This window comes from Rutidosis leptorrhynchoides, chromosome 11, assembly GCF_046630445.1.
Source record: "Rutidosis leptorrhynchoides isolate AG116_Rl617_1_P2 chromosome 11, CSIRO_AGI_Rlap_v1, whole genome shotgun sequence".
NCBI lineage: Eukaryota > Viridiplantae > Streptophyta > Magnoliopsida > Asterales > Asteraceae > Rutidosis > Rutidosis leptorrhynchoides.
The window spans coordinates 245,511,586-245,583,674 of record NC_092343.1 but is presented as its reverse complement, the minus strand read 5'-3'; positions in this window follow the sequence as shown (position 1 = coordinate 245,583,674).

The following is a 72,089-nucleotide window of genomic DNA, read 5'->3' as shown; positions in this document are numbered from 1 at the left end:
ATATTATCATAATTAGTATGGTATTATTATTATTATTATTATTATCATTTTTACAATTATTATTATCATTAATATTATATTTATCATTATTATTAATTTTATTAATATTATTAGATATTAATAGTATTGTTATTATATATTATTATTATTAATTAAAAAAAAACAGTAGGGATCTATATTATACGCGTGACCTCTGTATCCTTTATCTCTATTATTATTATTTTTTTGTTTCTTTCCTGCTCCCAACTCGTGAACCTGTGTTGACATTTTCTCCATTTTTTATCAACCGATCTCTATTATTACAACATGATTATGTATAATTGCAAATCAAATAAAAAGGAAATCCAATGGGATTAAAGAGCACAGCGATATTTTTTTTTCTTCTTCTCTGCACGCTCCAATTTTTTTTTCTCTTAATTCAATTTCGAATAAAGTTTCAAAATCTAAAAATGCAGAAAGGTTAGAAATCTTTCTTTGAATCTATCTGCAAAATCTCAACTCTCAAATCTTTATATCGATCTTGAATTTTGAAGTCAAAGTTTAGTTTAAAAAAAGTCAACAATTGTTCTTGAGACAAATTCGCGTTCGTGTATATGTTTCTGATCAAATTGACAATTCCAGTAGTTTTTATACATGTTTAGAAAACTATTTTGTGTTATAAACATTATCTATAATGTTATCTATTACGAAATCAATTTTTTTTTGTTCCAAGAACCGACGCTGCAGTAGGCCTTTAGTTTTTTTTTTATTTTAGAACCCAAATTATTTTTTTTTCTGTAATGTTTTGAAGCTTTAAAGGGAACCCCGATTTTGTTTTTTTTTTGGTTATTGATGTTTTGTTGAATCCATGAGACTTGTGGAGAAGAAGAGGAATAGAAGAAAAACAGTTTATATATAAAATTTAAATTCGATATTAGTACAGAGAATCAGAATTGGTGGGATGGTCGAGAGTGTTTGCGTGTGAGCATGTGGTCACGAGATCGATTCCAGAGGACGGTAGTTTCTTTTTTTTTTTTTGAAACTCTTTTCATGTGAGGTAGTTTTCTTTTCTAATTTTATTATTGTTATTATATATTAATTATTATTAGTATTATTATTATTATTGTGATTGTTTTGATTGTTATTGTTATTGTTATTATTAGTATCATACTTGTTATCATATTTAAAAGTATTATAGACATTACTATTATTATTATGATAGGTATTAATAATATTATTATTAGTAATAAACTTATCATTTTAGTATTTTATCATCATTAGGATTATGATTATGATTATCATTATTATTATTATGAAGGAAATAAAAATATATTATTATCATCAATATTAGAATTTGTACCGGTTTATAAATAATAGTATCATCAGTACATTTACAATTAATAATATCATATTTATCAGTATCATCATTAATATTTACTAGTATTATTATGATTATCATTTATCATTTTATAAATATTAGAACCCTTATTATTAACATAAGTATGGTATTAGTATTAATATTATTTTAGAGTTATTATTATTAGTATCATTAACAGTTATCATTTTCATTTTTTTTTGCTATTAGTATTATCATTATTAATAAAATTATTATTATTATTAGTAAATCATTATTATCTAAATTATTATTTTAACAAATAAATATTTTGTACACTATATATATACTTATGGTATATACTAGGATTGTATTAATAATTCACATATAAAACTAATAAAATTTCATAAATACAATACTAACCACAAATATATGTATATAAATATATTAATGTCACTATTTATATAAACGTAAATCATTATAGATATATATATACATAAAATCGATATATATATAAAATATAACTTAAAATATAATATAAGTATACGTTTTAAAATAAAGGTTAGAATAAATTCTACAAAACTATAATATATAAATAATACATATTAATAAATGAAATTTTGTAACTTACATTATACGTATTAATATATACACAATTGATATAGGTTCGTAAATCCGGGGCCAACCCTGCATTGTTCAATGACGTCATATGTATTTTTACTACAAAATACAGTATCGTGAGTTTCATTTGCCTTTTTACCCTTTATATTTTTGGGCTGAGAATACATGCGCAACTTTTATAACTGTTTTACGAAATTGACACAAGTACGTGAAACTACATTCTATGGTTGGATTATCGAAGTCGAATATGCCCCTTTTTATTAAGTCTGGTAATCTAAGAATTAGGGAACAGACACCCTAATTGACGCGAATCCTAAAGATAGATCTATCGGGCCCAACAAGCCCCATCCAAAGTACCTGATGTTTTAGTACTTCGAAATTTATATCATGTCCGAAGGAGGATCCCGGAATGATGGAGATATTCTTATATATGCATATTGTTAATGTCGGTTACCAGGTGTTTAATCCATATGAATGATATTTTTGTCTCTATACATGGGACGTATGTTTATGAGAAATGGAAATCTGAAATCTTGTGGTCTATTAAAATGATGGAAACGATTGTTTAAGTTAAACTAATGAACTCACCAACCTTTTGGTTGACACTTTAAAGCATGTTTATTCTCAGGTACGAAAGAAATCTTCCGCTGTGTATTTGCTCATTTTATAGATATTACTTGGAGTCATTCATGGCATATTTCAAAAGACGTTGCATTCGAGTCGTCGAGTTCATCAAGATTATTATCAAGTCAATTATAGTTGGATATATTATGAAATGGTATGCATGCCTGTCAACTTTCGATGTAATGAAAGTTTGTCTTTTCAAAAACGAATGCAATGTTTGTGAAATGTATCATATAGAGGTCAAGTACCTCGCGATGTAATCAACTGTTGTGAATCGTTTATAATCGATATGGACTTCGTCCGGATGGATTAGGACGGGTCTTCACAGTTGGTATCAGAGCGGTGGTCTTAGCGAACCAGGTCTTGCATTAGTGAGTCTAACTGATAGTCGTTAGAATGCATTAATGAGTCTGGACTTCGACCGTGTCTGCATGTCAAAAGTTTTGCTTATCATTTAGTGTCGAAAAATTATTTGTTTATCATCCTTAAAGTCTAAGACACGTCTTACTGCATTTATTGCATAGACAGTGTATAGTTAAATTCATATCTTAGCGTATATGTTATTGTTACCTTTGCCTGACAGCTTCCGTAGATTCCTCCGTAGCTTATGGGATTTTAGTATTATATATGCATATGTAAATTATGTATTGCAGGGTACTAATCTACATCCTATAATCTATTTCTTATCGAAAATCCTTCATCTGATCGTACGAGATGAATCCCTCAACCAGTTCGAGTCCATCAGATTTCGATAGCTATTTCGATAGTTATTCCGACAGCTATTTCGATATGGATTTCCACTCGAGCTCCGAAAGCAGAGTAACCAGAATGAATCGATCAATTAGCCATCATCTATTCTGAATGAATTGGAGATGGGTTCGTAGTCGACTTAATCAATGGAAATGCGAAGAAGGCGATCATTTCCACTAACCAAATTCACCTCTTGACAATGAACCTAAAACGTTTACCGGCGAACCTGTTCGAGACACCATTTTCTCTCTCATTTCCAAAGTATCTCATCACGATCATATACTATCTCAGATTCTAAACCTCATTCATCCGCTCGTCCGAACCGACAATCATCCCGGTGTAATAGAAGAAGTCAACGAACTTCGCGCATAAGTTGTAGTCTTGGAAAATATGGTGCAAAACGTACCAGCTTCATCCAAATCACCGGCACCAACAGTACCACCAACAACCCAAATTTCAATATCACATGCTGAAATGTCCCGTTCTTATTGATTAAAAACGTTCCATATTAATTGATTTCGTTGCGAGGTTTTGACCTCTATATGAGACGTTTTTCAAAGACTGCATTCATTTTTAAACAAACCATAACCTTTATTTCATCAATAAAGGTTTAAAAAGCTTTACGTAGATTATCAAATAATGATAATCTAATATATCCTGTTTACACACGACCATTACATAATGGTTTACAATACAAATATGTTACAACAAAATAAGTTTCTTGAATGCAGTTTTTACACAATATCATACAAGCATGGACTCCAAATCTTGTCCTTATTTAAGTATGCGACAGCGGAAGCTCTTAATAATCACCTGAGAATAAACATGCTTAAAACGTCAACAAAAATGTTGGTGAGTTATAGGTTTAACCTATATATATCAAATCGTAACAATAGACCACAAGATTTCATATTTCAATACACATCCCATACATAGAGATAAAAATCATTCATATGGTGAACACCTGGTAATCGACAATAACAAGATGCATATATAAGAATATCCCCATCATTCCGGGACACCCTTCGGATATGATATAAATTTCGAAGTACTAAAGCATCCGGTACTTTGGATGGGGTTTGTTAGGCCCAGTAGATCTGTCTTTAGGATTCGCGTCAATTAGGGTGTCTGTTCCCTAATTCTTAGATTACCAGACTTAATAAAAAGGGGCATATTCGATTTCGATAATTCAACCATAGAATGTAGTTTCACGTACTTGTGTCTATTTTGTAAATCATTTATAAAACCTGCATGTATTCTCATCCCAAAAATATTAGATTTTAAAAGTGGGACTATAACTCACTTTCACAGATTTTTACTTCGTCGGGAAGTAAGACTTGGCCACTGGTTGATTCACGAACCTATAACAATATATACATATATATCAAAGTATGTTCAAAATATATTTACAACACTTTTAATATATTTTGATGTTTTAAGTTTATTAAGTCAGCTGTCCTCGTTAGTAACCTACAACTAGTTGTCCACAGTTAGATGTACAGAAATAAATCGATAAATATTATCTTGAATCAATCCACGACCCAGTGTATACGTATCTCAGTATTGATCACAACTCAAACTATATATATTTTGGAATCAACCTCAACCCTGTATAGCTAACTCCAACATTCACATATAGAGTGTCTATGGTTGTTCCGAAATATATATAGATGTGTCGACATGATAGGTCGAAACATTGTATACGTGTCTATGGTATCTCAAGATTACATAATATATAATACAAGTTGATTAAGTTATGGTTGGAATAGATTTGTTACCAATTTTCACGTAGCTAAAATGAGAAAAATTATCCAATCTTGTTTTACCCATAACTTCTTCATTTTAAATCCGTTTTGAGTGAATCAAATTGCTATGGTTTCATATTGAACTCTATTTTATGAATCTAAACAAAAAAAGTATAGGTTTCTAGTCGGAAAAATAAGTTACAAGTCGTTTTTGTAAAGGTAGTCATTTCAGTCGAAAGAACGACGTCTAGATGACCATTTTAGAAAACATACTTCCACTTTGAGTTTAACCATAATTTTTGGATATAGTTTCATGTTCATAATAAAAATCATTTTCTCAGAATAACAACTTTTAAATCAAAGTTTATCATAGTTTTTAATTAACTAACCCAAAACAGCCCGCGGTGTTACTACGACGGCGTAAATCCGGTTTTACGGTGTTTTTCGTGTTTCCAGGTTTTAAATCATTAAGTTAGCATATCATATAGATATAGAACATGTGTTTAGTTGATTTTAAAAGTCAAGTTAGAAGGATTAACTTTTGTTTGCGAACAAGTTTAGAATTAACTAAACTATGTTCTAGTGATTACAAGTTTAAACCTTCGAATAAGATAGCTTTATATGTATGAATCGAATGATGTTATGAACATCATTACTACCTTAAGTTCCTTGGATGAACCTACTGGAAAATAGAAAAATGGATCTAGCTTCAATGGATCCTTGGATGGCTCAAAGTTCTTGAAGCAAAATCATGACACGAAAACAAGTTCAAGTAAGATCATCACTTGAAATAAGATTGTTATAGTTATAGAAATTGAACCAAAGTTTGAATATGATTATTACCTTGTATTAGAATGATAACCTACTGTAAGAAACAAAGATTTCTTGAGGTTGGATGATCACCTTACAAGATTGGAAGTGAGCTAGCAAACTTGAAAGTATTCTTGATTTTATGAAACTAGAACTTTTGGAATTTATGAAGAACACTTAGAACTTGAAGATAGAACTTGAGAGAGTTCAATTAGATGAAGAAAATTGAAGAATGAAAGTGTTTGTAGGTGTTTTTGGTCGTTGGTGTATGGATTAGATATAAAGGATATGTAATTTTGTTTTCATGTAAATAAGTCATGAATGATTACTCATATTTTTTGTAATCTTATGAGATATTTCATGCTAGTTGCCAAATGATGGTTCCCACATGTGTTAGGTGACTCACATGGGCTGCTAAGAGCTGATCATTGGAGTGTATATACCAATAGTACATACATCTAAAAGCTGTGTATTGTACGAGTACGAATACGGGTGCATACGAGTAGAATTGTTGATGAAACTGAACGAGAATGTAATTGTAAGCATTTTTGTTAAGTAGAAGTATTTTGATAAGTGTATTGAAGTCTTTCAAAAGTGTATAAATACATATTAAAACACTACATGTATATACATTTTAACTGAGTCGTTAAGTCATCGTTAGTCGTTACATGTAAGTGTTGTTTTGAAACCTTTAGGTTAACGATCTTGTTAAATGTTGTTAACCCAATGTTTATAATAACAAAAGAGATTTTAAATTATTATATTATCATGATATTATGATGTACGAATATCTCTTAATATGATATATATACATTAAATGTCGTTACAACGATAAACGTTACATATATGTCTCGTTTCAAAATCATTAAGTTAGTAGTCTTGTTTTTACATATGTAGTTCATTGTTAATATAATTAATGATATGTTTACTTATCATAATATCATGTTAACTATATATATAACCATATATATGTCATCATATAGTTTTTTTTTACAAGTTTTAACGTTCGTGAATCACCGGTCAACTTGGGTGGTCAATTGTCTATATGAAACCTATTTCAATTAATCAAGTCTTAACAAGTTTGATTGCTTAACATGTTGGAAACATTTAATCATGTAAACATCAATCTCAATTAATATATATAAACATGGAAAAGTTCGGGTCACTACAGTACCTACCCGTTAAATAAATTTCGTCCCGAAATTTTAAGCTGTTGAAGGTGTTGACGAATCTTCTGGAAATAGATGCGGGTATTTCTTCTTCATCTGATCTTCACGCTCCCAGGTGAACTCGGGTCCTCTACGAGCATTCCATCGAATCTTAACAATTGGTATCTTGTTTTGCTTAAGTCTTTTAACCTCACGATCCATTATTTCGACGGGTTCTTCGATGAATTGGAGTTTTTCGTTGATTTGGATTTCATCTAACGGAATAGTGAGATCTTCTTTAGCAAAACATTTCTTCAAATTCGAGACGTGGAAAGTGTTATGTACAGCCGCGAGTTGTTGAGGTAACTCAAGTCGGTAAGCTACTGGTCCGACACGATCAATAATCTTGAATGGTCCAATATACCTTGGATTTAATTTCCCTCGTTTACCAAATCGAACAACGCCTTTCCAAGGTGAAACTTTAAGCATGACCATCTCTCCAATTTCAAATTCTATATCTTTTCTTTTAATGTCAGCGTAGCTCTTTTGTCGACTTTGGGCGGTTTTCAACCGTTGTTGAATTTGGATGATCTTCTCGGTAGTTTCTTGTATAATCTCCGGACCCGTAATCTGTCTATCCCCCACCTCACTCCAACAAATCGGAGACCTGCACTTTCTACCATAAAGTGCTTCAAACGGCGCCATCTCAATGCTTGAATGGTAGCTGTTGTTGTAGGAAAATTCTGCTAACGGTAGATGTCGATCCCAACTGTTTCCGAAATCAATAACACATGCTCGTAGCATGTCTTCAAGCGTTTGTATCGTCCTTTCGCTCTGCCCATCAGTTTGTGGATGATAGGCAGTACTCATGTCTAGACGAGTTCCTAATGCTTGCTGTAATGTCTGCCAGAATCTTGAAATAAATCTGCCATCCCTATCAGAGATAATAGAGATTGGTATTCCATGTCTGGAGACGACTTCCTTCAAATACAGTCGTGCTAACTTCTCCATCTTGTCATCTTCTCTTATTGGTAGGAAGTGTGCTGATTTGGTGAGACGATCAACTATTACCCAAATAGTATCAAAACCACTTGCAGTCCTTGGCAATTTAGTGATGAAATCCATGGTAATGTTTTCCCATTTCCATTCCGGGATTTCGGGTTGTTGAAGTAGACCTGATGGTTTCTGATGCTCAGCTTTGACCTTAGAACACGTCAAACATTCTCCTACGTATTTAGCAACATCGGCTTTCATACCCGGCCACCAAAAATGTTTCTTGAGATCCTTGTACATCTTCCCCGTTCCAGGATGTATTGAGTATCTGGTTTTATGAGCTTCTCTAAGTACCATTTCTCTCATATCTCCAAATTTTGGTACCCAAATCCTTTCAGCCCTATACCGGGTTCCGTCTTCCCGAATATTAAGATGTTTCTCCGATCCTTTGGGTATTTCATCCTTTAAATTTCCCTCTTTTAAAACTCCTTGTTGCGCCTCCTTTATTTGAGTAGTAATGTTATTATGAATCATTATATTCATAGATTTTACTCGAATGGGTTCTCTATCCTTCCTGCTCAAGGCATCGGCTACCACATTTGCCTTCCCCGGGTGGTAACGAATCTCAAAATCGTAATCATTCAATAATTCAATCCACCTACGCTGCCTCATATTCAGTTGTTTCTGATTAAATATGTGTTGAAGACTTTTGTGGTCGGTATATATAATACTTTTGACCCCATATAAGTAGTGCCTCCAAGTCTTTAATGCAAAAACAACCGCGCCTAATTCCAAATCATGCGTCGTATAATTTTGTTCGTGAATCTTCAATTGTCTAGACGCATAAGCAATCACCTTCGTTCGTTGCATTAATACACAACCGAGACCTTGCTTTGATGCGTCACAATAAATCACAAAATCATCATTCCCTTCAGGCAATGACAATATAGGTGCCGTAGTTAGCTTTTTCTTCAATAACTGAAACGCTTTCTCTTATTCATCATTCCATTCAAATTTCTTCCCTTTATGCGTTAATGCAGTCAAGGGTTTTGCTATTCTGGAAAAGTCTTGGATGAACCTTCTGTAGTAACCAGCTAGTCCTAAAAACTGGCGTATGTGTTTCGGAGTTTTCAGGGTTTCCCACTTTTCAACAGTTTCTATCTTTGCCGGATCCACCTTAATACCTTCTTTGTTCACTATGTGACCGAGGAATTGAACTTCTTCCAACCAAAATGCACACTTTGAAAACTTAGCGTACAATTCTTCCTTCCTCAATACTTCTAACACTTTTCTCAAATGTTCACCGTGTTCTTGGTCATTCTTTGAGTAAATAAGTATGTCATCAATGAAAACAATGACAAACTTGTCAAGGTATGGTCCACACACTCGGTTCATGAAATGTCCCGTTCTTATTGATTAAAAACGTTCCATATTAATTGATTTCGTTGCGAGGTTTTGACCTCTATATGAGACGTTTTTCAAAGACTGCATTCATTTTTAAACAAACCATAACCTTTATTTCATCAATAAAGGTTTAAAAAGCTTTACGTAGATTATCAAATAATGATAATCTAAAATATCCTGTTTACACACGACCATTACATAATGGTTTACAATACAAATATGTTACAACAAAATAAGTTTCTTGAATGCAGTTTTTACACAATATCATACAAGCATGGACTCCAAATCTTGTCCTTATTTAAGTATGCGACAGCGGAAGCTCTTAATAATCACCTGAGAATAAACATGCTTAAAACGTCAACAAAAATGTTGGTGAGTTATAGGTTTAACCTATATATATCAAATCGTAACAATAGACCACAAGATTTCATATTTCAATACACATCCCATACATAGAGATAAAAATCATTCATATGGTGAACACCTGGTAACCGACAATAACAAGATGCATATATAAGAATATCCCCATCATTCCGGGACACCCTTCGGATATGATATAAATTTCGAAGTACTAAAGCATCCGGTACTTTGGATGGGGTTTGTTAGGCCCAATAGATCTATCTTTAGGATTCGCGTCAATTAGGGTGTCTGTTCCCTAATTCTTAGATTACCAGACTTAATAAAAAGGGGCATATTCGATTTCGATAATTCAACCATAGAATGTAGTTTCACGTACTTGTGTCTATTTTGTAAATCATTTATAAAACCTGCATGTATTCTCATCCCGAAAATAATAGATTTTAAAAATGGGACTATAACTCACTTTCACAGATTTTTACTTCGTCGGGAAGTAAGACTTGGCCACTGGTTGATTCACGAACCTATAACAATATATACATATATATCAAAGTATGTTCAAAATATATTTACAACACTTTTAATATATTTTGATGTTTTAAGTTTATTAAGTCAGTTGTCCTCGTTAGTAACCTACAACTAGTTGTCCACAGTTAGATGTACAGAAATAAATCGATAAATATTAACTTGAATCAATCCACGACCCAGTGTATACGTATCTCAGTATTGATCACAACTCAAACTATATATATTTTGGAATCAACCTCAACCCTGTATAGCTAACTCCAACATTCACATATAGAGTGTCTATGGTTGTTCCGAAATATATATAGATGTGTCGACATGATAGGTCGAAACATTGTATACGTGTCTATGGTATCTCAAGATTACATAATATACAATACAAGTTGATTAAGTTATGGTTGGAATAGATTTGTTACCAATTTTCACGTAGCTAAAATGAGAAAAATTATCCAATCTTGTTTTACCCATAACTTCTTCATTTTAAATCCGTTTTGAGTGAATCAAATTGCTATGGTTTCATATTGAACTCTATTTTATGAATCTAAACAGAAAAAGTATAGGTTTATAGTCGGAAAAATAAGTTACAAGTCGTTTTTGTAAAGGTAGTCATTTCAGTCGAAAGAACGACGTCTAGATGACCATTTTAGAAAACATACTTCCACTTTGAGTTTAACCATAATTTTTGGATATAGTTTCATGTTCATAATAAAAATCATTTTCTCAGAATAACAACTTTTAAATCAAAGTTTATCATAGTTTTTAATTAACTAACCCAAAACAGCCCGCGGTGTTACTACGACGGCGTAAATCCGGTTTTACGGTGTTTTTCGTGTTTCCAGGTTTTAAATCATTAAGTTAGCATATCATATAGATATAGATCATGTGTTTAGTTGATTTTAAAAGTCAAGTTAGAAGGATTAACTTTTATTTGCGAACAAGTTTAGAATTAACTAAACTATGTTCTAGTGATTACAAGTTTAAACCTTCGAATAAGATAGCTTTATATGTATGAATCGAATGATGTTATGAACATCATTACTACCTTAAGTTCCTTGGATGAACCTACTGGAAAAGAGAAAAATGGATCTAGCTTCAATGGATCCTTGGATGGCTCAAAGTTCTTGAAGCAGAATCATGACACGAAAACAAGTTCAAGTAAGATCATCACTTGAAATAAGATTGTTATAGTTATAGAAATTGAACCAAAGTTTGAATATGATTATTACCTTGTATTAGAATGATAACCTACTGTAAGAAACAAAGATTTCTTGAGGTTGGATGATCACCTTACAAGATTGGAAGTGAGCTAGCAAACTTGAAAGTATTCTTGATTTTATGAAACTAGAACTTTTGGAATTTATGAAGAACACTTAGAACTTGAAGATAGAACTTGAGAGAGATCAATTAGATGAAGAAAATTGAAGAATGAAAGTGTTTTTAGGTGTTCTTGGTCGTTGGTGTATGGATTAGATATAAAGGATATGTAATTTTGTTTTCATGTAAATAAGTCATGAATGATTACTCATATTTTTGTAATTTTATGAGATATTTCATGCTAGTTGCCAAATGATGGTTCCCACATGTGTTAGGTGACTCACATGGGCTGCTAAGAGCTGATCATTGGAGTGTATATACCAATAGTACATACATCTAAAAGCTGTGTATTGTACGAGTACGAATACGGGTGCATACGAGTAGAATTGTTGATGAAACTGAACGAGGATGTAATTGTAAGCATTTTTGTTAAGTAGAAGTATTTTGATAAGTGTATTGAAGTCTTTCAAAAGTGTATAAATACATATTAAAACACTACATGTATATACATTTTAACTGAGTCGTTAAGTCATCGTTAGTCGTTACATGTAAGTGTTGTTTTGAAACCTTTAGGTTAACGATCTTGTTAAATGTTGTTAACCCAATGTTTATAATATCAAATGAGATTTTAAATTATTATATTATCATGATATTATCATGTATGAATATCTCTTAATATGATATATATACATTAAATGTCTTTACAACGATAATCGTTACATATATGTCTCGTTTAAAAATCATTAAGTTAGTAGTCTTGTTTTTACATATGTAGTTCATTGTTAATATACTTAATGATATGTTTACTTATCATAGTATCATGTTAACTATATATATATATATCCATTATATGTCATCATATAGTTTTTACAAGTTTTAACGTTCGTGAATCACCGGTCAACTTGGGTGGTCAATTGTCTATATGAAACCTATTTCAATTAATCAAGTCTTAACAAGTTTGATTGCTTAACATGTTGGAAACATTTAATCATGTAAATATCAATCTCAATTAATATATATAAACATGGAAAAGTTCGGGTCACTACAGTACCTACCCGTTAAATAAATTTCGTCCCGAAATTTTAAGCTGTTGAAGGTGTTGACGAATCTTCTGGAAATAGATGCGGGTATTTCTTCTTCATCTGATCTTCACGCTCCCAGGTGAACTCGGGTCCTCTACGAGCATTCCATCGAACCTTAACAATTGGTATCTTGTTTTGCTTAAGTCTTTTAACCTCACGATCCATTATTTCGACGGGTTCTTCGATGAATTGAAGTTTTTCGTTGATTTGGATTTCATCTAACGGAATAGTGAGATCTTCTTTAGCAAAACATTTCTTTAAATTCGAGACGTGGAAAGTGTTATGTACAGCCGCGAGTTGTTGAGGTAACTCTAGTCGGTAAGCTACTGGTCCGACACGATCAATAATCTTGAATGGTCCAATATACCTTGGATTTAATTTCCCTCGTTTACCAAATCGAACAACGCCTTTCCAAGGTGCAACTTTAAGCATGACCATCTCTCCAATTTCAAATTCTATATCTTTTCTTTTAATGTCAGCGTAGCTCTTTTGTCGACTTTGGGCAGTTTTCAACCGTTGTTGAATTTGGATGATCTTCTCGGTAGTTTCTTGTATAATCTCCGGACCCGTAATCTGTCTATCCCCCACTTCACTCCAACAAATCGGAGACCTGCACTTTCTACCATAAAGTGCTTCAAACGGCGCCATCTCAATGCTTGAATGGTAGCTGTTGTTGTAGGAAAATTCTGCTAACGGTAGATGTCGATCCCAACTGTTTCCGAAATCAATAACACATGCTCGTAGCATGTCTTCAAGCGTTTGTATCGTCCTTTCGCTCTGCCCATCAGTTTGTGGATGATAGGCAGTACTCATGTCTAGACGAGTTCCTAATGCTTGCTGTAATGTCTGCCAGAATCTTGAAATAAATCTGCCATCCCTATCAGAGATAATAGAGATTGGTATTCCATGTCTGGAGACGACTTCCTTCAAATACAGTCGTGCTAACTTCTCCATCTTGTCATCTTCTCTTATTGGTAGGAAGTGTGCTGATTTGGTGAGACGATCAACTATTACCCAAATAGTATCAAAACCACTTGCAGTCCTTGGCAATTTAGTGATGAAATCCATGGTAATGTTTTCCCATTTCCATTCTGGGATTTCGGGTTGTTGAAGTAGACCTGATGGTTTCTGATGCTCAGCTTTGACCTTAGAACACGTCAAACATTCTCCTACGTATTTAGCAACATCGGCTTTCATACCCGGCCACCAAAAATGTTTCTTGAGATCCTTGTACATCTTCCCCGTTCCAGGATGTATTGAGTATCTGGTTTTATGAGCTTCTCTAAGTACCATTTCTCTCATATCTCCAAATTTTGGTACCCAAATCCTTTCAGCCCTATACCGGGTTCCGTCTTCCCGAATATTAAGATGCTTCTCCGATCCTTTGGGTATTTCATCCTTTAAATTTCCCTCTTTTAAAACTCCTTGTTGCGCCTCCTTTATTTGAGTAGTAATGTTATTATGAATCATTATATTCATAGATTTTACTCGAATGGGTTCTCTGTCCTTCCTGCTCAAGGCATCGGCTACCACATTTGCCTTCCCCGGGTGGTAACGAATCTCAAAGTCGTAATCATTCAATAATTCAATCCACCTACGCTGCCTCATATTCAGTTGTTTCTGATTAAATATGTGTTGAAGACTTTTGTGGTCGGTATATATAATACTTTTGACCCCATATAAGTAGTGCCTCCAAGTCTTTAATGCAAAAACAACCGCGCCTAATTCCAAATCATGCGTCGTATAATTTTGTTCGTGAATCTTCAATTGTCTAGACGCATAAGCAATCACCTTCGTTCGTTGCATTAATACACAACCGAGACCTTGCTTTGATGCATCACAATAAATCACAAAATCATCATTCCCTTCAGGCAATGACAATATAGGTGCCGTAGTTAGCTTTTTCTTCAATAACTGAAACGCTTTCTCTTGTTCATCATTCCATTCAAATTTCTTCCCTTTATGCGTTAATGCAGTCAAGGGTTTTGCTATTCTGGAAAAGTCTTGGATGAACCTTCTATAGTAACCAGCTAGTCCTAAAAACTGGCGTATGTGTTTCGGAGTTTTCGGGGTTTCCCACTTTTCAACAGTTTCTATCTTTGCCGGATCCACCTTAATACCTTCTTTGTTCACTATGTGACCGAGGAATTGAACTTCTTCCAACCAAAATGCACACTTTGAAAACTTAGCGTACAATTCTTCCTTCCTCAATACTTCTAACACCTTTCTCAAATGTTCACCGTGTTCTTGGTCATTCTTTGAGTAAATAAGTATGTCATCAATGAAAACAATGACAAACTTGTCAAGGTATGGTCCACACACTCGGTTCATAAGGTCCATGAACACAGCTGGTGCATTAGTTAAACCAAACGGCATGACCATAAACTCGTAATGACCGTAACGTGTTCTGAAAGCAGTCTTTGGAATATCATCTTCTTTCACCCGCATTTGATGATACCCGGAACGTAAGTCAATCTTTGAATAAACAGACGAGCCTTGTAGTTGATCAAATAAGTCGTCGATTCTCGGTAGTGGGTAGCGGTTCTTGATGGTAAGTTTGTTCAACTCTCGGTAGTCGATACACAACCTGAATGTACCATCTTTCTTCTTGACAAACAAAACAGGAGCTCCCCACGGTGATGTGCTTGGTCGAATGAAACCACGCTCCAAAAGTTCTTGTAATTGGCTTTGCAGTTCTTTCATCTCGCTGGGTGCGAGTCTGTAAGGAGCACGAGCTATTGGTGCAGCTCCTGGTACAAGATCTATTTGAAATTCAACGGATCGATGTGGGGGTAATCCCGGTAATTCTTTCGGAAATACATCGGGAAATTCTTTTGCAATGGGAACATCATTGATGCTCTTTTCTTCAGTTTGTACTTTCTCGACGTGTGCTAGAACAGCATAGCAACCTTTTCTTATTAGTTTTTGTGCCTTCAAATTACTAATAAGATGTAGCTTCGTGTTGCCCTTTTCTCCGTACACCATTAAGGGTTTTCCTTTTTCTCGTATAATGCGAATTGCATTTTTGTAACAAACGATCTCCGCTTTCACTTCTTTCAACCAGTCCATACCGATTATCACATCAAAACTCCCTAACTCTACTGGTATCAAATCAATCTTAAATGTTTCGCTAACCAGTTTAATTTCTCGATTCCGACATATATTATCTGCTGAAATTAATTTACCATTTGCTAATTCGAGTAAAAATTTACTATCCAAAGGCGTCAATGGACAACTTAATTTAGCACAAAAATCTCTACTCATATAGCTTCTATCCGCACCCGAATCAAATAAAACGTAAGCAGATTTATTGTCAATAAGAAACGTACCCGTAACAAGCTCCGGGTCTTCTTGTGCCTCTGCCGCATTAATATTGAAAACTCTTCCGCGGCCTTGTCCATTCGTGTTCTCCTGGTTCGGGCAATTTCTAATAATGTGGCCCGGTTTTCCACATTTATAACAAACTAGATTGGCATAACTTGCTCCGACACTACTTGCTCCGCCATTACTCGTTCCGACACCATTTGTTCCTTTCGTTCTATTAACCCCTGGTCCGTAGACCTCACACTTCGCCGCACTATGACCATTTCTTTTACACTTGTTGCAAAATTTGGTGCAGAACCCCGAGTGATTCTTTTCACACCTTTGGCATAGCTGCTTCTGATTGTTGTTGTTGTTGCGGTTATTATTGTTGTTGGGATGATTGTTATAGTTGTTGTTGTTGTTGTTGGGCCGTTTGTTGTAGTTGCGATTGATGTTGCGATTGTTGGGATAATTGTTGCGATTATTGTTGTAATTGCTGTTGTTGTTGTATTGGTGATTCTTATCACCGTTTTCCTCCCACTTTCTTTTGACTTGCTTCACATTGGCCTCTTCAGCAGTCTGTTCTTTAATTCTTTCTTCAATCTGGTTCACTAGTTTGTGAGCCATTCTACATGCCTGTTGTATGGAGGCGGGCTCGTGTGAACTTATATCTTCTTGGATTCTTTCCGGTAATCCTTTCACAAACGCGTCGATCTTCTCTTCCTCATCTTCGAACGCTCCCGGACACAATAGGCACAATTCTGTGAATCGTCTTTCATACGTGGTAATATCAAATCCTTGGGTTCGTAACCCTCTAAGTTCTGTCTTGAGCTTATTGACCTCGGTCCTGGGACGGTACTTCTCGTTCATCAAGTGCTTGAATGCTGACCACGGTAGTGCGTACGCATCGTCTTGTCCCACCTGCTCTAGATAGGTATTCCACCATGTTAACGCAGAACCTGTGAAGGTATGCGTAGCATACTTCACTTTGTCCTCTTCAGTACACTTACTTATGGCAAACACCGATTCGACCTTCTCGGTCCACCGTTTCAATCCGATCGGTCCTTCGGTTCCATCAAATTCCAAAGGTTTACAGGCAGTGAATTCTTTGTAGGTGCATCCTACACGATTTCCTGTACTGCTAGATCCAAGGTTATTGTTGGTATGTAGCGCAGCCTGTACTGCGGCTATGTTTGAAGCTAGAAAAGTACGGAATTCCTCTTCATTCATATTCACGGTGTGTCGAGTAGTCGGTGCCATTTCCTTCAAAATAGTTAAATGGAACAAGTTAATCATACAGAATATTAAGAGTAGTTAATAGTATTTCGTAGCATAATATGAACTCATTTATAAAAGCTTTTTCTTCATATTAGCGTTTTATAAGTTTAAATTCGGGTAGTACCTACCCGTTAAGTTCATACTTAGTAGCTAATATACAATTCAACTACTACAATTCTATATGAAAAACTGATTATAATAATATTTCGCATTCAAACTTTTATACAATATTTTACAAACTTACAATACCGCTTATTTTACATAAAGCATGAAATATAGTACACAATAACTTTGATACAAGATAGTTGTGAAGACAATTCTAGCTAGTACACAAGTCGTTCAGCAAAGGCAATAAAGACACGTAATTCATACGTCCAGAAACAAGTCATGCATTCTGGTTTTACTAGGACTACTTCCCATCCTTGGTCTTGTGCAACATAACCGTTATGGCCGTTGATAAGACAGCGTGTTGTAACGTCATCAAAGGGACGAGGGTTACGTAATGTCCAACAGTCCCGTAATAATCTAAAAACCTCATTTCTTACCCCAATTACCGACTCCGTCACTTGTGGAAACGTTTTGTTTAATAGTTGTAGCCCGATGTTCTTGTTCTCACTTTGGTGAGAAGCGAACATTACTAATCCGTAAGCATAACATGCTTCTTTATGTTGCATGTTAGCCGCTTTTTCTAAATCACGAAGTCCAATATTCGGATATATTGAGTCAAAATAATTTCTTAACCCGTTGCGTAAAATAGCATTTGGGTTCCCCGCAATATATGCGTCAAAGTAAACACATCGTAACTTATGGGTTTCCCAATGTGATATCCCCCATCTTTCAAACGAAAGTCTCTTATAAACCAAGACATTCTTGGAACGTTCTTCGAATGTCTTACAAACTGATCTCGCCTTAAATAGTTGTGCCAAAGAATTCTGGCCGACTCTAGACAAGATTTCATCAATCATGTCTCCGGGTAGGTCTCTTAAAATATTGGGTTGTCTATCCATTTTGTGTTTTTAAACTGTAAAATAGACAAGAGTTAGATTCATAAAAAAATACTTATTAATACAAGCAATTTTTACATATATCATAAAGCATAAGAACACTATATTACATATATTACACCACACGAATACAACTATCTTATTCCGACTCGCTCGTTTCTTCTTCTTCGGTTTTGGTTCGTTTTGCCATGTTTCTAGGGATATATGATGTTCCCCTAATACGAGCCGTCGTTGTCCACATTGGTTTAGAAAAACCTGGTGGTTTAGAGGTTCCCGGGTCATTGTTACAACTTAAGGACTTCGGGGGTTGACGATACATATAAAGTTCATCGGGGTTGGAATTAGATTTCTCTATTTTTATGCCCTTTCCCTTATTATTTTCTTTTGCCTTTTTAAATTCAGTTGGGGTAATTTCTATAACATCATCGGAATTCTCGTCGGAATCCGATTCATCGGAGAATTGGTAATCCTCCCAATATTTTGCTTCCTTGGCGGAAACACCATTGACCATAATTAACTTTGGTCGGTTGGTTGAGGATTTTCTTTTACTTAACCGTTTTATTATTTCCCCCACCGGTTCTATTTCTTCATCCGGTTCCGATTCTTCTTCCGGTTCCGATTCTTCTTCCGGTTCCGACTCTTCTTCCGGTTCCTCTTCGGGAACTTGTGAATCAGTCCACAAATCATTCCAATTTACATTTGACTCTTCATTATTATTAGGTGAGTCAATGGGACTTGTTCTAGAGGTAGACATCTATCACATAATATCAAACACGTTAAGAGATTAATATATCACATAATATTCATATGTTAAAAATATATAGTTTCCAACAAAAATGTTAAGCAATCATTTTTAAAGAAAACACGGTCGAAGTCCAGACTCACTAATGCATCCTAACAACTCGATAAGACACACTAATGCAAATTTTCTGGTTCTCTAAGACCAACGCTCTGATACCAACTGAAATGTCCCGTTCTTATTGATTAAAAACGTTCCATATTAATTGATTTCGTTGCGAGGTTTTGACCTCTATATGAGACGTTTTTCAAAGACTGCATTCATTTTTAAACAAACCATAACCTTTATTTCATCAATAAAGGTTTAAAAAGCTTTACGTAGATTATCAAATAATGATAATCTAAAATATCCTGTTTACACACGACCATTACATAATGGTTTACAATACAAATATGTTACAACAAAATAAGTTTCTTGAATGCAGTTTTTACACAATATCATACAAGCATGGACTCCAAATCTTGTCCTTATTTAAGTATGCGACAGCGGAAGCTCTTAATAATCACCTGAGAATAAACATGCTTAAAACGTCAACAAAAATGTTGGTGAGTTATAGGTTTAACCTATATATATCAAATCGTAACAATAGACCACAAGATTTCATATTTCAATACACATCCCATACATAGAGATAAAAATCATTCATATGGTGAACACCTGGTAACCGACAATAACAAGATGCATATATAAGAATATCCCCATCATTCCGGGACACCCTTCGGATATGATATAAATTTCGAAGTACTAAAGCATCCGGTACTTTGGATGGGGTTTGTTAGGCCCAATAGATCTATCTTTAGGATTCGCGTCAATTAGGGTGTCTGTTCCCTAATTCTTAGATTACCAGACTTAATAAAAAGGGGCATATTCGATTTCGATAATTCAACCATAGAATGTAGTTTCACGTACTTGTGTCTATTTTGTAAATCATTTATAAAACCTGCATGTATTCTCATCCCGAAAATAATAGATTTTAAAAATGGGACTATAACTCACTTTCACAGATTTTTACTTCGTCGGGAAGTAAGACTTGGCCACTGGTTGATTCACGAACCTATAACAATATATACATATATATCAAAGTATGTTCAAAATATATTTACAACACTTTTAATATATTTTGATGTTTTAAGTTTATTAAGTCAGTTGTCCTCGTTAGTAACCTACAACTAGTTGTCCACAGTTAGATGTACAGAAATAAATCGATAAATATTATCTTGAATCAATCCACGACCCAGTGTATACGTATCTCAGTATTGATCACAACTCAAACTATATATATTTTGGAATCAACCTCAACCCTGTATAGCTAACTCCAACATTCACATATAGAGTGTCTATGGTTGTTCCGAAATATATATAGATGTGTCGACATGATAGGTCGAAACATTGTATACGTGTCTATGGTATCTCAAGATTACATAATATACAATACAAGTTGATTAAGTTATGGTTGGAATAGATTTGTTACCAATTTTCACGTAGCTAAAATGAGAAAAATTATCCAATCTTGTTTTACCCATAACTTCTTCATTTTAAATCCGTTTTGAGTGAATCAAATTGCTATGGTTTCATATTGAACTCTATTTTATGAATCTAAACAGAAAAAGTATAGGTTTATAGTCGGAAAAATAAGTTACAAGTCGTTTTTGTAAAGGTAGTCATTTCAGTCGAAAGAACGACGTCTAGATGACCATTTTAGAAAACATACTTCCACTTTGAGTTTAACCATAATTTTTGGATATAGTTTCATGTTCATAATAAAAATCATTTTCTCAGAATAACAACTTTTAAATCAAAGTTTATCATAGTTTTTAATTAACTAACCCAAAACAGCCAGCGGTGTTACTACGACGGCGTAAATCCGGTTTTACGGTGTTTTTCGTGTTTCCAGGTTTTAAATCATTAAGTTAGCATATCATATAGATATAGATCATGTGTTTAGTTGATTTTAAAAGTCAAGTTAGAAGGATTAACTTTTATTTGCGAACAAGTTTAGAATTAACTAAACTATGTTCTAGTGATTACAAGTTTAAACCTTCGAATAAGATAGCTTTATATGTATGAATCGAATGATGTTATGAACATCATTACTACCTTAAGTTCCTTGGATGAACCTACTGGAAAAGAGAAAAATGGATCTAGCTTCAATGGATCCTTGGATGGCTCAAAGTTCTTGAAGCAGAATCATGACACGAAAACAAGTTCAAGTAAGATCATCACTTGAAATAAGATTGTTATAGTTATAGAAATTGAACCAAAGTTTGAATATGATTATTACCTTGTATTAGAATGATAACCTACTGTAAGAAACAAAGATTTCTTGAGGTTGGATGATCACCTTACAAGATTGGAAGTGAGCTAGCAAACTTGAAAGTATTCTTGATTTTATGAAACTAGAACTTTTGGAATTTATGAAGAACACTTAGAACTTGAAGATAGAACTTGAGAGAGATCAATTAGATGAAGAAAATTGAAGAATGAAAGTGTTTGTAGGTGTTCTTGGTCGTTGGTGTATGGATTAGATATAAAGGATATGTAATTTTGTTTTCATGTAAATAAGTCATGAATGATTACTCATATTTTTGTAATTTTATGAGATATTTCATGCTAGTTGCCAAATGATGGTTCCCACATGTGTTAGGTGACTCACATGGGCTGCTAAGAGCTGATCATTGGAGTGTATATACCAATAGTACATACATCTAAAAGCTGTGTATTGTACGAGTACGAATACGGGTGCATACGAGTAGAATTGTTGATGAAACTGAACGAGGATGTAATTGTAAGCATTTTTGTTAAGTAAAAGTATTTTGATAAGTGTATTGAAGTCTTTCAAAAGTGTATAAATACATATTAAAACACTACATGTATATACATTTTAACTGAGTCGTTAAGTCATCGTTAGTCGTTACATGTAAGTGTTGTTTTGAAACCTTTAGGTTAACGATCTTGTTAAATGTTGTTAACCCAATGTTTATAATATCAAATGAGATTTTAAATTATTATATTATCATGATATTATCATGTATGAATATCTCTTAATATGATATATATACATTAAATGTCTTTACAACGATAATCGTTACATATATGTCTCGTTTAAAAATCATTAAGTTAGTAGTCTTGTTTTTACATATGTAGTTCATTGTTAATATACTTAATGATATGTTTACTTATCATAGTATCATGTTAACTATATATATATATATCCATTATATGTCATCATATAGTTTTTACAAGTTTTAACGTTCGTGAATCACCGGTCAACTTGGGTGGTCAATTGTCTATATGAAACCTATTTCAATTAATCAAGTCTTAACAAGTTTGATTGCTTAACATGTTGGAAACATTTAATCATGTAAATATCAATCTCAATTAATATATATAAACATGGAAAAGTTCGGGTCACTACAGTTCATAAGGTCCATGAACACAGCTGGTGCATTAGTTAAACCAAACGGCATGACCATAAACTCGTAATGACCGTAACGTGTTCTGAAAGCAGTCTTTGGAATATCATCTTCTTTCACCCGCATTTGATGATACCCGGAACGTAAGTCAATCTTTGAATAAACAGACGAGCCTTGTAGTTGATCAAATAAGTCGTCGATTCTCGGTAGTGGGTAGCGGTTCTTGATGGTAAGTTTGTTCAACTCTCGGTAGTCGATACACAACCTGAATGTACCATCTTTCTTCTTGACAAACAAAACAGGAGCTCCCCACGGTGATGTGCTTGGTCGAATGAAACCACGCTCTAAAAGTTCTTGTAATTGGCTTTGCAGTTCTTTCATCTCGCTGGGTGCGAGTCTGTAAGGAGCACGAGCTATTGGTGCAGCTCCTGGTACAAGATCTATTTGAAATTCAACGGATCGATGTGGGGGTAATCCCGGTAATTCTTTCGGAAATACATCGGGAAATTCTTTTGCAATGGGAACATCATTGATGCTCTTTTCTTCAGTTTGTACTTTCTCGACGTGTGCTAGAACAGCATAGCAACCTTTTCTTATTAGTTTTTGTGCCTTCAAATTACTAATAAGATGTAGCTTCGTGTTGCCCTTTTCTCCGTACACCATTAAGGGTTTTCCTTTTTCTCGTATAATGCGAATTGCATTTTTGTAACAAACGATCTCCGCTTTCACTTCTTTCAACCAGTCCATACCGATTATCACATCAAAACTCCCTAACTCTACTGGTATCAAATCAATCTTAAATGTTTCGCTAACCAGTTTAATTTCTCGATTCCGACATATATTATCTGCTGAAATTAATTTACCATTTGCTAATTCGAGTAAAAATTTACTATCCAAAGGCGTCAATGGACAACTTAATTTAGCACAAAAATCTCTACTCATATAGCTTCTATCCGCACCCGAATCAAATAAAACGTAAGCAGATTTATTGTCAATAAGAAACGTACCCGTAACAAGCTCCGGGTCTTCCTGTGCCTCTACCGCATTAATATTGAAAACTCTTCCACGGCCTTGTCCATTCGTGTTCTCCTGGTTCGGGCAATTTCTAATAATGTGGCCTGGTTTTCCACATTTATAACAAACTACATTGGCATAACTTGCTCCGACACTACTTGCTCCGCCATTACTCGTTCCGACACCATTTGTTCCTTTCGTTCTATTAACCCCTGGTCCGTAGACCTCACACTTCGCCGCGCTATGACCATTTCTTTTACACTTGTTGCAAAATTTGGTGCAGAACCCCGAGTGATTCTTTTCACACCTTTGGCATAGTTGTTTCTGATTGTTGTTGTTGTTGCGGTTATTATTGTTATTGGGATGATTGTTGTAGTTGCTGTTGTTGTTGTTGTTGTTGTTGTTGTTGTTGTTAGGCCGTTTGTTGTAGTTGCGATTGATGTTGCGATTGTTGGGATAATTGTTGCGATTATTGTTGTAATTGCTGTTGTTGTTGTATTGGTGATTCTTATCACCGTTTTCCTCCCACTTTCTTTTGACTTGCTTCACATTGGCCTCTTCAGCAGTCTGTTCTTTAATTCTTTCTTCAATCTGGTTCACTAGTTTGTGAGCCATTCTACATGCCTGTTGTATGGAGGCGGGCTCGTGTGAACTTATATCTTCTTGGATTCTTTCCGGTAATCCTTTCACAAACGCGTCGATCTTCTCTTCCTCATCTTCGAATGCTCCCGGACACAATAGGCACAATTCTGTGAATCGTCTTTCGTACGTGGTAATATCAAATCCTTGGGTTCGTAACCCTCTAAGTTCTGTCTTGAGCTTATTGACCTCGGTTCTGGGACGGTACTTCTCGTTCATCAAGTGCTTGAATGCTGACCACGGTAGTGCGTACGCATCATCTTGTCCCACTTGCTCTAGATAGGTATTCCACCATGTTAACGCAGAACCTGTGAAGGTATGCGTAGCGTACTTCACTTTGTCCTCTTCAGTACACTTACTTATGGCAAACACCGATTCAACCTTCTCGGTCCACCGTTTCAATCCGATCGGTCCTTCGGTTCCATCAAATTCCAAAGGTTTGCAGGCAGTGAATTCTTTGTAGGTGCATCCTACACGATTTCCTGTACTGCTAGATCCAAGGTTATTGTTGGTATGTAGCGCAGCCTGTACTGCGGCTATGTTTGAAGCTAGAAAAGTACGGAATTCCTCTTCATTCATATTCACGGTGTGTCGAGTAGTCGGTGCCATTTCCTTCAAAATAGTTAAATGGAACAAGTTAATCATACAGAATATTAAGAGTAGTTAATAGTATTTCGTAGCATAATATGAACTCATTTATAAAAGCTTTTTCTTCATATTAGCGTTTTATAAGTTTAAATTCGGGTAGTACCTACCCGTTAAGTTCATACTTAGTAGCTAATATACAATTCAACTACTACAATTCTATATGAAAAACTGATTATAATAATATTTCGCGTTCAAACTTTTATACAATATTTTACAAACTTACAATACCGCTTATTTTACATAAAGCATGAAATATAGCACACAATAACTTTGATACAAGATAGTTGTGAAGACAATTCTAGCTAGTACACAAGTCGTTCAGCAAAGGCAATAAATACACGTAATTCATACGTCCAGAAACAAGTCATGCATTCTGGTTTTACTAGGACTACTTCCCATCCTTGGTCTTGTGCAACATAACCGTTATGGCCGTTGATAAGACAGCGTGTTGTAACGTCATCAAAGGGACGAGGGTTACGTAATGTCCAACAGTCCCGTAATAATCTAAAAACCTCATTTCTTACCCCAATTACCGACTCCGTCACTTGTGGAAACGTTTTGTTTAATAGTTGTAGCCCGATGTTCTTGTTCTCACTTTGGTGAGAAGCGAACATTACTAATCCGTAAGCATAACATGCTTCTTTATGTTGCATGTTAGCCGCTTTTTCTAAATCACGAAGTCCAATATTCGGATATATTGAGTCAAAATAATTTCTTAACCCGTTGCGTAAAATAGCATTTGGGTTCCCCGCAATATATGCGTCAAAGTAAACACATCGTAACTTATGGGTTTCCCAATGTGATATCCCCCATCTTTCAAACGAAAGTCTCTTATAAACCAAGACATTCTTGGAACGTTCTTCGAATGTCTTACAAACTGATCTCGCCTTAAATAGTTGTGCCGAAGAATTCTGGCCGACTCTAGACAAGATTTCATCAATCATGTCTCCGGGTAGGTCTCTTAAAATATTGGGTTGTCTATCCATTTTGTATTTTTAAACTGTAAAATAGACAAGAGTTAGATTCATAAAAAAAAATACTTATTAATACAAGCAATTTTTACATATATCATAAAGCATAAGAACACTATATTCCATATATTACACCACACGAATACAACTATCTTATTCCGACTCGCTCGTTTCTTCTTCTTCGGTTTTGGTTCGTTTTGCCAAGTTTCTAGGGATATATGATGTTCCCCTAATACGAACCGTCGTTGTCCACATTGGTTTAGAAAAACCTGGTGGTTTAGAGGTTCCCGGGTCATTGTTACAACTTAAGGACTTCGGGGGTTGACGATACATATAAAGTTCATCGGGGTTGGAATTAGATTTCTCTATTTTTATGCCCTTTCCCTTATTATTTTCTTTTGCCTTTTTAAATTCAGTTGGGGTAATTTCTATAACATCATCGGAATTCTCGTCGGAATCCGATTCATCGGAGAATTGGTAATCCTCCCAATATTTTGCTTCCTTGGCGGAAACACCATTGACCATAATTAACTTTGGTCGGTTGGTTGAGGATTTTCTTTTACTTAACCGTTTTATTATTTCCCCCACCGGTTCTATTTCTTCATCCGGTTCCGATTCTTCTTCCGGTTCCGATTCTTCTTCCGGTTCCGACTCTTCTTCCGGTTCCTCTTCGGGAACTTGTGAATCAGTCCACAAATTATTCCAATTTACATTTGACTCTTCATTATTATTAGGTGAGTCAATGGGACTTGTTCTAGAGGTAGACATCTATCACATAATATCAAACACGTTAAGAGATTAATATATCACATAATATTCATATGTTAAAAATATATAGTTTCCAACAAAAATGTTAAGCAATCATTTTTAAAGAAAACACGGTCGAAGTCCAGACTCACTAATGCATCCTAACAAACTCGATAAGACACACTAATGCAAATTTTCTGGTTCTCTAAGACCAACGCTCGGATACCAACTGAAATGTCCCGTTCTTATTGATTAAAAACGTTCCATATTAATTGATTTCGTTGCGAGGTTTTGACCTCTATATGAGACGTTTTTCAAAGACTGCATTCATTTTTAAACAAACCATAACCTTTATTTCATCAATAAAGGTTTAAAAAGCTTTACGTAGATTATCAAATAATGATAATCTAATATATCCTGTTTACACACGACCATTACATAATGGTTTACAATACAAATATGTTACAACAAAATAAGTTTCTTGAATGCAGTTTTTACACAATATCATACAAGCATGGACTCCAAATCTTGTCCTTATTTAAGTATGCGACAGCGGAAGCTCTTAATAATCACCTGAGAATAAACATGCTTAAAACGTCAACAAAAATGTTGGTGAGTTATAGGTTTAACCTATATATATCAAATCGTAACAATAGACCACAAGATTTCATATTTCAATACACATCCCATACATAGAGATAAAAATCATTCATATGGTGAACACCTGGTAATCGACAATAACAAGATGCATATATAAGAATATCCCCATCATTCCGGGACACCCTTCGGATATGATATAAATTTCGAAGTACTAAAGCATCCGGTACTTTGGATGGGGTTTGTTAGGCCCAGTAGATCTATCTTTAGGATTCGCGTCAATTAGGGTGTCTGTTCCCTAATTCTTAGATTACCAGACTTAATAAAAAGGGGCATATTCGATTTCGATAATTCAACCATAGAATGTAGTTTCACGTACTTGTGTCTATTTTGTAAATCATTTATAAAACCTGCATGTATTCTCATCCCAAAAATATTAGATTTTAAAAGTGGGACTATAACTCACTTTCACAGATTTTTACTTCGTCGGGAAGTAAGACTTGGCCACTGGTTGATTCACGAACCTATAACAATATATACATATATATCAAAGTATGTTCAAAATATATTTACAACACTTTTAATATATTTTGATGTTTTAAGTTTATTAAGTCAGCTGTCCTCGTTAGTAACCTACAACTAGTTGTCCACAGTTAGATGTACAGAAATAAATCGATAAATATTATCTTGAATCAATCCACGACCCAGTGTATACGTATCTCAGTATTGATCACAACTCAAACTATATATATTTTGGAATCAACCTCAACCCTGTATAGCTAACTCCAACATTCACATATAGAGTGTCTATGGTTGTTCCGAAATATATATAGATGTGTCGACATGATAGGTCGAAACATTGTATACGTGTCTATGGTATCTCAAGATTACATAATATATAATACAAGTTGATTAAGTTATGGTTGGAATAGATTTGTTACCAATTTTCACGTAGCTAAAATGAGAAAAATTATCCAATCTTGTTTTACCCATAACTTCTTCATTTTAAATCCGTTTTGAGTGAATCAAATTGCTATGGTTTCATATTGAACTCTATTTTATGAATCTAAACAAAAAAAGTATAGGTTTCTAGTCGGAAAAATAAGTTACAAGTCGTTTTTGTAAAGGTAGTCATTTCAGTCGAAAGAACGACGTCTAGATGACCATTTTAGAAAACATACTTCCACTTTGAGTTTAACCATAATTTTTGGATATAGTTTCATGTTCATAATAAAAATCATTTTCTCAGAATAACAACTTTTAAATCAAAGTTTATCATAGTTTTTAATTAACTAACCCAAAACAGCCCGCGGTGTTACTACGACGGCGTAAATCCGGTTTTACGGTGTTTTTCGTGTTTCCAGGTTTTAAATCATTAAGTTAGCATATCATATAGATATAGAACATGTGTTTAGTTGATTTTAAAAGTCAAGTTAGAAGGATTAACTTTTGTTTGCGAACAAGTTTAGAATTAACTAAACTATGTTCTAGTGATTACAAGTTTAAACCTTCGAATAAGATAGCTTTATATGTATGAATCGAATGATGTTATGAACATCATTACTACCTTAAGTTCCTTGGATGAACCTACTGGAAAAGAGAAAAATGGATCTAGCTTCAATGGATCCTTGGATGGCTCAAAGTTCTTGAAGCAAAATCATGACACGAAAACAAGTTCAAGTAAGATCATCACTTGAAATAAGATTGTTATAGTTATAGAAATTGAACCAAAGTTTGAATATGATTATTACCTTGTATTAGAATGATAACCTACTGTAAGAAACAAAGATTTCTTGAGGTTGGATGATCACCTTACAAGATTGGAAGTGAGCTAGCAAACTTGAAAGTATTCTTGATTTTATGAAACTAGAACTTTTGGAATTTATGAAGAACACTTAGAACTTGAAGATAGAACTTGAGAGAGTTCAATTAGATGAAGAAAATTGAAGAATGAAAGTGTTTGTAGGTGTTTTTGGTCGTTGGTGTATGGATTAGATATAAAGGATATGTAATTTTGTTTTCATGTAAATAAGTCATGAATGATTACTCATATTTTTTGTAATCTTATGAGATATTTCATGCTAGTTGGCAAATGATGGTTCCCACATGTGTTAGGTGACTCACATGGGCTGCTAAGAGCTGATCATTGGAGTGTATATACCAATAGTACATACATCTAAAAGCTGTGTATTGTACGAGTACGAATACGGGTGCATACGAGTAGAATTGTTGATGAAACTGAACGAGAATGTAATTGTAAGCATTTTTGTTAAGTAGAAGTATTTTGATAAGTGTATTGAAGTCTTTCAAAAGTGTATAAATACATATTAAAACACTACATGTATATACATTTTAACTGAGTCGTTAAGTCATCGTTAGTCGTTACATGTAAGTGTTGTTTTGAAACCTTTAGGTTAACGATCTTGTTAAATGTTGTTAACCCAATGTTTATAATAACAAAAGAGATTTTAAATTATTATATTATCATGATATTATGATGTACGAATATCTCTTAATATGATATATATACATTAAATGTCGTTACAACGATAAACGTTACATATATGTCTCGTTTCAAAATCATTAAGTTAGTAGTCTTGTTTTTACATATGTAGTTCATTGTTAATATAATTAATGATATGTTTACTTATCATAATATCATGTTAACTATATATATAACCATATATATGTCATCATATAGTTTTTTTTACAAGTTTTAACGTTCGTGAATCACCGGTCAACTTGGGTGGTCAATTGTCTATATGAAACCTATTTCAATTAATCAAGTCTTAACAAGTTTGATTGCTTAACATGTTGGAAACATTTAATCATTTAAACATCAATCTCAATTAATATATATAAACATGGAAAAGTTCGGGTCACTACACATGCCTCAACATCTCAATCTATACCTCGAGTATAATCATCATTCTACATGACATTCTACATCAGTTATCTTCGTTCGACATGGTGATTATGTAATCTCTAATGTTTTAGAGATTATTTATTCTAGTTCCAACTGAAAACTAAATGAGTTTAATATCATGTTAACTCATTAAATTCATGATTACATCTGAAGAAAATATATATGTATATATGTTTTCATAAAGATTGTAATTAAAAATTCTTTTGTACAAACTGTTAATAATAAAAATATTTTAACCGGTAGGTAATACCCGAGGAATATTTAAATTTCACATTAATAAGTTACACTGTATATTCTTCGAATCTGATTCAACAGTTATTCACTATCCTATTTAAAACCACCGGGATACTTATCCGTTCACCAAAGAATAACTATTTTCATTCAAATTCAATTTCATATTTGAATTTTGACCTATCAGAATCCAACAAGTGGCATAATGAAGAAATAATGGACACAATAAAAATTGATTAGAAACAGACTAATTAACAATATTAAATTTTATTAAGAAACCACGCTAACAAAATCCTAGCTAACTGTTCCTAGCTAACTGTTAATTCCGTATTACATTTTATTTATCGCAATTTATTTATCGCAATTTATTTTATCGCAATTTATATTCTCGCAATTTTATTTATTGTCATTTAATTTCTGTTATTTACTTTACGCACTTTATTTATCGTCATTTAATTTCTGTTATTTATTTTACGCACTTTAAATATCGGGACACGTATACGAGGTTTTGACATATCATATCGACACATCTATATATATTATTTGGAATCACCATAGACACTCTATATGCAGTAATGATCGAGTTCTCTATACAGGGTTGAGGTTGATTCTATAATAATATATATACTTTGAGTTGTGATCGAGTCTGAGACATGTACACGGGTCACGATACGTATTAATTAATTCAAATATTATATATTAAACTATATACGAATGATTGCACTGTCAACTGTGGACTATCGACTGTGGACTAATAACATTGGACAATTAAAATGAATTAAAATATTGAATATAACATATGAAACTAAACAATTCTTCAAGTTTGCCACTTGATTTCGTCTTAAACCTCATTTGTATCTTCATGATTACATTCTGCGTTCAAACCTTTCATGATTCTTGAAAACACCTCAATCGATAGGATGAATCAACCGCACTTCATCTACGGAAGGAAAGATTTATGCATATAGTTATGCACCTGAGAAACTCTCGGCAATTGAGTAAAAGTTCAACACGTAGCCGCGTCAGATCCTTTGGCATTTATTAACAAAAACAACTTTGCGATCCCTTTTCAAAATTAGCCAATTTTGTCACAGCTCCAACAAGTCAACTTCGACTTTTCGTACGAAACAACCTTATTATAACGTTTATATATACGCGTGCTCTTTTATTGTTACCAGGTAACCTTTCATATTCCATCATATTACCATCAGCGTTTAATCATCTAAAAACACAATTCTCCTGAAACCACCTCGGATTAATAACCGATGATTCAGATATCATAGCATTAAATGCAGTGGAAACAGAAAAATGGTAGATGGTCTAAACGGACCAAAGTTTGATGATAAAGAAAGGAGTGTTAGGAACGCTCGATAGAAAATTGGGTATTGAAAAACAGATTGAGTTACCCATGAAGGAGACCAAGGACAAATACAAGGACCAAATCCTATATTCAAAGGATTCAGGTAATTCCGGATCCGTTGAAATCTTTAGATAATATCTTGCTCCGAAGTCATGTTAAAATCTTGCGGAAAATCTTTCTCCATCAACCGTCGAACTTAGAAATTCCAAAATATCATCATCAATATCTTTGATATTTCTGAGGATATTTTCATAAATATTCTCGTCCGAAATTATATACCTCTTCGTGCTTCCTGTGTATCAATATATTGGAAACATTCAATAGAAAATATAGTACCGAAAAGCAGATTATGCGAAACTATGAAGAAAGCGCTGGATAAATCACAAAGAATAAGTTTGACTTCAAAGAATCCAAATAATTCAATGTCTGCTAAAGTCTATAGTGAATAACTTGCTCCTTACTCTAAACCCTTGCAGACAATAGTTTCTATCATCCTCTGATCTTAGATATTCTGAGATATTATCGTACCTTTCATTATAAATATCCTCCATATTTCTGGAGATATTTTTATAACTATTCTTATCTGAAATCATTAATCTTTTCGTGCTATCAGTATTACATCATATAGAAACTGTTAGTTTCTATATTCTGTAAATTTTCAAGCTTAAAATATGAATGTTATTGAAGTAATGATGGGAACTGATGCATGAGTTAGTATAATATAATGACATTTGATCAACGTGATTATATTACAGTAAGTCATGTTGAGTTTCTAAATGAAACGTGATGATTCACAGATCATAACGTCATCATGTGCCATGTTACATAACTCTTTCATCCTACTTAACTCCGTAACAAATCAAGAAAATGTATTCTTGATGGTTCTATCTTCCGTGATGTTGATAAATTTGAAAATCAAATCGTGCTATCACGTTCCTTCATGCTTAGAACATTATAATCATTCGAAACTCTATATCTATAAATTCTGGACCATTATTCGCTTGACTTGAAGTCGGGAAGAGAAAACAAAAGCATAGAGCTTTGAAATATAAGGGAGAATATAAAGTCCGATAACAACACATAAATTACAAACCGTGTATATCAATGTTTATCGCAACATAAAGACACGGGAGAATTAAAAACATTATAATCCTGAGGGCGAAGTAGAAGAAAGCAGATTCCTCTGGTGGAAGTTGGAAAAGGAGAATGATTGTTGCGATAGTAAGGATGAGGACAAGGATCAGAACTGGATTAATCATTTTCAGAATCTTTTGGATGTATGAACTAAGAAAGAAAGTATAAGAATGGTGAGAATAATGGAAAGGAAGAGCTTAATTTATACTGGAAATATCAGACGTAGTAATCGGGGCAGATCACCGTATTTAATTAAAGAGATCTTAATTTCCATAAATCCCGAAGAATCAGATTTTATAGATCTTCAAGATTTTCTTTAAATCCCTTAAATTCCGGAATTCAACCAAGGCAATGTCAAAAGTTAAGACGCGCCTTATTTTCTAAATTCAAACCTGACTACGTCAAAAGTTAAAAACAAATCTTTGTTTCTCATTTCATCCTTTTGTGAATAGCTTCATTCGCACTCTTCGAATAATCGAATTATTTTTATCCATATTACTCAATGATGATAAAACTCAAGTTATCAACTCATATTCGTCAGGAAAACATATTTATTGTTAGCTATGACGACCTCACTCAAATTTCGGGACGAAATTTCTTTAACGGGTAGGTACTGTGATGACCCGGGAATTTTCGACCAAATTTAAACATAATCTTATATGATTCGACTCGATAAGCAAAGTCTATTAAACCGAGTCTCATTATGTTTGAACTATTTCATGATAACATTTAACCTTTAACTATTTCCGACTATTCACGAACCTTTAATTGTAACTAAGAATGTAAATATAAATAATTATATATAAAACTAATTATATTAGTATTAATGAACTATTAAGTAATTTTGTTATTATAAAAGATAACATTTAATAACTAAAGATTTTCATTTTGAATATATATAGTATATTGTATATAAATGATTCAAACATATTTTACCAACGTTATCAAAATATTAAATGTACAATGTTATACTTTGTAGTTAATTGTTTAATATACATAATTAATCATCTACTCAACATTTAAAACATGATTTTATATATATGGTAGTATACATATATACATAAATATAACTATATATATATGATTTTATACATAATTATTATATTATGTATATGTAGAAATTTATAATATATCTATGATGAAATAATGTACTATTTTAATAAATATATATAATACTTACATATATAAAACATTTATATTTTTCATAATTACATACATAAGTATAATATAATTAGTATGTAAATAAATATTATAATATATTTATATTAAAATGCATAAATATATAATATTCAGTATATGTTACAATACATATTACATAATTATTAAATATTACATAATAATAGATGATATTAATAAATTAAATTTAAATACAAATATAGTTGTTGTAGTAATGTTATTTGTATCGTCAAATATCAATATTTGTATTCATAATATCACTTTATATCATATAAAGATGAAATTGGATGTATATATTAGATTATTATTACTAATATTATTATTATCGATAAAATATTAATATTATCATAATTAGTATGGTATTATTATTATTATTATTATTATCATTTTTACAATTATTATTATCATTAATATTATATTTATCATTATTATTAATTTTATTAATATTATTAGATATTAATAGTATTGTTATTATATATTATTATTCTTAATTAAAAAAAACAGTAGGGATCTATATTATACGCGTGACCTCTGTATCCTTTATCTCTATTATTATTATTTTTTTGTTTCTTTCCTGCTCCCAACTCGTGAACCTGTGTTGACATTTTCTCCATTTTTTATCAACCGATCTCTATTATTACAACATGATTATGTATAATTGCAAATCAAATAAAAAGGAAATTCAATGGGATTAAAGAGCACATCGATATTTTTTTTTCTTCTTCTCTGCACGCTCCAATTTTTTTTTCTCTTAATTCAATTTCGAATAATGTTTCAAAATCTAAAAATGCAGAAAGGTTAGAAATCTTTCTTTGAAAATATCTGCAAAATCTCAACTCTCAAATCTTTATATCGATCTTGAATTTTGAAGTCAAAGTTTAGTTTAAAAAAAGTCAACAATTGTTCTTGAGACAAATTCACGTTCGTGTATATGTTTCTGATCAAATTGACGATTCCAGTAGTTTTTATACATGTTTAGAAAACTATTTCGTGTTATAAACATTATCTATAATGTTATCTATTACGAAATCAATTTTTTTTTTGTTCCAAGAACCGACGCTGCAGTAGGCCTTTAGTTTTTTTTTTTTATTTTAGAACCCAAATTATTTTTTTTCTGTAATGTTTTGAAGCTTTAAAGGGAACCCCGATTTTGTTTTTTTTTTTGGTTATTGATGTTTTGTTGAATCCATGAGACTTGTGGAGAAGAAGAGGAATAGAAGAAAAACAGTTTATATATAAAATTTAAATTCGATATTAGTACAGAGAATCAGAATTGGTGGGATGGTCGAGAGTGTTTGCGTGTGAGCATGTGGTCACGAGATCGATTCCAGAGGACGGTAGTTTCTTTTTTTTTTTTTTGAAACTCTTTTCATGTGAGGTAGTTTTCTTTTCTAATTTTATTATTGTTATTATATATTAATTATTATTAGTATTATTATTATTATTGTGATTGTTTTGATTGTTATTGTTATTGTTATTATTAGTAGCATACTTGTTATCATATTTGAAAGTATTATAGACATTACTATTATTATTATTATGATAGGTATTAATAATATTATTATTAGTAATAAACTTATCATTTTAGTATTTTATCATCATTAGGATTATGATTATGATTATCATTATTATTATTATGAAGGAAATAAAAATATATTATTATCATCAATATTAGAATTTGTACCGGTTTATAAATAATAGTATCATCAGTACATTTACAATTAATAATATCATATTTATCAGTATCATCATTAATATTTACTAGTATTATTATGATTATCATTTATCATTTTATAAATATTAGAACCCTTATTATTAACATAAGTATGGTATTAGTATTAATATTATTTTAGAGTTATTATTATTAGTATCATTAACAGTTATCATTTTCATTTTTTTTGCTATTAGTATTATCATTATTAATAAAATTATTATTATTATTAGTAAATCATTATTATCTAAATTATTATTTTAACAAATAAATATTTTGTACACTATATATATACTTATGGTATATACTAGGATTGTATTAATAATTCACATAACAAACTAATAAAATTTCATAAATACAATACTAACCACAAATATATGTATATAAATATATTAATGTCACTATTTATATAAACGTAAATCATTATAGATATATATATACATAAAATCGATATATATATAAAATATAACTTAAAATATAATATAAGTATACGTTTTAAAATAAAGGTTAGAATAAATTCTACAAAACTATAATATATAAATAATACATATTAATAAATGAAATTTTGTAACTTACATTATACGTATTAATATATACACAATTGATATAGGTTCGTAAATCCGAGGCCAACCCTGCATTGTTCAATGACGTCATATGTATTTTTACTACAAAATACAGTATCGTGAGTTTCATTTGCCTTTTTACCCTTTATATTTTTGGGCTGAGAATACATGCGCAACTTTTATAACTGTTTTACGAAATTGACACAAGTACGTGAAACTACATTCTATGGTTGGATTATCGAAGTCGAATATGCCCCTTTTTATTAAGTCTGGTAATCTAAGAATTAGGGAACAGACACCCTAATTGACGCGAATCCTAAAGATAGATCTATCGGGCCCAACAAGCCCCATCCAAAGTACCGGATGTTTTAGTACTTCGAAATTTATATCATGTCCGAAGGAGGATCCCGGAATGATGGAGATATTCTTATATATGCATATTGTTAATGTCGGTTACCAGGTGTTCAATCCATATGAATGATATTTTTGTCTCTATACATGGGACGTATGTTTATGAGAAATGGAAATCTGAAATCTTGTGGTCTATTAAAATGATGGAAACGATTGTTTAAGTTAAACTAATGAAATCACCAACCTTTTGGTTGACACTTTAAAGCATGTTTATTCTCAGGTACGAAAGAAATCTTCCGCTGTGTATTTGCTCATTTTATAGATATTACTTGGAGTCATTCATGGCATATTTCAAAAGACGTTGCATTCGAGTCATCGAGTTCATCAAGATTATTATCAAGTCAATTATAGTTGGATATATTATGAAATGGTATGCATGCCTGTCAACTTTCGATGTAATGAAAGTTTGTCTTTTCAAAAACGAATGCAATGTTTGTGAAATGTATCATATAGAGGTCAAGTACCTCGCGATGTAATCAACTGTTGTGAATAGTTTATAATCGATATGGACTTCGTCCGGATGGATTAGGATGGGTCTTCACAATTCGAACATTGTTCACACTCTTCACCTCGGTTTCTACCGTTTTCACGTGCGCTAGGACAACAAGACATCCCTTCTTCATGATCTTTTGCGCTTTCACGCAACTAATGAGGTTCAGCTTCGAGGTACATCTCTCTCCGTAGATGATCAGTGGCTCACCATCTCCTTGTGGTATACGAAGAGCTTTATCCCCACAGATAATATCAGCCCTTATCTTGCTCAACCAATCCATACCGACGATCACGTCAAAACTTCCCAATTTGATGGGTATCAAGTCAATCTTGAAATTCACACCAGCTATGTTGATAATAGCTCCTTGACTAATATGGTCAACTTTCTCAAGTTTTCCACTGGTGACCTCGACAAGCATAATTTCTTTTAAAGGGACTAATGACCAATTAATCTTATCGCAAAAATGCCTACATACATAACTTCTATCGGCACCAGTATCAAATAGGACATAAGCTAATAAATTGTTGATAGTGAATATACCTGTCACCAAGTCGGGGTTATCGCGTGCATCCCTTGCATTAACATTAAAAGCTCGTCCACGGGGTGGTCCGCCATCCTTCCTTTTGTTGGGACACGCATTTCTGAAATGTCCCGTCTGTCAGCATTCGTAGCACTTTTTCGGTCCATTGGTGTTCGGCTTACCATTCAAAGTGGTGACCTTGTAGTCTTTCCCGATATGCCGAGTCCGTTGGCACTTTTCGCAAACAACATTACAATATCCAGTATGGTGCTTGTAGCACCGCTTGCATTGTGGTAAGGTTCCCTTGTAGTTTGGGTTCGTGTTGGTGTTCGGATTGGGGTTTCCACCGTTGTTGTTTCCTCTGAAACCCTCATGTCGTTTCGCCGGGTTTTGCTCATAAGTCCTTCCCCTGTTGTTATCCCATTTGCGCTTCTCGCTACTGCCCGCTTCAGACTTAGTTTTCTCTGGTTCATTGATGGTGATTTGGTTCATTAAAGTATGCGCCATGCGCATCGCTTCCGGGACATTTGGTGGCTTGAACGAGGTGACGTTTCCTTTAATGCTCTTAGTAAGTCCCCAGAAGTACCTTTCTATACGCTTGAATTCTGGGGTGACCATTGTCGGACACATCAGGGCTAGTTCCAAAAATCTCCTGTTGTAACCATCAAGGTCGTACCCAACGGCCTTTAACTGCATGAACTCCATTTCCATCTTTGGTATCTCGGTTCTCGGACAATACTCCTCAATCATGGCACACTTAAATTCTTCCCATGGCGTAGCATACGCTTCATCAATGCCTTGTGCCTGTGCCATTGTGTTCCACCACGTGAGCGCGTCGTCAGACAGCGTGCAAGAAGAAAATTTGGTTTTGCTGTCCTCCGAACAGTTGCTAACTCGAAATACTAATTCTAGCTTTTTGAACCATCTAGTGAGACCAACCGGTCCCTCAGTGCCGCTGAAGTAATGTGGTTTACAGCTCGGGAATTCCTTGTAAGTACACCCATTACGAATGGGTTGAATAACCGGTGGTGGTGGCGGTGGCGGTGGAGCTTGGGGTTGCATTTCCACAATGGCTGCGGCTACCCTTTCGGCAATCATCTCTTCGATTTGGGCGGTGGTAGGTGTTGATCATCCGTTGGCCATGATGTTCTAAACAAAAATTTTGACTCAAGTCAAAATCCAGTATTCAAATAGTAATAATATAGTATATGTAACTGTTAACACCTATTTCCTTATGAGGTAAGGCTTAGTATGTCAACAAGATACTAGAAGTGATCTAGCTTTTAGGAGGGCGGAGTGTTGCCGATTGATTTTTACCCTCGGGAAATAATCCCTGCAGACCCGGTTCACAAGTGTAGAAACTTGTGGGGTCGCTTAATCAATCTGTCGTCCGTAGAGCGTAAGAGTGCTAGCCGGATGACTTCTAGTGAGAGAAGGTAGAGAGAGAAAGAGAAGTGAAGTCTCAGCTCTCAAAGTTGTCAGAATATCTAAACTTGTGTAAAATGATGACCCAAGGGGTCTATTTATAGTGTCAGATCTACCAGATTTCTTTGGGGACACGTGTCAAATGATGATACGTTCTGTTACATGTGCTCCGAAATTTATGCTAAATGCGGCGCTCTCCGGCCAGGGCTTATGCGCTAGGCGGCCTTCAGGGCTTACGCATGACGGAGCAGCCAGTTCAGCGGAGAACGCTGGACGGACAATCTCCACAAAACTGTTGTTTCCAGCCTTCCTAATGCTATTTTTATGCAACCATTATGCCTTTTATGTGTTTATACGATAGGATACACCATTAAGTCCCCCCAGTTTAAGGACTTAAGCATTTGAAAAATGATTAAGTTGTTAAACTTTTGATAACGCATGCCAAACCAGCCTGTTCATTGCCCACTTGCATCGGGGAAAACATTTTAGGCATTAAATGCAGACGAATTTTACTGACACTGTTATGATTAATTTTTTACGGCTAAGATCATCCACGCGCCTCCAGCTGTAAAAAGTGTAATCTTGCACCCATCGTTTAAACTCACCCATACACGTGTCTCAATCATGACCATAAAAATTGCACCGATGAACCCTTATAAAAACCGTCATAACCCTGTTACCATCACTTTTTTACCTTTGCCAAGATCCAAAAAGCATATTTTTCCCAAATCTTCATCGCCTTCTTCAATCTTCAACTTTTTAAGGTTTACCGTCTTCCAAGGTCAGTACACTTCATCTTACTACTATTTTCTTCTTGTTGATATCTGTTACTGTATTATCATGGCTTCTTCATGGAGTACTGGCCAAGAACACGCCAAGCCTTCTTCATCAAATACTACTGACATTCCAGAAGTTAGCACGATGGCTTCATCATTGACTAGTGAATACTTAGATGGATTAAAGATTGCCTTTCGCCATCTCAATCAATACAACCCTGTTCTTCCCACTATCGGACAAATTGCTGACAATCCTCCTGAGGGAAAAATTACTTTATACGCTTTACAAATTACCCACGGCAACCTCCGTGTTCCCCTTACTAACTTTCTTCTTCGCCTTCTTAGATATTACGGGGCCTGTCTTAGTCAGATACACCCCCATGGTCTTCAAAAAATCATCCTTTTTGAAATGTACTGCAATGCTATTAATATAAAGCCTCGCATTAATGTTTTTATCTCTTTGTTTAGAATCCGCACAATTAGCGATTGCTGGCTTACTATTGATAGCAAGAAAAATAATCATTTTGTTGGTCTAAATAGAGTTTCAAACTTGAAGGACTGGAAAAGTCCATTTTTCTTTGTTGATGAAACTGTTATTCCGGAAGAATACTCCGTTGTCTGGGAGTGGGGTGCCATTGATGCTGAAATGTCCCGTTCTTATTGATTAAAAACGTTCCATATTAATTGATTTCGTTGCGAGGTTTTGACCTCTATATGAGACGTTTTTTAAAGACTACATTCATTTTTAAAACAAACCATAACCTTTATTTCATAAATAAAGGTTTAAAAAGCTTTACGTAGATTATCAAATAATGATAATCTAAAATATCCTGTTTACACACGACCATTACATAATGGTTTACAATACAAATATGTTACATCGAAATCAGTTTCTTGAATGCAGTTTTTACACAATATCATACAAACATGGACTCCAAATCTTGTCCTTATTTTAGTATGCAACAGCGGAAGCTCTTAATATTCACCTGAGAATAAACATGCTTTAAACGTCAACAAAAATGTTGGTGAGTTATAGGTTTAACCTATATATATCAAATCGTAACAATAGACCACAAGATTTCATATTTCAATACACATCCCATACATAGAGATAAAAATCATTCATATGGTGAACACCTGGTAACCGACAATAACAAGATGCATATATAAGAATATCCCCATCATTCCGGGACACCCTTCGGATATGATATAAATTTCGAAGTACTAAAGCATCCGGTACTTTGGATGGGGTTTGTTAGGCCCAATAGATCTATCTTTAGGATTCGCGTCAATTAGGGTGTCTGTTCCCTAATTCTTAGATTACCAGACTTAATAAAAAGGGGCATATTCGATTTCGATAATTCAACCATAGAATGTAGTTTCACGTACTTGTGTCTATTTTGTAAATCATTTATAAAACCTGCATGTATTCTCATCCCAAAAATATTAGATTTTAAAAGTGGGACTATAACTCACTTTCACAGATTTTTACTTCGTCGGGAAGTAAGACTTGGCCACTGTTGATTCACGAACCTATAACAATATATACATATATATTAAAGTATGTTCAAAATATATTTACAACACTTTTAATATATTTTGATGCTTTAAGTTTATTAAGTCAGCTGTCCTCGTTAGTAACCTATAACTAGTTGTCCACAGTTAGATGTACAGAAATAAATCGATAAATATTATCTTGAATCAATCCACGACCCAGTGTATACGTATCTCAGTATTGATCACAACTCAAACTATATATATTTTGGAATCAACCTCAACCCTGTATAGCTAACTCCAACATTCACATATAGAGTGTCTATGGTTGTTCCGAAATATATATAGATGTGTCGACATGATAGGTCGAAACATTGTATACGTGTCTATGGTATCTCAAGATTACATAATATACAATACAAGTTGATTAAGTTATGGTTGTAATAGATTTGTTACCAATTTTCACGTAGCTAAAATGAGAAAAATTATTCAATCTTGTTTTACCCATAACTTCTTCATTTTAAATCCGTTTTGAGTGAATAAAATTGCTATGGTTTCATATTGAACTCTATTTTATGAATCTAAACAGAAAAAGTATAGGTTTATAGTCAGAAAAATAAGTTACAAGTCGTTTTTGTAAAGGTAGTCATTTCAGTCGAAAGAACGACGTCTAGATGACCATTTTAGAAAACATACTTCCACTTTGAGTTTAACCATAATTTTTGGATATAGTTTCATGTTCATAATAAAAATCATTTTCTCAGAATAACAACTTTTAAATCAAAGTTTATCATAGTTTTTAATTAACTAACCCAAAACAGCCCGCGGTGTTACTACGACGGCGTAAATCCGGTTTTACGGTGTTTTTCGTGTTTCCAGGTTTTAAATCATTAAGTTAGCATATCATATAGATATAGAACATGTGTTTAGTTGATTTTAAAAGTCAAGTTAGAAGGATTAACTTTTGTTTGCGAACAAGTTTAGAATTAACTAAACTATGTTCTAGTGATTACAGGTTTAAACCTTCGAATAAGATAGCTTTATATGTATGAATCGAATGATGTTATGAACATCATTACTACCTTAATTTCCTTGGATAAACCTACTGGAAAAGAGAAAAATGGATCTAGCTTCAATGGATCCTTGGATGGCTCGAAGTTCTTGAAGCAGAATCATGACACGAAAACAAGTTCAAGTAAGATCATCACTTGAAATAAGATTGTTATAGTTATAGAAATTGAACCAAAGTTTGAATATGATTATTACCTTGTATTAGAATGATAACCTACTGTAAGAAACAAAGATTTCTTGAGGTTGGATGATCACCTTACAAGATTGGAAGTGAGCTAGCAAACTTGAAAGTATTCTTGATTTTATGAAACTAGAACTTTTGGAATTTATGAAGAACACTTAGAACTTGAAGATAGAACTTGAGAGAGATCAATTAGATGAAGAAAATTGAAGAATGAAAGTGTTTGTAGGTGTTTTTGGTCGTTGGTGTATGGATTAGATATAAAGGATATGTAATTTTGTTTTCATGTAAATAAGTCATGAATGATTACTCATATTTTTGTAATTTTATGAGATATTTCATGCTAGTTGCCAAATGATGGTTCCCACATGTGTTAGGTGACTCACATGGGCTGCTAAGAGCTGATCATTGGAGTGTATATACCAATAGTACATACATCTAAAAGCTGTGTATTGTACGAGTACGAATACGGGTGCATACGAGTAGAATTGTTGATGAAACTGAACGAGGATGTAATTGTAAGCATTTTTGTTAAGTAGAAGTATTTTGATAAGTGTATTGAAGTCTTTCAAAAGTGTATAAATACATATTAAAACACTACATGTATATACATTTTAACTGAGTCGTTAAGTCATCGTTAGTCGTTACATGTAAGTGTTGTTTTGAAACCTTTAGGTTAACGATCTTGTTAAATGTTGTTAACCCAATGTTTATAATATCAAATGAGATTTTAAATTATTATATTATCATGATATTATCATGTATGAATATCTCTTAATATGATATATATACATTAAATGTCTTTACAACGATAATCGTTACATATATGTCTCGTTTAAAAATCATTAAGTTAGTAGTCTTGTTTTTACATATGTAGTTCATTGTTAATATACTTTATTATATGTTTTCTTATCATAGTATCATGTTAACTATATATATATATCCATATATATGTCATCATATAGTTTTTACAAGTTTTAACGTTCGTGAATCACCGATCAACTTGGGTGGTCAATTGTCTATATGAAACATATTTCAATTAATCAAGTTTTAACAAGTTTGATTGCTTAACATGTTGGAAACATTTAATCATGTAAATATCAATCTCAATTAATATATATAAACATGGAAAAGTTCGGGTCACTACAGTACCTACTCGTTAAATAAATTTCGTCCCGAAATTTTAAGCTGTTGAAGGTGTTGACGAATCTTCTGGAAATAGATGCGGGTATTTCTTCTTCATCTGATCTTCACGCTCCCAGGTGAACTCGGGTCCTCTACGAGCATTCCATCGAACCTTAACAATTGGTATCTTGTTTTGCTTAAGTCTTTTAACCTCACGATCCATTATTTCGACGGGTTCTTCGATGAATTGAAGTTTTTCGTTGATTTGGATTTCATCTAACGGAATAGTGAGATCTTCTTTAGCAAAACATTTCTTTAAATTCGAGACGTGGAAAGTGTTATGTACAGCCGCGAGTTGTTGAGGTAACTCTAGTCGGTAAGCTACTGGTCCGACACGATCAATAATCTTGAATGGTCCAATATACCTTGGATTTAATTTCCCTCGTTTACCAAATCGAACAACGCCTTTCCAAGGTGCAACTTTAAGCATGACCATCTCTCCAATTTCAAATTCTATATCTTTTCTTTTAATGTCAGCGTAGCTCTTTTGTCGACTTTGGGCGGTTTTCAACCGTTGTTGAATTTGGATGATCTTCTCGGTAGTTTCTTGTATAATCTCCGGACCCGTAATCTGTCTATCCCCCACTTCACTCCAACAAATCGGAGACCTGCACTTTCTACCATAAAGTGCTTCAAACGGCGCCATCTCAATGCTTGAATGGTAGCTGTTGTTGTAGGAAAATTCTGCTAACGGTAGATGTCGATCCCAACTGTTTCCGAAATCAATAACACATGCTCGTAGCATGTCTTCAAGCGTTTGTATCGTCCTTTCGCTCTGCCCATCAGTTTGTGGATGATAGGCAGTACTCATGTCTAGACGAGTTCCTAATGCTTGCTGTAATGTCTGCCAGAATCTTGAAATAAATCTGCCATCCCTATCAGAGATAATAGAGATTGGTATTCCATGTCTGGAGACGACTTCCTTCAAATACAGTCGTGCTAACTTCTCCATCTTGTCATCTTCTCTTATTGGTAGGAAGTGTGCTGATTTGGTGAGACGATCAACTATTACCCAAATAGTATCAAAACCACTTGCAGTCCTTGGCAATTTAGTGATGAAATCCATGGTAATGTTTTCCCATTTCCATTCCGGGATTTCGGGTTGTTGAAGTAGACCTGATGGTTTCTGATGCTCAGCTTTGACCTTAGAACACGTCAAACATTCTCCTACGTATTTAGCAACATCGGCTTTCATACCCGGCCACCAAAAATGTTTCTTGAGATCCTTGTACATCTTCCCCGTTCCAGGATGTATTGAGTATCTGGTTTTATGAGCTTCTCTAAGTACCATTTCTCTCATATCTCCAAATTTTGGTACCCAAATCCTTTCAGCCCTATACCGGGTTCCGTCTTCCCGAATATTAAGATGCTTCTCCGATCCTTTGGGTATTTCATCCTTTAAATTTCCCTCTTTTAAAACTCCTTGTTGCGCCTCCTTTATTTGAGTAGTAATGTTATTATGAATCATTATATTCATAGATTTTACTCGAATGGGTTCTCTGTCCTTCCTGCTCAAGGCATCGGCTACCACATTTGCCTTCCCCGGGTGGTAACGAATCTCAAAGTCGTAATCATTCAATAATTCAATCCACCTACGCTGCCTCATATTCAGTTGTTTCTGATTAAATATGTGTTGAAGACTTTTGTGGTCGGTATATATAATACTTTTGACCCCATATAAGTAGTGCCTCCAAGTCTTTAATGCAAAAACAACCGCGCCTAATTCCAAATCATGCGTCGTATAATTTTGTTCGTGAATCTTCAATTGTCTAGACGCATAAGCAATCACCTTCGTTCGTTGCATTAATACACAACCGAGACCTTGCTTTGATGCATCACAATAAATCACAAAATCATCATTCCCTTCAGGCAATGACAATATAGGTGCCGTAGTTAGCTTTTTCTTCAATAACTGAAACGCTTTCTCTTGTTCATCATTCCATTCAAATTTCTTCCCTTTATGCGTTAATGCAGTCAAGGGTTTTGCTATTCTGGAAAAGTCTTGGATGAACCTTCTGTAGTAACAAGCTAGTCCTAAAAACTGGCGTATGTGTTTCGGAGTTTTCGGGGTTTCCCACTTTTCAACAGTTTCTATCTTTGTCGGATCCACCTTAATACCTTCTTTGTTCACTATGTGACCGAGGAATTGAACTTCTTCCAACCAAAATGCACACTTTGAAAACTTAGCGTACAATTCTTCCTTCCTCAATACTTCTAACACCTTTCTCAAATGTTCACCGTGTTCTTGGTCATTCTTTGAGTAAATAAGTATGTCATCAATGAAAACAATGACAAACTTGTCAAGGTATGGTCCACACACTCGGTTCATAAGGTCCATGAACACAGCTGGTGCATTAGTTAAACCAAACGGCATGACCATAAACTCGTAATGACCGTAACGTGTTCTGAAAGCAGTCTTTGGAATATCATCTTCTTTCACCCGCATTTGATGATACCCGGAACGTAAGTCAATCTTTGAATAAACAGACGAGCCTTGTAGTTGATCAAATAAGTCGTCGATTCTCGGTAGTGGGTAGCGGTTCTTGATGGTAAGTTTGTTCAACTCTCGGTAGTCGATACACAACCTGAATGTACCATCTTTCTTCTTGACAAACAAAACAGGAGCTCCCCACGGTGATGTGCTTGGTCGAATGAAACCACGCTCTAAAAGTTCTTGTAATTGGCTTTGCAGTTCTTTCATCTCGCTGGGTGCGAGTCTGTAAGGAGCACGAGCTATTGGTGCAGCTCCTGGTACAAGATCTATTTGAAATTCAACGGATCGATGTGGGGGTAATCCCGGTAATTCTTTCGGAAATACATCGGAAAATTCTTTTGCAATGGGAACATCATTGATGCTCTTTTCTTCAGTTTGTACTTTCTCGACGTGTCCTAGAACAGCATAGCAACCTTTTCTTATTAGTTTTTGTGCCTTCAAATTACTAATAAGATGTAGCTTCGTGTTGCCCTTTTCTCCGTACACCATTAAGGGTTTTCCTTTTTCTCGTATAATGCGAATTGCATTTTTGTAACAAACGATCTCCGCTTTCACTTCTTTCAACCAGTCCATACCGATTATCACATCAAAACTCCCTAACTCTACTGGTATCAAATCAATCTTAAATGTTTCGCTAACCAGTTTAATTTCTCGATTCCGACATATATTATCTGCTGAAATTAATTTACCATTTGCTAATTCGAGTAAAAATTTACTATCCAAAGGCGTCAATGGACAACTTAATTTAGCACAAAAATCTCTACTCATATAGCTTCTATCCGCACCCGAATCAAATAAAACGTAAGCATATTTATTGTCAATAAGAAACGTACCCGTAACAAGCTCCGGGTCTTCCTGTGCCTCTACCGCATTAATATTGAAAACTCTTCCACGGCCTTGTCCATTCGTGTTCTCCTGGTTCGGGCAATTTCTAATAATGTGGCCTGGTTTTCCACATTTATAACAAACTACATTGGCATAACTTGCTCCGACACTACTTGCTCCGCCATTACTCGTTCCGACACCATTTGTTCCTTTCGTTCTATTAACCCCTGGTCCATAGACCTCACACTTCGCCGCGCTATGACCATTTCTTTTACACTTGTTGCAAAATTTGGTGCAGAACCCTGAGTGATTCTTTTCACACCTTTGGCATAGCTGCTTCTGATTGTTGTTGTTGTTGCGGTTATTATTGTTGTTGGGATGATTGTTGTAGTTGCTGTTGTTGTTGTTGTTGTTGTTGTTGGGCCGTTTGTTGTAGTTGCGATTGATGTTGCGATTGTTGGGATAATTGTTGCGATTATTGTTGTAATTGCTGTTGTTGTTGTATTGGTGATTCTTATCACCGTTTTCCTCCCACTTTCTTTTGACTTGCTTCACATTGGCCTCTTCAGCAGTCTGTTCTTTAATTCTTTCTTCAATCTGGTTCACTAGTTTGTGAGCCATTCTACATGCCTGTTGTATGGAGGCGGGCTCGTGTGAACTTATATCTTCTTGGATTCTTTCCGGTAATCCTTTCACAAACGCGTCGATCTTCTCTTCCTCATCTTCGAATGCTCCCGGACACAATAGGCACAATTCTGTGAATCGTCTTTCGTACGTGGTAATATCAAATCCTTGGGTTCGTAACCCTCTAAGTTCTGTCTTGAGCTTATTGACCTCGGTTCTGGGACGGTACTTCTCGTTCATCAAGTGCTTGAATGCTGACCACGGTAGTGCGTACGCATCATCTTGTCCCACTTGCTCTAGATAGGTATTCCACCATGTTAACGCAGAACCTGTGAACGTATGCGTAGCGTACTTCACTTTGTCCTCTTCAGTACACTTACTTATGGCAAACACCGATTCAACCTTCTCGGTCCACCGTTTCAATCCGATCGGTCCTTCGGTTCCATCAAATTCTAAAGGTTTGCAGGCAGTGAATTCTTTGTAGGTGCATCCTACACGATTTCCTGTACTGCTAGATCCAAGGTTATTGTTGGTATGTAGCGCAGCCTGTACTGCGGCTATGTTTGAAGCTAGAAAAGTACGGAATTCCTCTTCATTCATATTCACGGTGTGTCGAGTAGTCGGTGCCATTTCCTTCAAAATAGTTAAATGGAACAAGTTAATCATACAGAATATTAAGAGTAGTTAATAGTATTTCGTAGCATAATATGAACTCATTTATAAAAGCTTTTTCTTCATATTAGCGTTTTATAAGTTTAAATTCGGGTAGTACCTACCCGTTAAGTTCATACTTAGTAGCTAATATACAATTCAACTACTACAATTCTATATGAAAAACTGATTATAATAATATTTCGCGTTCAAACTTTTATACAATATTTTACAAACTTACAATACCGCTTATTTTACATAAAGCATGAAATATAGCACACAATAACTTTGATACAAGATAGTTGTGAAGACAATTCTAGCTAGTACACAAGTCGTTCAGCAAAGGCAATAAAGACACGTAATTCATACGTCCAGAAACAAGTCATGCATTCTGGTTTTACTAGGACTACTTCCCATCCTTGGTCTTGTGCAACATAACCGTTATGGCCGTTGATAAGACAGCGTGTTGTAACGTCATCAAAGGGACGAGGGTTACGTAATGTCCAACAGTCCCGTAATAATCTAAAAACCTCATTTCTTACCCCAATTACCGACTCTGTCACTTGTGGAAACGTTTTGTTTAATAGTTGTAGCCCGATGTTCTTGTTCTCACTTTGGTGAGAAGCGAACATTACTAATCCGTAAGCATAACATGCTTCTTTATGTTGCATGTTAGTCGCTTTTTCTAAATCACAAAGTCCAATATTCGGATATATTGAGTCAAAATAATTTCTTAACCCGTTGCGTAAAATAGCATTTGGGTTCCCCGCAATATATGCGTCAAAGTAAACACATCGTAACTTATGGGTTTCCCAATGTGATATCCCCCATCTTTCAAACGAAAGTCTCTTATAAACCAAGACATTCTTGGAACGTTCTTCGAATGTCTTACAAACTGATCTCGCCTTAAATAGTTGTGCCGAAGAATTCTGGCCGACTTTAGACAAGATTTCATCAATCATGTCTCCGGGTAGGTCTCTTAAAATATTGGGTTGTCTATCCATTTTTGTGTTTTTAAACTGTAAAATAGACAAGAGTTAGATTCATAAAAAAATTACTTATTAATACAAGCAATTTTTACATATATCATAAAGCATAAGAACACTATATTACATATATTACACCACACGAATACAACTATCTTATTCCGACTCGCTCGTTTCTTCTTCTTCGGTTTTGGTTCGTTTTGCCAAGTTTCTAGGGATATATGATGTTCCCCTAATACGAGCCGTCGTTGTCCACATTGGTTTAGAAAAACCTGGTGGTTTAGAGGTTCCCGGGTCATTGTTACAACTTAAGGACTTCGGGGGTTGACGATACATATAAAGTTCATCGGGGTTGGAATTAGATTTCTCTATTTTTATGCCCTTTCCCTTATTATTTTCTTTTGCCTTTTTAAATTCAGTTGGGGTAATTTCTATAACATCATTGGAATTCTCGTCAGAATCCGATTCATCGGAGAATTGGTAATCCTCCCAATATTTTGCTTCCTTGGCGGAAACACCATTGACCATAATTAACTTTGGTCGGTTGGTTGAGGATTTTCTTTTACTTAACCGTTTTATTATTTCCCCCACCGGTTCTATTTCTTCATCCGGTTCCGATTCTTCTTCCGGTTCCGATTCTTCTTCCGGTTCCGACTCTTCTTCCGGTTCCTCTTCGGGAACTTGTGAATCAGTCCACAAATCATTCCAATTTACATTTGACTCTTCATTATTATTAGGTGAGTCAATGGGACTTGTTCTAGAGGTAGACATCTATCACATAATATCAAACACGTTAAGAGATTAATATATCACATAATATTCATATGTTAAAAATATATAGTTTCCAACAAAAATGTTAAGCAATCATTTTTAAAGAAAACACGGTCGAAGTCCAGACTCACTAATGCATCCTAACAAACTCGATAAGACACACTAATGCAAATTTTCTGGTTCTCTAAGACCAACGCTCGGATACCAACTGAAATGTCCCGTTCTTATTGATTAAAAACGTTCCATATTAATTGATTTCGTTGCGAGGTTTTGACCTCTATATGAGACGTTTTTTAAAGACTGCATTCATTTTTAAAACAAACCATAACCTTTATTTCATAAATAAAGGTTTAAAAAGCTTTACGTAGATTATCAAATAATGATAATCTAAAATATCCTGTTTACACACGACCATTACATAATGGTTTACAATACAAATATGTTACATCGAAATCAGTTTCTTGAATGCAGTTTTTACACAATATCATACAAACATGGACTCCAAATCTTGTCCTTATTTTAGTATGCAACAGCGGAAGCTCTTAATATTCACCTGAGAATAAACATGCTTTAAACGTCAACAAAAATGTTGGTGAGTTATAGGTTTAACCTATATATATCAAATCGTAACAATAGACCACAAGATTTCATATTTCAATACACATCCCATACATAGAGATAAAAATCATTCATATGGTGAACACCTGGTAACCGACAATAACAAGATGCATATATAAGAATATCCCCATCATTCCGGGACACCCTTCGGATATGATATAAATTTCGAAGTACTAAAGCATCCGGTACTTTGGATGGGGTTTGTTAGGCCCAATAGATCTATCTTTAGGATTCGCGTCAATTAGGGTGTCTGTTCCCTAATTCTTAGATTACCAGACTTAATAAAAAGGGGCATATTCGATTTCGATAATTCAACCATAGAATGTAGTTTCACGTACTTGTGTCTATTTTGTAAATCATTTATAAAACCTGCATGTATTCTCATCCCAAAAATATTAGATTTTAAAAGTGGGACTATAACTCACTTTCACAGATTTTTACTTCGTCGGGAAGTAAGACTTGGCCACTGTTGATTCACGAACCTATAACAATATATACATATATATTAAAGTATGTTCAAAATATATTTACAACACTTTTAATATATTTTGATGCTTTAAGTTTATTAAGTCAGCTGTCCTCGTTAGTAACCTATAACTAGTTGTCCACAGTTAGATGTACAGAAATAAATCGATAAATATTATCTTGAATCAATCCACGACCCAGTGTATACGTATCTCAGTATTGATCACAACTCAAACTATATATATTTTGGAATCAACCTCAACCCTGTATAGCTAACTCCAACATTCACATATAGAGTGTCTATGGTTGTTCCGAAATATATATAGATGTGTCGACATGATAGGTCGAAACATTGTATACGTGTCTATGGTATCTCAAGATTACATAATATACAATACAAGTTGATTAAGTTATGGTTGTAATAGATTTGTTACCAATTTTCACGTAGCTAAAATGAGAAAAATTATCCAATCTTGTTTTACCCATAACTTCTTCATTTTAAATCCGTTTTGAGTGAATCAAATTGCTATGGTTTCATATTGAACTCTATTTTATGAATCTAAACAGAAAAAGTATAGGTTTATAGTCAGAAAAATAAGTTACAAGTCGTTTTTGTAAAGGTAGTCATTTCAGTCGAAAGAACGACGTCTAGATGACCATTTTAGAAAACATACTTCCACTTTGAGTTTAACCATAATTTTTGGATATAGTTTCATGTTCATAATAAAAATCATTTTCTCAGAATAAAAACTTTTAAATCAAAGTTTATCATAGTTTTTAATTAACTAACCCAAAACAGCCCGCGGTGTTACTACGACGGCGTAAATCCGGTTTTACGGTGTTTTTCGTGTTTCCAGGTTTTAAATCATTAAGTTAGCATATCATATAGATATAGAACATGTGTTTAGTTGATTTTAAAAGTCAAGTTAGAAGGATTAACTTTTGTTTGCGAACAAGTTTAGAATTAACTAAACTATGTTCTAGTGATTACAGGTTTAAACCTTCGAATAAGATAGCTTTATATGTATGAATTTAATGATGTTATGAACATCATTACTACCTTAATTTCCTTGGATAAACCTACTGGAAAAGAGAAAAATGGATCTAGCTTCAATGGATCCTTGGATGGCTCGAAGTTCTTGAAGCAGAATCATGACACGAAAACAAGTTCAAGTAAGATCATCACTTGAAATAAGATTGTTATAGTTATAGAAATTGAACCAAAGTTTGAATATGATTATTACCTTGTATTAGAATGATAACCTACTGTAAGAAACAAAGATTTCTTGAGGTTGGATGATCACCTTACAAGATTGGAAGTGAGCTAGCAAACTTGAAAGTATTCTTGATTTTATGAAACTAGAACTTTTGGAATTTATGAAGAACACTTAGAACTTGAAGATAGAACTTGAGAGAGATCAATTAGATGAAGAAAATTGAAGAATGAAAGTGTTTGTAGGTGTTTTTGGTCGTTGGTGTATGGATTAGATATAAAGGATATGTAATTTTGTTTTCATGTAAATAAGTCATGAATGATTACTCATATTTTTGTAATTTTATGAGATATTTCATGCTAGTTGCCAAATGATGGTTCCCACATGTGTTAGGTGACTCACATGGGCTGCTAAGAGCTGATCATTGGAGTGTATATACCAATAGTACATACATCTAAAAGCTGTGTATTGTACGAGTACGAATACGGGTGCATACGAGTAGAATTGTTGATGAAACTGAACGAGGATGTAATTGTAAGCATTTTTGTTAAGTAGAAGTATTTTGATAAGTGTATTGAAGTCTTTCAAAAGTGTATAAATACATATTAAAACACTACATGTATATACATTTTAACTGAGTCGTTAAGTCATCGTTAGTCGTTACATGTAAGTGTTGTTTTGAAACCTTTAGGTTAACGATCTTGTTAAATGTTGTTAACCCAATGTTTATAATATCAAATGAGATTTTAAATTATTATATTATCATGATATTATCATGTATGAATATCTCTTAATATGATATATATACATTAAATGTCTTTACAACGATAATCGTTACATATATGTCTCGTTTAAAAATCATTAAGTTAGTAGTCTTGTTTTTACATATGTAGTTCATTGTTAATATACTTTATTATATGTTTTCTTATCATAGTATCATGTTAACTATATATATATATCCATATATATGTCATCATATAGTTTTTACAAGTTTTAACGTTCGTGAATCACCGATCAACTTGGGTGGTCAATTGTCTATATGAAACATATTTCAATTAATCAAGTTTTAACAAGTTTGATTGCTTAACATGTTGGAAACATTTAATCATGTAAATATCAATCTCAATTAATATATATAAACATGGAAAAGTTCGGGTCACTACAGATGCTGGCATTGGAAAGGGTGTTAAAATTTCTCCCGCAGAATAGCGGATAGTAAATAGCTTGAAAGGACTCCGTATTCCACCCAGATCATACGAAAGGTACGAGGGAATCCTTGTGCTGTGCAAAGTGAGCCAAGAATTGCCAAGCAATTCTGTGCCAGTACTTCGTGAGAAAAAACAGGGTAGGATGTGATATGATCATCCTATTATATATATATATTTTTGTCCACTGTTTGTCATGTGTACTTATATTGCTATTAATGTGTAATCTTTGCAGGCAACTCCATGATGCAGGTCCGCTCTGCTCTTTTATCCCCTGATCTTGATGATGATGTGGAGGTCACTGCTCGTGACAAAACTGTTGAAGAGCTTGAGGTGGAGAGAGTTGCAGCTGAAGCTAAAGCTGCAACTGATGCTGAAAAGGGGACAGAAATTGCTGTGAGCAGCTCAGACAGTGAATCCGGGTCTGAGTGGACAACGGATGACACCACCACCGTCGATCAGCAAACATCGGCATCAATTGACATCACAGGTGAAACCAACCCTACTCCTCCTCCAACCCAAAAGACAAGAAAGAAGAGCATAGGCTCTAAAAGGGTGAAGAGTACTGAGGAGGGCAAAAAGCAAAAACGTAGGAGAAGTATGTCCATTCTGCTCTCTTTTGAAAATGCACATGTTTTTGCTTATAACTGTTATGTTTGTTCATAATACTAATTTGTTTTTGTTAGTAATTTTAGCAGAGTCAGATGATAGCCAAGGGAAGGCTACGGAGGGCGGTGACCGGAGGCCAGAGAGGAATCTTGAAAGTGAAGGAGAGAAGGGCCTGAAAATGCCTGACCCAAACTTTACTCCCTTCGATTAATCTGAATTTCATGAATATAGGCCGGAAGGCAACTCTGCTTATGATTCTCCTCTTCCTAATATCACTAACCCTGTTGTCACCTCCTCCAATGTTCAAGAGCCAACTCTTCCTGCTCATGTGAGGGCTTTGCAGGCCATCATTGCAAACCCTGCCACTAAGGATAAAGAATTTGCAACTCTTCTTCAGGTATGAATGATAAGACCATCTACATGTATATGCTTGTAATTTATTGATGTGAGCTGTTTGAAATAACTCATAAAATTTTATTGATGTACAGGGTTGTGTTATCCCCGAGCTGAAACCCCAATTCTCTGCTCTCCGTTCTCATCAACTCAGGGAATCAACTATGGCAGCTCATGTACTGCTAACCAACCACCTGGACTCTGTGCTGCAACTGCAGGAACATCAAGAGTCTATTCTTGCCTTTGCTCGTAAAGACATAGCTGAAAGTGCAAATGCTCGTAAAAGAGCTGCTGATGCTGAGCGTACCTTAAATGATGCGCAGAAAATAATAAAGGCTAAAGAAGTTGAGTTAAAAAGTGCTCAGGATGTTGCTGCTGTTCTGCAAGGGGAAAAGGATGCTGAGCAGGTGAAAGTGGGTGAGCTGGAGAAACAGCTGAGTGAAGAGAGAGAGAAGTCTGCTGAGCTACTCCGGAGGGCGGAGAAAGGTGAGGGCAATTTTGCTGAGCTTAAGAAAGGTGTGCCAGGTCTGATAGCTAAGGTGCTTGGATCCAGTCTTCTAGGGAATCCCTACAATGATTATGTTGATGCTGCCTGCTCCCATGCTATTGCTGATGTGACCGGCAAGCTGTTCAAACGCCTTGTTCCCAACCAAACGCCTTATGCTACCATTGCCAAACTTATGCCTCCTGGTACTAAAGAAAAAGTTGATGAGGCCAAGAACAAATTGATAAATATGAAGATAAATGTTTATGATGAAGTATGCAGCAAAGAAGACTCTTCTGCTCAAGATGTACTTGGCGTGCAGTTAAATTGATCTTTGTAAAAATTTCAAACAATGTTTTGTAATAAACTTCTTACTGACTTTAACATTATATATATATATACTGACTTTATTGTGATGACTATGTGTGCTTATATGCTTGTTGCAACTATTTTTATGCTTAACGCTTTAAAAACCAATCAATTATGCACCTGAGTATAAAATTTCTATACACAATTGTACAGTGTATAATTTGAGCAAATTATTTTGAAAAGTGCATAAGGTAACTCATATGTAAATGCCTTGCAGTATCAAGAATACGATGTCTGATTACGCCTTCCATCATAAAATTAATGAGGAAGAATTATGAAGTGTTTTAGAAGAATGACTATAAATCAATAAACTCTCCATCTTACGCCTTCCGTCATAAAGTATATGAGGAAGAATTGCTAATTATTTTGCCTTCATACATAAAATATATAACTTCATTCTGTGAAGTAATTTTTTATAATGTTTGTCATGACAAGTATCTGAGTTTTGTATCATGCCTCGGTGCGTTCTAGTAAAACTTAAACGTTTTCTAGCTGATCCCTTGCGCCTTTACTGGCCGACACAAAAGCTTCCGCCATCGGAGGTATTTAAAAATACGATCCTTCTGTGAGCAGGTTATAAATGTAATGTTTTACATTTGTCACGGGCAGCACTTTGTTTAAGAAAAATATAAAATTATTGCTCAGTACTGTGCAGTACATAAACGATTGATGACGACTTTTAGGTGGATCAAGCCTAATTAGTACGTCATGAATGTTTAATGTATGCAATTGCTAATGTATGCACTGCAAAATAACCACAATGGTTCACAGTAAGTTTGATAAACGCTGCTTCATCTTATAATTCGAAATGTGTTCTTCAAATGCCAAACAGGCATGAGTACAACGATTGTAAAAGACTGCTTTTATTGAAATGCAAAATGAAACTGCTCTTTATTGAAAAGATAAACACTGTTCTTGATAACTTGTTGACAAATTGCTTCTTCATATGCGGAGCGCCCAGCGCTGTCCGGCCTTCACACTTGCTTACGGAATGAAAAACTCCTGAACTTCTTCCTCGCTGAATAACCTATCACGCCTTCTCTGATTCATTCTGCCTTCTGGCCCATTTGCAAATGTTGATCTTTCCCTTGTTGGCTGCACATACTGTGAATGTATGGCTGCGACTCCATTTGGAGTGGGAAATCTGACCTCTGCATGGGCCGTCGATGTTATTACCCTAAACTTAGCCAAAGCTGTTCTTCCAAAAAGGACATTAAAACGAGAATTGCCATCTATGATTGTTAAATCAATTGTTTCCGTTCTCAACAATGGGAATGTGCCCATAACAACTTCCAAACGAATCTGCCCCATGGCATTTATCGGTGCTCCTGTTAGTCCAGAAACTTTCAACCTCGTTTGCCTAGCTCTGCTCTGCACATGCTTTGGAAAAGTTCTCAAACAATGCCAGTAGATGATGTCAGCTTCACTTCCTGTATCTGTGTAGATACAATTGACAAACTTATTTACTATCTCTGCTGAAATGATCACTGGTTGGACGGACAACGCCCAATTCTGAATTGGCTGAAAGATAATTGGGGCATATCTCCAGCTGTCCAAATTGCTGTTTGATGATTCACCTTCTTCATAATGACCATCGTTAATCCAAACCATCCTGATTACAACTTCTGGAGTTGTCTCACGCTCTGTTGTAGTGACCCGAACTTTTCCATGTTTATATATATTAATTGAGATTGATATTTACATGATTAAATGTTTCCAACATGTTAAGCAATCAAACTTGTTAAGACTTGATTAATTGAAATATGTTTCATATAGACAATTGACCACCCAAGCTGACCGGTGATTCACGAACGTTAAAACTTGTAAAAACTATATGATGACATATATATGGATATATATATAGTTAACATGATACTATGATAAGTAAACATATCATTAAGTATATTAACAATGAACTACATATGTAAAAACAAGACTACTAACTTAATGATTTTTAAACGAGACATATATGTAACGATTATCGTTGTAAAGACATTTAATGTATATATATCATATTAAGAGATATTCATACATGATAATATCATGATAATATAATAATTTAAAATCTCATTTGATATTATAAACATTGGGTTAACAACATTTAACAAGATCGTTAACCTAAAGGTTTCAAAACAACACTTACATGTAACGACTAACGATGACTTAACGACTCAGTTAAAATGTATATACATGTAGTGTTTTAATATGTATTTATACACTTTTGAAAGACTTCAATACACTTATCAAAATACTTCTACTTAACAAAAATGCTTACAATTACATCCTCATTCAATTTCATCAACAATTCTACTCGTATGCACCCGTATTCGTACTCGTACAATACACAACTTTTAGATGTATGTACTATTGGTATATACACTCCAATGATCAGCTCTTAGCAGCCCATGTGAGTCACCTAACACATATGGGAACCATCATTTGGCAACTAGCATGAAATATCTCATAAAATTACAAAAATATGAGTAATCATTCATGACTTATTTACATGAAAACAAAATTACATATCCTTTATATCTAATCCATACACCAACGACCAAAAACAACTACAAACACTTTCATTCTTCAATTTTCTTCATCTAATTGATCTCTCTCAAGTTCTATCTTCAAGTTCTAAGTGTTCTTCATAAATTCCAAAAGTTCTAGTTTCATAAAATCAAGAATACTTTCAAGTTTGCTAGCTCACTTCCAATCTTGTAAGGTGATCATCCAACCTCAAGAAATCTTTGTTTCTTACAGTAGGTTATCATTCTAATACAAGGTAATAATCATATTCAAACTTTGGTTCAATTTCTATGACTATAACAATCTTATTTCAAGTGATGATCTTACTTGAACTTGTTTTCGTGTCATGATTCTACTTCAAGAACTTCGAGCCATCCAAGGATCCATTGAAGCTAGATCCATTTTTTTATTTTCCAGTAGGTTTATCCAAGGAACTTAAGGTAGTAATGATGTTCATAACATCATTCGATTCATACATATAAAGCTATCTTATTCGAAGGTTTAAACTTGTAATCACTAGAACATAGTTTAGTTAATTCTAAACTTGTTCGCAAACAAAAGTTAATCCTTCTAACTTGACTTTTAAAATCAACTAAACACATGTTCTATATCTATATGATATGCTAACTTAATGATTTAAAACCTGGTAACACGAAAAACACCGTAAAACCGGATTTACGCCGTCGTAGTAACACCGCGGGCTGTTTTGGGTTAGTTAATTAAAAACTATGATAAACTTTGATTTAAAAGTTGTTATTATGAGAAAATGATTTTTATTACGAACATGAAACTATATCCAAAAATTATGGTTAAACTCAAAGTGGAAGTATGTTTTCTAAAATGGTCATCTAGACGTCGTTCTTTCGACTGAAATGACTACCTTTACAAAAACGACTTGTAACTTATTTTTCCGACTATAAACCTATACTTTTTCTGTTTAGATTCATAAAATAGAGTTCAATATGAAACCATAGCAATTTGATTCACTCAAAACGGATTTAAAATGAAGAAGTTATGGGTAAAACAAGATTGGATAATTTTTCTCATTTTAGCTACGTGAAAATTGGTAACAAATCTATTCCAACCATAACTTAATCAACTTGTATTGTATATTATGTAATCTTGAGATACCATAGACACGTATACAATGTTTCGACCTATCATGTCGACACATCTATATATATTTCGGAACAACCATAGACACTCTATATGTGAATGTTGGAGTTAGCTATACAGGGTTGAGGTTGATTCCAAAATATATATAGTTTGAGTTGTGATCAATACTGAGATACGTATACACTGGGTCGTGGATTGATTCAAGATAATATTTATCGATTTATTTCTGTACATCTAACTGTGGACAACTAGTTGTAGGTTACTAACGAGGACAGCTGACTTAATAAACTTAAAACATCAAAATATATTAAAAGTGTTGTAAATATATTTTGAACATACTTTGATATACATGTATATATTGTTATAGGTTCATGAATCAACCAGTGGCCAAGTCTTACTTCCCGACGAAGTAAAAATCTGTGAAAGTGAGTTATAGTCCCACTTTTAAAATCTAATATTTTTGGGATGAGAATACATGCAGGTTTTATAAATGATTTACAAAATAGACACAAGTACGTGAAACTACATTCTATGGTTGAATTATCGAAATCGAATATGCCCCTTTTTATTAAGTATGGTAATCTAAGAATTAGGGAACAGACACCCTAATTGACGCGAATCCTAAAGATAGATCTATTGGGCTTAACAAACCCCATCCAAAGTACCGGATGCTTTAGTACTTCGAAATTTATATCATATCCGAAGGGTGTCCCGGAATGATGGGGATATTCTTATATATGCATCTTGTTAATGTCGGTTACCAGGTGTTCACCATATGAATGATTTTTATCTCTATGTATGGGATGTGTATTGAAATATGAAATCTTGTGGTCTATTATTATGATTTGATATATATAGGTTAAACCTATAACTCACCAACATTTTTGTTGACGTTTTAAGCATGTTTATTCTCAGGTGATTATTAAGAGCTTCCGCTGTTACATACTTAAATAAGGACGAGATTTGGAGTCCATGCTTGTATGATATTGTGTAAAAACTGCATTCAAGAAACTTATTTTGTTGTAACATATTTGTATTGTAAACCATTATGTAATGGTCGTGTGTAAACAGAATATTTTAGATTATCATTATTTGATAATCTACGTAAAGCTTTTTAAAACCTTTATCTATGAAATAAAGGTTATGGTTTGTTTTAAAAATGAATGCAGTCTTTGAAAAACGTCTCATATAAAGGTCAAAACCTCGCAACGAAATCAATTAATATGGAACATTTTTAATCAATAAGAACGGGACATTTCATCTGTGATCCGTTCTCCGTACTGCGGTTGGTTCCGATTATCTCTTCCGCCATGCTGCTCTCTTCTGTTCTCTCCACGGTGTCCTCTGCTACCATCATTCCTTTGTCACGCAAATTTCCTGCGAGGATCATTCCTCCTGTACTGTTTGCCAGGAAACAAATGATTCAGTTCTCCTGCCTTGATTTTCGCTATAATTTCTCTCATCAAAGATTTACAATTTTCCGTATCATGGCCCCAAGCCTCATGGAAATAGCACCACAACTCACTCTTTGGACCCTGCCTTTCTTCCATAGGTGCTGGAGCATTGAAAGTGGTCCGAATTGGTTCAGTGAAGAGGATCTCTTTCGGAGTTTTGGTAAGCGCCATAATCAATGGGTGCCTTTCTATTGGCTTTCTGTTGTGGTGAAAATCATTAGGGTGATTGTTTCCTCTCCATCCTCCATTTGAATTGTCATTCCTTCTCTGATTTCTGTCAAAATATCGTCCTCCGTTGTGCGACTTGCTACTACTGCCAGTATCAAACTTGTTCAACCCACGCTCACCAGCTCGAACATGCCTCTGTGCAACCTCCAAAGCTTGATGCAATGTTTTTGGCAAGTCATAGTAATGCATGAACAAGTGCACTAAACCGTCGCTGGTCCAAACAGAAAATGAAACCAGATACAAGCTGTGATTCTGGACAATCAGGAATCTTCTGTGCTTCAAGTGTATAACGCTTCATAAAATTGCTCAAAGATTCGTTATGATGCATTGTTATCTCATGTGCATCAAGATGTGTCAGAGTACAGCTCCGTAGATTTTGGTATTGCATCACAAATTTTGCTCTCAAATCAAGAAAACTGGTAATACTCCTTGGCGGCAAACTAGCAAACCATTCGCGTGCCATTTTCTGCAAAACCATAGGAAACATATTGCACGCAGTTTCATCCTCCCAATGCTGCAACCTCATAACACCTTCAAACATAGTCAGAAAATCTTCTGGATCCGTTGTGCCATCATAAACTCCAATTGCTGGTATAGCAAGATTTCTGGGCAATGGATAATTAGCAATTCGATCAATGAAACACTGCGTTGATTCTACCATCGCTGGTGGCTTGGTGGCTTGTTCTCCAGTAATGAGGGCAAAAAAGTTGTCCACAGCCACAGCACGAACAGCGGGCTGCGCTAAGCGTTGCTTGTATTTTGCTGGAGCTGTCTGCTTAAGAATGTCATTGAAAAGCAACACTGCCTGCTTTTCTGACATGAACTCATCTTTGTCAATTTCATCATCAGAGTCATTATTATCACAACTCAGGTCATTATCATCCCCAGAATCATCAATAAGACTGCCCAGCTTGTCAAGTAGCCTGGATAACTTGTACTTTGATATAGATTGCCTTTTCATTATCTGCTTGTCTATGCCATCCGCCATCCGCCGAAAAGGTATAAATGACGGACATCGCCGTGGTTGCATCAATGGTCGTCGCTCTGGATTAGTAACAAAATTTGGAAGTCTTTCTGCACTTTTAGCTGTCGCTTCCTCGATTATTGGCCTTTTCTCCAAATTAGTTGCCAAATGTTTAAGCCTCTCTGTAGTTTCAGCAACTGTTTCTTCAATCGTACCATCTAGTGGTGAAATAGGTACATCTTCAACAGTGACCATGTCGTCGGTTGATGGATGATTGACTGCTTCAAGTACAAATGGAGTTTCAACTGCTTTCGTTCCTTTTTCGTTTCGTGTTTTCTTTGCATTAGTGGATGGCGCCATTGTTAACACCTATTTCCTTATGAGGTAAGGCTTAGTATGTCAACAAGAGACTAGAAGTGATCTAGCTTTTAGGAGGGCGGAGTGTTGCCGATTGATTAGTAACCAACATGGAATCAACACATCACATGTTTATTAAGTAATGCAATCCAGGTACAAATACCACATAATCATACAGTAACGTAAATAGAAAATCGTGCAAGAATTAAATAACGCAAAGTTCCATTCATTAATAATAATAAGTTACATACATCGGTATAAGTTCGTACAATACATAAGTGAAACATAAAACTACAACTAGATTACGTAATGAAATCTAAATACAAAAGCCCTACGGTGAAGGTGGGTGTAGGATGTCCGTAACATGGGACATCTGGTCCTCTAGCTCAGCTACCCGAGCACGGAGGGTTTCCACCTCCCTTGTCAATTTCTAGACAGTAGGAGCTGGTGGGGCGGGTGGTGCTGGTGGTGCAAGTGGTGCCGGTGCTGCAGAGGGTCCGGCTCCAGATGTAGAGGCTGCAAGGCGGTAAGGCTTACGGATGAAGGGATCCGCAGGGTACGACACAAGCCGCTTACGAGCGGTAACCCTACGACGCCGTCCAAATGCGTCAATGAATGCTCGGCCTCCGTTGATCCCCAGAATAATGGTACCGTCGAAGCGATACCGCTTCTTCGGCGGGGTGGAGGGTGGCTGTACAGGTGCGTCAGGGTCCTCCTCGTCAGAGTCATCGTCACTCGAGTCGTCTGTGGATGAGTCATCGGATGAAGAATCAGCAGATGATAGGTCGTCCGAATCATGTGGTGGTGACTGCACGGGTGGCCCTCCTTGGGAGGCTATCATCCATCGGTAACGGGTGGGTCCGATCGGAATGAGACGTCCATCAGGGGCGCGTCGGCACCAATGGCGATATCGGTTACGGAACGGACCTTCCCCGAACTCCGCGGGAATCACAATCTCACCGGAGCGGGGCTGTGATCCTGAGGGTCTTGGGGCAGACGGAGCTGGAATCTCCGAAGGGTCCTGGGCTCCGCTAGAAGTAACCACTGGGGCAGGCGCCTGGAGGCTAGTCCCGGAAGATGAAGCGCCGGGGTCACTCGTGGGTAGCGGGATCGGTGTGTCGGCAGCAGCAGTAGGTGGGGTAGCTGACGAGTCTGAACTGCCCAAAATGATAGCAGGTGGAATATCCGACATCTGAACAAGGAAAAATATATTTTCCATGTTAGTAAGTCATAAAGCAAGCACGTATTAGGCCAACAGTCTAAATCATGTATGACAGTAAATTGCATGGCAATAACAGCAAATCGTATGAAAGTAGCATGCAATTGAAAGCAAGTAATATCATGCAGTAGTGAAATCATGTAGTAGCATACGACATATAGCAGTAAAAGTAAGCAGCAGCATGTAGTAAGTTCAGCGGAAACAAGTAAACTAGCAAGTTGTAGATTAGTCCTATTAGTGAATCCTACTCGGGTCGGTCTTAGACTCACTAATGCAACCTAATTCCCTACAACCAATGCTCTGATACCAAATGTGATGCCCCATTCAAAACCATCGTGTACGAATCATCAACAACAGGATCATTACAAGGTCGAACACTACATGCGTTTTCAAAACAAGTTTGCATTCAGGATAAAAGGTGATGTCATAACTAACGTCGAATGTTTTACATCAAAAGTCTGCTTCTATGAACGGAAGTAAAGATAATAGTACGTGACCCTCAGGTCGTTACAAATCATAGTTCAAAAGTATTAAAGTTTGAATGCAAGATAAAGTGTTTCATGTAGTTGACATCTCTAAAGCAGCGGGTGTCTACAGCAAGTCTAGTAACACAGCGGAAGCAACCTTAAGCACCTGAGAAAAATATGCTTAAAAATGTCAACACAAAGGTTGGTGAGCTATAGTTTAAGTATAACAGTATGTAAGGTAGGCCACGAGATTTCAGTGCTACAAAGAGCGTTTCAAAACAGTATGATAAAGTATATGTTAACCGTGGGCACTTGGTAACTAACTTAACGTTTATACCCCTTGAAAGTACACTTGGCAAGTGCGTATGTTTACGAAGTATTAAACACTCGTAAAATGTTAGTGCTACTATGTGACGACCCGGAAATTTCCGACTAAATTTAAACTTTATCTTTATATTATTCTGACACGATAAGTAATGTTTGTTAAGTTAAACCTCAAGGATTTTAAACTATGTTTATACATTCATTTAAACCTCGACCAAATTCCAATGATTCACGAACCATTAAATGAACATATATGAATATGTATGTATATGTGTATATGTTATAAATTGAAAATGTCAACAAAGTATTTAAACGAATAATGCTTTATATGAACGTATTTGTTTCAATATGATTATCGACGAAATTAAAAAAATATATATTAAATGATTGAATTATCAGAAACATTGAATTATGATTACAAGTCTATGTTGAGAGGTCCACTATGATTTGAGAAAATCTATTCCTCTTAACGATATTCGGAATAATTTGTAAAGCTATTTATAAATAAAAATAAAAAGTGTCATTTACGAAAGTTAGACAAAAGCTAGTGGAAAATTGGTTTCCATAATATTCTATTAATCTATTTTCAAACGTACAAAAACATTTTCAGTTTAAAAAGAACTTTATTATTAAAACGTATATAACTTTTATAAATATCTAGAATCACTTTTGACAACTTATTACTTAACCAGTATAATAAATATAACGATATTTATATTTTATTTCATTAAATATATATAACGATTTAAATTAATAGTATATATATTTATACGCGTATTATACATACAAAATTTTTATACTTTTACTATACTTTAACTTTACCTTTACTTTACTTTTACTTTACTTTAACTTTAATAATTCACTTTAATAATTCATACTTTAATAATTCACTTTAATAATTCATACTTTAATAATTCACTTTAATAATTCATACTTTAATAATTCACTTTAATAATTCATAATTTAATAATTCACTTTAATAATTCTTACTTTAATAATTCACTTTAATAATTCATACTTTAATAATTCACTTTAATAATTCATACTTTAATAATTCACTTTAATAATTCAAAAATCTATTATAAATAGAATTCAATAGGTTTCATTATTTCATAGAAACTTGAAAATATATTTCTCTAAACTCTCTCAATCGATTTACAAATATATATATATATATATATATATATATATATATATATATATATATATATATATATATATATATATATATATTTGCTCTGTATTATTTCAAGATATTATTAGTATAAATAAAATATTACGACGGAGTGATGTCCGAGTGATTTCAAAATAGTTTTTTGAATGAGTCGAAGCTAAGGAAATTATGGGTTATAGCTATGGAGGTGATGGGTATGGTTCATGGGTATGCTCGTGAGGTCAATCTAGTGTTTATCATCTCCATTGCGTCTACGTACTTTCCTGCAATATTGAATCTCAATATTGATACGCGAGCACTCATAACTTAACTTTTATATATCAATAGTGTATCCCTGACTAGTGCTCGAGTATGCTTGTACATTCGATATTGTCCTTAGATAGGTTTGTTGAATCCTGAATTAGATACATATGCTACTGAGATAGGGTATATGATATGCATGTCATTGGAAAGCTAGCGAAAAATTAAGAACTTTTCATTTAGATATCGAATGGTTTCGATGAACGGATTAGAAGTTATAGTCAACTGAATTTTAGTATTATTGTTAAAATGATTATTATTACTATCGTCGTTATTATTTTAATAGAAAATCATTGTTATTATAAAATATCATTATTACTATTATGTTAGTATTATCATTTTATCATAATACCATTTTTAGTAAATATAAATATTGTTATAGAATAATAATAATTATTATTACAAAATAATACAACTTTTACTTATTATTATTATGATCAATATTATTTTATCAAATAAATAGGGGATACAAAGATATTTTTCACCACGCGTAATATAATTTCATTAATAATACTTACCACTATAGTTTTACGATATTAAGTGAACTTTATAAATTTTACTACTTAAGATATATAAAAGTATATTTTATTATATATAAACGTTAATATAAATTTTTATTAATAAATGACTTTTATTATTATAAAATCTAATAAATATATTTAAATATATAAAATGACTATAGTTAAGTTATATAATAAACACGTATAAATTTTAGAAGTCATTTTGGGTCAAGTTGACTTTTGTTGACTTTTGCATATTAGTCTCGAGCATTAGGATTGTGGTACACTATGACTTGACCAAAAATTGTTAGACAAATATTGACCAACATATAAATATATATAATTAATATAGGTTCGTGAATCCGAGGCCAACCTTGCACTTGTTAAATGACGTTATATGTATTTTTACTACGAAATACAGTATGGTGAGTTTCATTTGCTCCCTTTTATATATATTTTTGGGATTGAGAATACATGCGCTGTTTTTATAAATGTTTTACGAAATAGGCACAAGTTCTAAAACTAATTCTACGTGGGTTTAAACCAGAAATATACCCTTAGCTTGGTAACATTAAACTACTTGTCTATGTACGGTAGGCGCGAATCCTAAAGATAGATCTATTGGGCCTGACAAACCCCTTCCTGACTATGGGATGCTTTAGTACTTCGAGGTTATTTTAAACACACCTGATCTGGTGTACTTCAGAGGGTAAAACATGAACGTTAAGGCTTGTTACAGAGTGCCTACAACTTATAGAATACTTTTATACATTTGCGAGTGTACATATATTTATAAACGAAAATCTTGTGGTCTATTAATATATTGAAATGATTGTTATGATAAACCTATGAACTCACCAACCTTTTGGTTGACACTTTAAAGCATGTTTATTCTCAGGTATTAAAGAAATCTTCCGCTGTGCATTAGCTCATTTTAAGGATATTACTTGGAGTCATTCATGGCATATTTTGAAAGACGTTGCATTCGAGTCATTGAGTTCATCAAGATTATTATTATGTCAATTATAGTTGGATGTATTATTAAATGGTGCGCATGCCGTCAACTTTCGTTGTAAAGAAAGTTTGTCTTTTAAAAATGAATGCAATGTTTGTAAAATGTATCATATAGAGGTCAAATACCTCACGATGTAATCAACTATTGTGAATCGTTTATAATATATATGAACGGGTCCTTTCAGTTGGTATCAGAGCGGTGGTCTTAGCGAACCAGGTCTGCATTAGTGTGTCTAACTGATAGTCGTTAGGATGCATTAGTGAGCCTGGACTTCGACCGTGTCTGCATGTCAAAAGTTTTGGTTATCATTTTTGTCGGAATTGCCTGCTTTTCATTCTTAGTCTAGACACGTCTTACTGCATTGATTGCATAAATAGTGTATAGACAAAATTCATATCTTAGCGTATCTGCTAATCCATATCTTAGCGTATCTGTTATTGTAAACTTTGCCTGACATATCACGTAAATTCCTCCGTAATCTACGAAATCTTTTGCGCTATATATATAGATATTCTATGTAATTAGAATACCACCCGATAGCCGAAAAATCATTTCATATCGAAAAATACTTTATTCAATCGAACGAAATGGAATTCGTCATTAGTTCAAGTCCCTCGAATTCCGATATGGAATCCCACTCAAGCTCCGAAAGTAGTGTGACCGGAATGGATCAACCAATTAGCCATCATCTATTCTAGATGAATTGGGGATAGGTTCGTAGCCTCCTCAATAATTGGAGACAAGAATAAGGTGATCCCTTCCATCCACCACATTGCCCTCTTGGCGATGAACCTGAAGCACTTACCGGTGAACCGGTCCGAAACACCATTTTCTCTCTCATTTCCAGAGTATCTCGTCACGATTATATACTACATTAAATTCTAGATTTTATTTATCCGCTCGTCCGAACCGACAATCACCCCGGTGTAATAGAAGAAGTCAACGAGCTTCGCGCTCGAGTAGTGGCTTTAGAGAATATGGTGCAAGGGTTACAAACACCAACAAATAACGAAGTATTAATTCATAATTTCAATTTTATTGAATAAATACTCCGTAAAAGTTATGTAATTTCTAAAGTCTTTAGGGATTATTCAGTTCTAGTTTCAACCGTAAATCAAATGAGTTTAATTTAATATTAACTCATTAAATCTATGTTACATCTAAAGAAAATATGCACATATATATTTTCATAAAGACTGTAATAATATTCTGTTGTACAAAATATTAATTGTGAAAATTTTTTTAACGGGTAGGTAATACCCGAGAGATATATAAATTCACAATTAATATGTTACATTTTTCGAATCTGATTAAGCAAATCATCAACTATACTCCCAAAATCTCACAACAATATACATTCTTGTATAGTAATCAAAACAACCATTCTCACCCAAATTTGATTACGCATTCTGATTTTGACAAATCAAAATCTAAGTCATGATTTAATAGAAGACATCACTCTTAGATTCCTACATCTTTCAAAGATATACTTTGGCTTCAAAACTGTGTTAGAACATCATATGTATATTAACGATTACAAACTGTGTTCAAACTCTCCGAAGTTTTCGAAGACACTTCAAACAATGAACAATCGAGATGATGATCCTGTAGGGATTTTAACAAGTTTCAATATCCTTAAAACCATTTATTTGTAAGCTTGCGGAAGCGTGTTAATATGAGTATGTTTAGCCATTTAAGAACTTGTTAATCATTCAACCATTTAAATGTAAATCCCATGGATCAAGTTGTGAAATAATACTTACTAATTAACAAGAAAGGATAGTGTTTATATCTCCTCAAAACAAGTTTGAGGGTTCTTCAAAATGAGCAGAAAGTTTGAAGGAGATGATGATGAAATGAGCTCCTAACTTGAAGCCTCAAGTTTGTTATACCCACAAACTTTTGCACCAACACCTTCTAGTTTGGTTAGGATTTAATTGCACTTGAATATCACTTGCAAAAATCAAATTAAGAACCTCTTGGAGCTCACTAAAGCCTACGGCAGCAGCAGCTGTATTTGGAGGGTTTTCTTGCAGATTTTTGAAGTATATGTTTGGTATATCACTTGAGAGAATTTAGTCAAAGCTTGGTTAAAGTATTAGACATGCTTATGTGAAGTTGTGTAGCATTAAAAGTCACTAAACCAAGCATGTGTGGTCTTTCTTGGAGACCCAAATTCTGCCACACTTCATGTTAAATAATAATACATATAAGTTTTATAAAAGTTTAAAACTTGTTATAAAATTATGTATTATTTTGTTAATTATACATTTTATAAAACCCTTTTATAAAATATAACATAATATAATCATTTAAACCTATAAACAATTATATATAAATTATCCAAATAATTTATCTCAAGTGATAATATTTTAGAAACCCGATTTTCTAAAATCCAAGTGTCGCGTATTTGTTTAATGATCCAATCGTTAAGACCAAATACGTATAAGGTGTCGGTAAGTTTGTTATTGGGTATGACCCGACTTGGATCTTAACATATTAGCCACATTAATCTAATATGTCTCTCGGGCATACGAAATACCTTCAGACTCCCACTTGCACGAGATACATAAGAAATTAATGCAAGTGATGGATACCACCTAACGACCGTCCATCACCCCCAATATGTTATGACTTTGTGCCATTCAATAACATCATCCCTTTCGAGTTCCCGTCTCGAATGTGAATAGGTGAATCTTTCATTATATCCTTTCATCCTAGATGTCATGTTAAATCCAAGAGATACAGAATGATCACTCTCTTCTAGATTTAACTTTTCAGGCCTTAGACATCTGACTCTCAACGAATAAGAGGGACAAATTCCATCTTGACTACATACGTCCTAAATATACACCTTGTATTATGCCTGAGCTCTTCCTTATGAACTACCATATTTCAGAATAGTGAAGGAAAGAATCAAGGTACAATACTTGGTAAATATCCGAACCCAATATGTATCTCAGGTCAGAGGATACGATGATATTCGCCTTTACTCAAGATTACATGTGATCAACCACAAAGGCTCCATTTAGTAAATCTTGAGAGCGGGTCTTCCAATATTTGTATCCCAAAAATATCTATGAACCTTGGTTGCAACCTTTCCCCACATTCATCCTGAATGTATACCAATCCAAGTTCATAATAGTCTAAACCTCACACTTGTTCCCACAAATGTGATCGACTACGGAAATTTAGAATAATTGCTTATTCATGGATGAAATATGCAAAATAGGAACATAACTCAAATAAATTAACACCATAGTTATATTAATGAGTTTGAATAATTTCGTTCTGGTACAATACTTAAAACAGATCATGACCAATCACTAGAATATCGAAGCCCTAATGCACAAATATGTCCTGCATGTTTTGATCCATGTAAGAGCTTCGTGAGAGGATCCGCTATATTAAGATCTGTGTGAACTTTGCGAATACATATCTTTCCCTTTTCAACTTCATCCCTTATGTAGTTGAATCTCCGCTCAATGTGACGGGTCTTTTGGTGAGCACGAGGTTCCTTGATTTGAGCAATCGCACCCTCGTTGTCACAAAAGATCTCAAGAGGGTCCTGAATGGAAGGGACTACTCCTAAGTCGTCGATGAATTTTTTCATCCATGCAGCTTCCTGAGCTGCCAATGATGCGGCGATGTACTCCGACTCTGTAGTGGATAAAGCAACAACATCCTGTTTTGAACTCTTCCAAGAGACTGCACCCCCATTTAGTGTGAAGACATAACCGGATTGTGATCGAGAATCATCTCGATCAGTTTGGAAACTCGCATCCACATAACCTTTTACAGCAAGTTCCTCTTCACCAGACCCATATATCAGAAACATATCCTTAGTCCGCCTAAGGTATTTCAATATACATTTGACAGCAATCCAATGACTGTTACCTGGGTTATTCTGGTATCTACTTGTCAAGCTAAGAGCGCATGACACATCCGGTCTAGTGCATATCATTGCATACATGATTGACCCAATGGCAGACGCATATGGGACTTTCTTCATTCTCTCCTGTTCATCTTTCGTGGTGGGACACCGAGATGAACTAACGAGCGTTCCTCTTTGAATAGGTACCAAACCTTTCTTAGAGTTCTCCATCTTGAACCTTTTCAAGATCTTTTCAATGTATGCACTTTGATTCAAACCTATCAATTTCTTGGATCTATCCCTGTAGATCCTAATCCCCAAAATGTATTGTGCTTCTTCAAGATCCTTAATGGAGAAGCAGCCTTTTAGCCAAGTTTTAACTCCTTGCATTGTCGGGACATCATTCCCAAATAATAATATATCATCCACATATAATACAAGGAACATGATAGTGCTCCCACTAGCTTTCTTGTATACACAAGCTTCATCACCATTTTTAATGAAGCCAAATTTCTTGGCTTCCTCATTAAAACGATGATTCCACATTCTAGATGCTTGTTTCAATCCGTAGATTGACTTCTTTAACTTACATACTTTGTTAGGATGTTTTGGATCGACAAAACCTTCAGGTTGAACCATATAGACATCTTCCTCAAGATATCCATTTAGGAAAGCGGTCTTGACATCCATTTGCCATATTTCATAATCATAATGAGCAGCAATGGCAAATAATATCCTAATAGACTTTAGCATTGCCACAGGCGAAAAGGTTTCATCATAGTCAATCCCTTGAGTTTGAGTGAAACCTTTTGCTACAAGTCTAGCTTTATATGTATTTAAGTTTCCATGCATGTCGGTTTTCATCTTGAAAATCCATTTACAATCAACTAACTTGGAGCTAGTAGGTTGTACAACTAGTTCCCAAACTTGGTTGTCATACATGGATTGCATCTCGGCGTTCATGGCTTCCTGCCATTTATCTTTATCAATCCTTGATAAAGCATCTTGGTAGTTTGTTGGTTCATCCAAATCAACCACATAGCAATCATCCATGAGAAACCCATATCTCTCAGGAGGATTACTAATCCTACCAGATCTGCGAACGTCTTGT